The sequence below is a fragment of the Pristiophorus japonicus genome, unplaced genomic scaffold (assembly GCF_044704955.1).
Source record: "Pristiophorus japonicus isolate sPriJap1 unplaced genomic scaffold, sPriJap1.hap1 HAP1_SCAFFOLD_315, whole genome shotgun sequence".
NCBI lineage: Eukaryota > Metazoa > Chordata > Chondrichthyes > Pristiophoridae > Pristiophorus > Pristiophorus japonicus.
In genome coordinates, this window is record NW_027252944.1 from 241,051 (window position 1) to 313,139 (window position 72,089).

Genomic DNA, 72,089 nt, shown 5'->3' on the forward strand with positions numbered 1-72,089 from the left:
CTAACACGGCTCTCACACTTCTGTATCTGCAGAGGTCCCTCTAACCCCTCCTGCACATTCCTGTATCTGAGGAGCTCCCTCTAAACCCTTCTCTCACAGTCCTGTATCTGGGGAGGTCCCTCTAACCCCTCTCTCACACTCCTGTATCTGTGGACGTCCCTTTTAATCAGTGAGCTAGTGCCCATTTTATTCTACACAGCAAGAGTCCTTGCATGGACCTGTGTCAGGTTGAGGTCAGTGATTTGCTTGAGGGAGTAGAGAATGAGGAAAGAGCTGTGATTCCATAATATCTAATGTGAATACGTCTCCTGCTATTTTTCTGGTATTGTTGACAGTAAGGTGTGAACAATTGACTGGGTGTGTTTGGAAGATGTCCGTAACTCTGTCGTTTCATAGGGGTATAATCAGCTATGATATTCATTCTACTTTACTGCAGCTATCCTTATTTCAACCTGAAATATTTGCTCAGGTTTTGTGAAAGGGCAGGTTAAAAAATGGTTGTAAAACTGACCTCGTCTCTGAGCTTGAGACGAAGACAACAGCTCCCAGTTATAAACCGATATCAACACAGTCTGACTCAGGACGCAATTCCGTGATCAGGTTTCTGGGGAGCTCGCTCTAAACTCTCGCTCATACTCCTGTGTCTGAGGAGGTCCTTTTCACCTTCTCTCTCACATCAGTATCGAGAGAGGTTCCTTTAACCCATCTCTCACACTCCTGTATCTGGGGAGCTCCCTCGAACCCCACTCTCACACTGCTGTTTCTGGGGAGCTTCCTCGAACCCCTCTCTCTCACTCCTGTATCTGGGGAGGTCACTCTAACCACTCTCTCACACTCCTGTATCTGGGGAGTTCCATCTAACCCGTCCTGCACACTCCTGTATCTGGGGAGCTTCCTCTAACCCCTCTCTCTCACTCCTGTATGTGGGTTGGTCCCTCTAACCCCCCTCTCACACTCCGGTATCTGGCGAGGATGCTCTAACCCCTCTCTCACACTCCTGTAGCTGCGGAGGACCCTCTAACCCCTTACTCACACTCCTGTATCGCGGAAACTCCCTCTAACTCCTCTCTCTCACTCCTGTATCGAGGAATATCCCTCTAACCCCTCTCTCACCCTCTAACACATGAGCGGATAATTATTTGGGATGGACTTGCACTTAACAAGTTTTGTTGATCTGTTGATCACCAATGCCGCCCACCAATACTTCCCCTCAGATGTGAGGCTGAACGGTCGTCCACCAATTGTGCGGTCCAGTGCAGGCAGCTCCCCAGCTCCTGCCGCTGGAATAGATACTGTGCATGTGCAGCTGAATAATGGCCCGGCCCAGCAACAAAGTACAAGGGACCGTTTGCGATAAAAATATTCGAGGGAGCATTGCACAAACATGAATATTTCATAAACATAAATTCAGATAGTCGTCAGATGCTAAATTACATACACAGCATGTCTTGGCTACTGCTTAGAAAGGAAACAAATATAACAGATTGAAAATGTTGTGGTGATTTCTGGTCTGTGTAAACCAGTGCTGTGAAATAGAACTGTAACCTGTTTCGAGCCTGTGTCAGCATCAATTTCCCACCTCCCTCTTCCTTATGTCCCTCTGCAAAGATTTTCAATGCTGTTCCAATTGGTGCCAGAGGCAACTCCCCTGCCCTCATACTCTGGATACCGGGAGAGGAAAGATGCACCGCTGGTCTCTTTCTTCGGTAAAGGAGTTGAGGAGATGAGTAGCCATAGAAACATGGAAGCATAGAAAATAGGTGCAGGAGTAGGCCATTCGGCCCTTCGAGCCTGCACCGCCATTCAATGAGTTCATGGCTGATCATTCCCCTCAGTACCCCTTTCCTGCTTTCTTTCCATACCGCTTGATCCCCTTAACCGTAAGGACCATATCTAATTCACTCTTGAATATATCCAATGAACTGGCAGCAACAACTTTCAGCGGCAGGGAATTCCACAGGTTAACAACTCTCTGAGTGAAGATGTTTCTTCTCATCTCAGTCCTCAATGGCCTTCTACTTATCCTAAGACTATGTTCCCTGGTTCTGGACTTTCCCAACATCGAGAAAAGTCTTCCCGCATCTAACCTGTCCAGTCCCGACAGGATCTTATATGTTTCTATGAGATCCCCTCTCACCCTTCTAAACGCCAGTGAATAAAGGCCCAGTTGATCCAGTCTCTGCTCGTCTGACAGCCCAGCCATCCCTGGAATCAGTCTGGTGAATCTTCGTTGCACTCCCACAATAGCAAGAACGTCCTTCCTCAGATTAGGATATCATAACTGAACACAATATTCCAGGTGAGGCCTCACTAAGACCCGGTACAACTGCAGTAAGACCTCCCTGCTTCAATATTCAAATCCCCTAGCTATGAAGGCCAACATACCTTTTGCCTTCTTTACCGCCTGCTGTACCTGCATGCCCACTTTCAGTAGAGGAGGATTTCCTGGAGAGCATAAGGGATGGTTTTTTAGACCAATATTTCGAAGAGGCCATCTTAGACTGGGTGTTGTGTAATGAGAGAGGGTTAATTAGCAATCTCGTTGTGCGAGGCCCCTTGGGGAAGAGTGACCATAATATGGTGGAATTCTGCATTAGGATGGAGAATGAAATAGTTAATTCAGAGACCATGGTCCAGAACTTAAAGAAGGGTAACTTTGAAGGTATGAGGCGTGAATTGGCTAGGATAGATTGGCGAATGATACTGCAGGGGTTGACTGTGGATGGGCAATGGCAGACATTTAGAGACCGCATGGATGAACTACAACAATTGTACATTCCTGTCTGTCGTAAAAATAAAAAAGGGAAGGTGGCTCAACCGTGGCTATCAAGGGAAATCAGGGATAGCATTAAAGCCAAGGAAGTGGCATACAAATTGGCCAGAAATAGCAGCGAACCCGGGGACTGGGAGAAATTTAGAACTCAGCAGAGGAGGACAAAAGTTTTGATAAGGGCAGGGAAAATGGAGTACGAGAAGAAACTTGCAGGGAACATTAAGACGGAATGCAAAAGTTTATATCGACATGTAAAGAGAAAAAGGTTAGTAAAGACAAACGTGGGTCCCCTGCAGTCAGAATCAGGGGAAGTCATAACGGGGAACAAAGAAATGGCGATCCAATTGCACAAGTACTTTGGTTCGGTAATCACTGAGGAGAGCACAAACAACCTTCCGGATATAAAAGGGGTCGGAGTGTCTAGTAAGGAGGAGGAACTGAGGGAAATCCTTATTAGTCGGGAAATTGTGTTGGGGAAATTGATGGGATTGAAGGCCGATAAATCCCCAGGGCCTGATGGACTGCATCCCAGAGTACTCAAGGAGGTGGCCTTGGAAATAGTGGATGCATTGACAGTCATTTTCCAACATTCCATTGACTCTGGATCAGTTCCGATGGAGTGGAGGGCAGCCAATGTAACCCCACTTTTTAAAAAAGGAGGGAGAGAGAAAACAGGGAATTGCAGACCGGTCAGCCTGACATCGGTAGTGGGTAAAATGATGGAATCAATTATTAAGGATGTCATAGCAGTGCATTTGGAAAGAGGTAATATGATAGGTCCAAGTCAGCATGGATTTGTGAAAGGGAAATCATGCTTGACAAATCTTCTGGAATTTTTTGAGGATGTTTCCATTAGAGTGGACAAGGGAGAACCAGTTGGTGTGGTATATTTGGACTTTCAGAAGGCTTTCGACAAGGTCCCACACAAGAGATTAATGTGCAAAGTTAAAGCACATGGGATTGGGGGTAGTGTGCTGACGTGGATTGAGAACTGGTTGTCAGACAGGAAGCAAAGAGTAGGAGTAAATGGGGACTTTTCAGAATGGCAGGCAGTGACTAGTGGGGTACCGCAAGGTTCTGTGCTGGGCCCCCAGCTGTTTGCACTGTACATTAATGATTTAGACGAGGGGATTAAATGTAGTATCTCCAAATTTGCGGATGACACTAAGTTGGGTGGCAGTGTGAGCTGCAAGGAGGATTCTATGAGGCTGCAGAGCGACTTGGATAGGTTAGGTGAGTGGGCAAATGCATGGCAGATGAAGTATAATGTGGATAAATGTGAGGTTTTCCACTTTGGTGGTAAAAACGGAGAGACAGACTATTATCTGAATGGTGACAGATTAGGAAAAGGGGAGGTGCAAAGAGACCTGGGTGTCATGGTACATCAGTCATTGAAGTTTGGCATGCAGGTACAGCAGGCGGTTAAGAAAGCAAATGGCATGTTGGCCTTCATAGCGAGGGGATTTGAGTACAAGGGCAGGGAGGGGTTGCTACAATTGTACAGGGCCTTGGTGAGGCCACACCTGGAGTATTGTGTCCAGTTTTGGTCTCCTAAACTAAGGAAGGACATTCTTGCTATTGAGGGAGTGCAGCGAAGGTTCACCAGACTGATTCCCGGGATGGCGGGACTGACCTATCAAGAAAGACTGGATCAACTTGGCCTGTATTCACTGGAGTTCAGAAGAATGAGAGGGGACCTCATAGAAACGTTTAAAATTCTGACGTGGTTCGACACGTTAGATGCAGGAAGAATGTTCCCAATGTTGGGGAAGTCCAGAACCAGGGGACACAGTCTAAGGATAAGGGGGAAGCCATTTAGGACCGAGATGAGGAGGTATTTCTTCACCCAGATGGTGGTGAACCTGTGGAATTCTCTACCACAGAAAGTTGTTGAGGCCAATTCACTAAATATATTCAAAAAGGAGTTAGATGAAGTCCTTACGACTAGGGGAATCAAGGGGTATGGTGAAAAAGCAGGAATGGGGTACTGAAGTTGCATGTTCAGCCATGAACTCATCGAATGGCGGTGCAGGCTAGAAGGGCCGAATGACCTACTCCTGCACCTAATTTCTATGTTTCTATGTTTCTATGTTTCTATGACACTCAGGTCTCGTTGCACCTCCCCTTTTTCCAGTCTGCCGCCATTCAGATAATATTCTCCCTTCGTGTTTTTGCCCCCAAAATGGATAATCTCACATTTATCCACATTATACTACATTTGCCATGTATTTGGCCACTCACCTAATCTGTCCAAGTCACTCTGCAGCCTCTTAGCGTCCTCCTCACAGCTCACACCGCCACCCAGTTTCGTGTCATCCGCAAACTTGGAGATATTATACCCTATTCCTTCATCCAAATCGTTAATGTATATTGTAAAGAGCTGGGGTCCCAGTACTGAGCCTGCGGCATACCACTAGTCACTGCCTGCCATTCTGAAACCGACCAGTTTATCCCGACTCTCTGCTTCCTATCTGCCAACCAGTTCTCTATGCACGTCAGTACATTACCCCCAATACCATGCGCCTTGATTTTGTACACCAATCTCTTGTGCGGGACCTTGTCAGAAGCCTTTTGAAAGTCCAAATACACCACATCCACAGGTTCTCCTTTGTCCACTCTACTAGTTACATCCCCAAAAAATTCCAGAAGTTTCTTCAAGCATGATTTCCCTTTCCTAAAGCCATGCTGACTCGGCCCGATCCTGTCACTGTTATCCAAATGGGCTGCTATTTCATCGTTAATGATTGATTCCAACATTTTCCCCACTACTGATGTCAGGCTAACCTGTCTATAATTACCCGCTTTCTCTCTCGCTCCTTTTGTAAAAAGTGGTGTTACATTAGCTACCCTCCAGTCCATAGGAACTGAACCAGAATCCAGAGACTGTTGGAAAATGATCACCAATGCCTCCACTATTTCTAGGGCTACTTCCTTAAGTACTCTGGGACGCAGACTATCAGAACCTGGTGATTTATTGGCCTTTAATCCCATTAATTTCCCGAACACAATTTCCCGCCTAATAAGGATATCTTTCAGTTCCTCATTCTCACGAGACCCACTGTCCCCTCGTACATTCGGATGATTATTTGTATCTTCCTTTGTGAAGACAGAACCGAAGTATTGGTTCAATTGGTCTGCCATTTCTTTGTTCCCCATTATAAATTCAACTGAATCCGACTGCAAGGGACCTACGTTTGTCTTTACTAATCTTTTACTCTTCACATATTTAGAGAAGCTTTTGCAGTCAGTTTTTATATTCCCTGCAAGCTTCCTCTCGTACTCTATTTTCCCCCTCTTAATTAAACCCTTAGTGCTCCTCTGTCGAATTCTAAATTTCTCCCAGTCCTCAGGTTTGTTGCTTTTTCTAGCCAATGTATATGCCTCTTCCTTTTTTTTAACACTCTCCTTAATTTCCATTGTTAGCCATGGTTGAGCCACGTTCCCAGTTTTATTTTTACTCCAGATAGGGATGTACAATTGCTGAAGTTCATCCATTTGATCTTCAAATGTTTGCCATTGCTTATCCACCGTCAACCCTTTTAGTATCCAATGCCAGTCTATTCTAGTCAATTCACGTTTCATACCGTCGACGTTACCATTCCTTAAGTTCAGGACACTGGTTCCCGAATTAACGTTGTCAATCTCCATCTTAATAACGACGTCTATCATATTATGCTCACTTTTTCCCAAAGGGCCTCACACAACAAGATTGATAATTAGTCCTTTCTCATTACACATCACAAAGTCTAGAATGGCCAGCTCCCTGGTTCATTCCTCGACATATTGGTCTAGAAAACCATCCCTAATACACTCCAGGAAATCCTCCTCCACCGCTTTGCTACCAGTTAAGTTAGCCCAATCTATATGTAGATTAATGTCGTCCATGATTACTGCTGTATCTTTATTACACACATTCCACACAGCCATTATTCAGTTCAAAAAAGGATAGGGCATATTCTAGTAGGCAGTGCATTCTGGGTACCGACATCCACCACTGGGTCTCAGAATCACCGAATGGATCCTTTTTATATTGGGCCTGGGAGAATCGCTTTTGCGAATTATTAATTTGAAAGAAATGCAGCTTGAACTCTGCCTCGAGTTCCATTTCTGTCACATCCAGCGGGCGGGATAGAATGACCTGGCGGGCCGCAGATTGCCCACCACTGCACTAACGCCTCAGACTTTTGTATCTGGGGAGGTCCGTCGCACCCCTCTCTCACACTCCTGCATCTGGGGAGGTCCCTCTAACACCTCTCTCACACTCCTGTATTTGGTGAGCTCCTTCTAAACTCTCGCTCACACTCCTGTATCTGGGGAGATTCTTCAAACCCCTCTCTCACACTCCTGTATCTGGGGAGGTCCCTCTAACCCCTCTCTCACACTCCTGTATCTGGGGAGGTCCCTCAAACCCCTCACACTCCTGTATCTGAGGAGGTCACTCTCAACCCTCTCTCACACTCCTGTATCTGGGGACGTCCCTCTAACCCCTCTCTCACACTCTTGTATCTGGGTAGGTCCCTCTAACCCCTCTCTCACTCTCCTGTATCTGAGGAGCTCCCTCTAACACGGCTCTCACACTTCTGTATCTGCGGAGGTCCCTCTAACGCCTCCTGCTAACTCCTGTTATTGGTGAGGTCCCTCCAAACCCTCCTCTCACAGTCCTGTATGTGGGGAGGTCCCTCTAACCCCTCTCTCACACTTCTATATCTGTGGACGTCCCTTTTAATCAGTGAGCAAGTGCCCATTTTACACTACACAGCAAGAGTCCTTGCATGGACCTGTGTCAGGTTGAGGTCAGTGATTTGCTTGAGGGAGGAGAGAATGAGGAAGGAGCTGTGATTCGATAATGTCTACTGTGAATACGTCTCCTGCTATTTCTCTGGTATTGTTGACAGTCAGAGGTGAACAATTGACTGGGTGTTTGGAAGATGTCCGTGACTCTGACGTTTCACAGGGGTATAATCAGCTGTGATATTCATTCTACTTTACGGCAGCTATCCTTATTTCAACCTGAAATATTTGCTCAGGTTTTGTGAAAGGGCAGGTTAAAAAATTGTTGTAAAACTGACCTCGTCTCTGAGCATGAGACTAAGACAACAGCTCGCAGTTATAAACTGATATCGCCACAGTCTGACTCTGGACGCAATTCCGAGGTCAGGTTTCCGGGGGAGCTCGCTCTAACCTCTCGCTCACACTCCGGTGTCTGGGGAGGTCCTTTTCACCATCTCTCTCACCTCAGTATCTACAGAGGTTCCTTTAACCCATCTCTCACACTCCTGTATCTGGGGAGCTCCCTCGAACCCCTCTCTCACACTCCTGTATCGCGGAAACTCCCTCTAAACCCTCTCTCTCACTCCTGTATCGAGGAATATCCCTCTAACCCCTCTCTCACCCTCTAACACATGAGCGGATAATTATTTGGGATGGACTTGCAATTAACAAGTTTTGTTGATCTGTTGATCACCAATGCCGCCCACCAATGCTTCCCCTCAGATGTGAGGCTGAACGGTCGTCCACCAATTGTGCGGTCCCGTGCAGGCAGATCCCCAGCTCCTGCCGGTGGAAGAGATACTGTGCATGTGCAGCTGAATAATGGCCCGGCCCAGCAACAAAGTACAAGGGACCGTGTGCGATAAAAATATTCGATGGAGCATTGCACAAACATGAACATTTCATGAACATAAATTCAGATAGTCGTCATATGCTAAATTACATACACAGCATGCATTGGCGACTGCTTAGAAAGGAAACAAATATAACAGATTGAAAATGTTGTGGTGACTTCTGGTCTGTGTAAACCAGTGCTGTGAAATAGAACTGTAACCTGTTTCGAGCCTGTGTCAGCATCAATTTCCCACCCCCTTATGTCCCTCTGCAAAGATTATCAATGCTGTCACAATTGGTGCCAGAGGCAACTCCCCTGCCGTCATACTCTGGATACCGGGAGAGGAAAGATGCACCGCTGGTCACTTTCTTCGGTAAAGGAGTTGAGGAGATGAGTAGCCATAGAAACATGGAAGCATAGAAAATAGGTGCAGGAGTAGGCCATTCGGCCCTTCAAGCCTGCACCGCCATTCAATGAGTTCATGGCTGATCATTCCCCTCACTACCCCTTTCCTGCTTTCTCTCCATACCGCTTGATCCCCTTAACCGTAAGGGCCATATCTAATTCACTCGTGAATATATCCAATGAACTGGCATCAACAACTCTCTGCGGCAGGGAATTCCACGGGTTAACAACTCTCTGAGTGAAGATGTTTCTTCTCATCTCAGTCCTCAATGGCCTTCACCTTATCCTAAGACTAAGTTCCCTGGTTCTGGACTTCACCAACATCGAGAAAATTCTTCCCGCATCTAACCTGTCCAGTCCCGCCAGGATCTTATATGTTTCTATGAGATCACCTCTCATCCTTCTAAACGCCAGTGAATAAAGGCCCAGTTGATCCAGTCTCTGCTCGTCTGACAGTCCAACCATCCCTGGAATCAGTCTGGTGAATCTTCGTTGCACTCCCTCAATAGCAACAACTTCCTTCCTCAGATTATGATATCATAACTGAACACAATATTCCAGGTGAGGCCTCACTAAGGCCCTGTACAACTGCAGTAAGACCTCCCTGCTTCTATATTCAAATCCCCTAGCTATGAAGGCCAACATACCTTTTGCCTTCTTTACCGCCTGCTGTACCTGCATGCTCACATTCAGTGACTGATGAACCATGACACCCAGGTCTCGTTGCAACTCCCCTTTTTCCAGTCTGCCGCCAATAAAATAATATTCTCCCTTCGTGTTTTTGCCCCCAAAATGGATAATCTCACATTTATCCACATTATACTACATCTGCCATGTATTTGGCCAGTCACCTAATCTGTCCAAGTCACCCTGCAGCCTCTTAGCGTCCTCCTCACAGCTCACACCGCGACCCAGTTTAGTGTCATCCGCAAACTTGGAGATATTATACCCTATTCCTTCATCCAAATCGTTAATGTATGTTGTAAAGATCTGGGGTCCCAGTACTGAGCCTGCGGCATACCACTAGTCACTGCCTGCCATTCTGAAAAGGACCCGTTTATCCCGACTCTCTGCTTCCTGTCTGCCAACCAGTTCTCTATGCACGTCAGTACATTACCCCCAATAACATGCGCCTTGATTTTGTACACCAATCTCTTGTCTGGGACCTTGTCAGAAGCCTTTTGAAAGTCCAAATACACCACATCCACTGGTTCTCCTTTGTCCACTCTACTAGTTATATCCCCAAAAAATTCCATAAGTTTCTTCAAGCATGATTTCCCTTTCCGAAAGCCATGCTGACTCGCCCGATCCTGTCACTGTTTTCCAAATGGGCTGCTATTTCATCCTTAATGATTGATTCCAACATTTTCCCCACTACTGATGTCAGGCTAACCGGTCCATAATTACCCGCTTTATCTCTCCCTCCTTTTGTAAAAAGTGGTGTTACATTAGCTACCCTCCAGTCCATAGGAACTGAACCAGAGTCCTGAGACTGTTGGAAAATGATCACCAATGCATCCACTATTTCTAGGGCCACTTCCTTAAGTACTCTGGGACGCAGACTATCAGAACCTGGTGATTTATTGGCCTTTAATCCCATTAATTTCCCGAACACAATTTCCCCACTAATAAGGATATAGTTCAGTTCCTCATTCTCACGAGACCCACTGTCCCCAATACATTCGGAAGATTATTTGTAACTTCCTTTGTGAAGACAGAACCGAAGTATTGGTTCAATTGGTCTGCCATTTTTTTGTTCCCCATTATAAATTCAACTGAATCCGACTGCAAGCGACCTACGTTTGTCTTTACTAATCTTTTACTCTCAACATATTTAAAGAAGCTTTTGCAGTCAGTTTTTATATTTCCTGCAAGCTTCCTCTCGTACTCTATTTTCCCCCTCTTAATTAAACCCTTAGTGCTCCTCTGTCGAATTCTAAATTTCTCCCACTCCTCAGGTTTGTTGCTTTTTCTAGCCAATGTATATGCCTCTTCCTTGTTTTTAACACTCTCCTTAATTTCCCTTGTTAGCCATGGTTGAGCCACCTTCCCAGTTTTATTTTTACTCCAGATAGGGATGTACAATTGCTGAAGTTCATCCATGTGATCTTCAAATATTTGCCATTGCTTATCCACCGTCAAACCTTTTAGTATCCAATGCCAGTCTATTCTAGTCAATTCACGTTTCATACCATCGACGTTACCTTTCCTTAAGTTCAGGACACTGGTTCCCGAATTAACGTTGTCACTCTCCATCTTAATAACGACTTCTATCATATTATGCTCACTTTTTTCCAAAGGGCCTCACACAACAAGATTGATAATTAGTCCTTTCTCATTACACATCACAAATCTAGATTGGCCAGCTCCCTGGTTCATTCCTCGACATATTGGTCCAGAAAACCATCCCTAATACACTCCAGGAAATCCACCTCCACCGCTTTGCTACCAGTTAAGTTAGCCCAATCTATATGTAGATTAATGTCGCCCATGATTACTGCTGTATCTTTATTACACACATCCCACACAGCCATTATTCAGTTCAAAAAAGGATAGGGCATATTCTAGTAGGCAGTGCATTCTGGATACCGACATCCGCCACTGGGTCCCAGAATCACCGAATGGATCCTTTTAATATTGGGCCTGGGAGAATCGCTTTTGCGAATTATTAATTTGAAAGAAATGCAGCTTGAACTCTGCCTCGAGTACCATTTCTGTCACATCCAGCGGGCGGGATAGAATGACCTGGCGGGCCGCAGATTGCCCACCACTGCTCTAACGCCTCAGACTCTTGGATCTGGGGAGGTCCGTCGCACCCCTCTCTCACACTCCTGTATCTGGTGAGGTCCATCCAAACCCTTCTCTCACAGTCCTGTATGTGGGGAGGTCCCTCTAACTCCTCTCTCAAACTCCTATATCTGTGGACGTTCCTTTTAATCAGTGCGCTAGTGCCCATTTTACACTACACAGCAAGAGTCCTTGCATGGACCTGTGTCAGGTTGAGGTCAGTGATTTGCTTGAGGGAGTAGAGAATGAGGAAGGAGCTGTGATTCGATAATGTCTACTGTGAATACGTCTCCTGCTATTTCTCTGGTATTGTTGACAGTAAGAGGTGAACAATTGACTGGGTGTGTTTGGAAGATGTCCGTGACTCTGACGTTTCACAGGGGTATAATCAGCTGTGATATTCATTCTACTTTACGGCAGTTATTCTTATTTCAACCTGAAATATTTGCTCAGGTTTTGTGAAAGGGCAGGTTAAAAAATTGTTGTAAAACTGACCTCGTCTCTGAGCATGAGACTAAGACAACAGCTCGCAGTTATAAACTGATATCAACACAGTCTGACTCTGGACGCAATTCCGAGGTCAGGTTTCCGGGGGAGCTCGCTGTAACCTCTCGCTCACACTCCTGTGTCTGGGGAGGTCCTTTTCACCATCTCTCGCACCTCAGTATCTACAGAGGTTCCTTTAACCCATCTCTCACATTCCTGTATCTGGGGAGCTCCCTCGAACCACTCTCTCACAATCCTGTATCTGGGGTGGTCCCTCTAACCCCTCTCTCACACTCCTGTATATGGGTAGGTCCCTCTAACCCCTCTCCCACACTCCTGTATCTGGGGATCTCCCTCTATCACGGCTCTCACACTTCTGTATCTGCGGAGGTCCCTCTAACCCCTCCTGCACATTCCTGTATTTGGGGAGTTCCCTCGAAACCCTCTCTCACACTCCTGTATCTGTGGAGGGCCCACTAACCCCTCTATCACACACTGTATCTGGCGATGTCCCTCTAACCCCTCTCTCACACACTTCTGTATCTGGGGAGGGCCGTCTAACCACTCTCTCACACTCCTGTATCTGGCGATTTCCCCCTAACCCACCCTCTCACACTCCGATATCTGAGGAGGTCACTCTGACCCATCTCTCACCCTCCCATATCTGGGGAAGTCCCTCTAACCGCGCTCTCACACACTCCTGTATATGGAGAGTTCCTTCTAACCCTTCTCTCACACTCCTGTATTTTGTGAGCTCCCTCTCACCCCTCTCTCACACTCCTGTATCTGGAGAGCTCCATCTAACCCCCCTCTCACACTACTGTATCTGGTGAGGACCCTCTAACCTCTCTCTCACACTCCTGTGTCTGGGGAGATCCCTCTAAACCCTCCTGCGCAATCCTGTATCTGGGGAGGTCACTCTAACCCCTCTCTCACACTCCAGTATCTGTGGACGTCCCTTTTAATCAGTGAGCTAGTGCCCATTTTACTGTACACAGCAACAATCCTTGCATGGACCTGTGTCAGGTTTAGGTCAGTGATTTGGTTGAGGGAGGAGAGAATGAGGAAGTAGCTTTGATTCCATAATTTCTATTGTGAATACCTTTCTTGCTATTTCCCTGGTATTGTGGACAATATGGAGTGAACAATTGACTGGGTGTGTTTGGAAGATGTACCTGACTCAGTCGTTTCACAGGGGTATAATCAGCTGTGATATTCATTCCAGTTTACTGCAGCTATCCTTATTTCAACCTGAAATATTTGCTTAGCTTTTGTGAAAGGGTAGGTTAAAAAATGCTTGTAAAACTGACCTCGTCTCTGAGCTTGAGACTAAGTCAACAGCTCCCATTTATAAACTGATATCAACACAGTCTGACTCTGGACGCAATTCCGAGGTTAAGTTTCTGGGGAGCTCGCTCTAACTCTCGCTCACACTCCTGTGTCTGGGGAGGTCCTTTTCACCATCTCTCTCACCTCAGTACCTAGAGAGGTTCCCTTAACCCATCTCTCACACTCCTGTATCTGGGGAGGTCCCTGTAACCCCTCTGTCACACTCCTGTATCTGGCAAGGTCCCTCTAACCCCTCTCTCACACTGCTCTATTTGGGGAGGTCACTCTAACCCCTCTCTCACACTCCTGTGTCTGGATAGTTCACTCTAACCCCTCTCCCACACTCCTGTATCTGGAAGCTCCCTCGAACACGGCTCTCACACTTCTGTATCTGCGCAGGTCACTCTAACCCCTCCTGCACACTCCAGTATCTGGAGACGTCCCGCTAAACCCTTCTCTCACCGTCCTGTATCTGAGGACGTCCCTCTAACCCTTCTCTCACACTCCTGTATCTGTGGACGTCCCTTTTAATCAGTGAGCTAGTGCCCATTTTACTCTACACAGCAGAATCGTTGCATGGACCTGTGTCAGGTTGAGGTCAGTGATTAGCTTGAAGGAGGAGTGAACGAGAAAGGAGCTTTGATTCGATAATATCTACTGTGAATACCTCTCTTGCTATTTCCCTGGTATTGTTGACAGTAAGGAGTGAACAATTGACTGGGTGTGTTTGGAAGATGTACGTGACTCAGTCGTTTCACAGGGGTATAATCAGCTGTGATATTCATTCCAGTTTACTGCAGCTATCCTTATTTCAACCTGAAATATTTGCTTAGGTTTTGTGAAAGGGTAGGTTAAAAAATGCTTGTAAAACTGACCTCGTCTCTGAGCTTGAGACTAAGACAACAGCTCCCATTTATAAACTGATATCAACACAGTCTGACTCTGGACGCAATTCCGAGGTTAAGTTTCTGGGGAGCTCGTTCTAACTCTCGCTCACACACCAGTGTCTGGGGAGGTCCTTTTCACCATCTCCCTCACCTCAGTACCTAGAGAGGTTCCCTTAACCCATCTCTCACACTCCTGTATCTGGGGAGCTCACTCTAACCCCTCTCTCACACTCCTGTATCTGGTGATGTCCCTCGAACCCCTCACACTCCTGTATCTGGGGAGGTCCCTGTAACCCCTCTGTCACACTCCTGTATCTGGCAAGGTCCCTCTAACCCCTCTCTCACACTGCTCTATCTGGGGAGGTCTCTCTAACCCCTCTCTCACACTCCTGTATCTGGGGAGGTCACTCTAACCCCTCTCTCACACTCCTGTATCTGGATAGTTCACTCTAACCCCTCTCCCACACTCCTGTATCTGGAAGCTCCCTCGAACACGGCTCTCACACTTCTGTATCTGCGCAGGTCACTCTAACCCCTCCTGCACACTCCAGTATCTGGAGACGTCCCGCTAAACCCTTCTCTCACCGTCCTGTATCTGCGGAGGTCCCTCTAACCCTTCTCTCACACTCCTGTATCTGTGGACGTCCCTTTTAATCAGTGAGCTAGTGCCCATTTTACTCTACACAGCAATAATCGTTGCATGGACCTGTGTCAGGTTGAGGTCAGTGATTAGCTTGAGGGAGGAGTGAATGAGAAAGGAGCTTTGATTCGATAATATCTACTGTGAATACCTCTCTTGCTATTTCCCTGGTATTGTTGACAGTAAGGAGTGAACAATTGACTGGGTATGTTTGGAAGATGTACGTGACTCTGTCGTTTCACAGGGATATAATCAGCTGTGCTATTCATTCCAGTTTACTGCAGCTATCCTTACTTCAACCTGAAATATTTGCTCAGGATTTGTGAAAGGGCAGGTTAAAAAATGGTTGTAAAACTGACCTCGTCTCAAAGCTTGAGACTAAGACAACAGCTCCCAGTTATAAACTGATATCAACACAGTCTGATTCTGGACGCAATTCCGACGTCAGATTTCTGGGGAGCTCGCTCTAACATCTCGCTCACACTCCTGTGTCTGGGGAGGTCGTTTTCACCATCTCTCTCACCTCAGTATCTAGAGAGGTTCCCTTAACCCATCTCTCACACTCCTGTATCTGGGGAGCGCCCTCTAACCTCTCTCTCACACTCCTGTATCTGGCATCGTCCCTCTAACCCCACTCTCACACTCCTGTATCTAAGGAGGTCACTCTAACCCCTCTCTCACTCTCCTGTACCTCGGGAGGTCCATCTAACCCCCACCCCTCTCACACTCCTGTATATGGTGAGGGCCCACTAACCCCTCTCTCACACTCCTGTATCTGGGGAGGTCCCACTGACACCTCTCTCGCACTCCTATATCTTGAGAAGTCCCTCTAACGCACCTCTCACACTCCTGTATCTGGGGATGACCCTCTAACCCCTCGCTCACACTCCTGTATCTGGGGAGGTTCCTCTAACCCCTCTCTCAAATTCCTGTATCTGGGGAGGTCCCTCTAACGCCTCTCTCACACTCCTGTATCTGGGGAGGTCCCTCTAACCCCTCACACTCCTGTATCTGGGGAGATCCCTCTAATCCCTCTCTCACACTCCTGTATCTGGAGAGGTCTCTCTAACCCCTCTCTCACACTCCTGTATCTGGGTAAGTCACTCTAACCCCTCTCCCACACTCCTGTATCTGGGGAGCTCCCTCTAACACGGCTTTCACACTTCTTTATCTTCGAAGGTCGCTCTAACCCCTCCTGCACACTCCTGTATCTCGGGAGGTCCCTCTAAACCCTTCTCTCACCGTCCTGTATCTGGGGAGTTCCCTCTAACCCCTCTCTCACACTCCTGTATCTGTGGAAGTCCCTTTTAATCAGTGAGCTAGTGCCCATTTTACTCTACCCAGCAAGAATCGTTGCATGCACCTGTGTCAGGTTGAGTTCAGTGATTTGCTTGAGGGAGGAAAGAATGAGGAAGGAGCTGTGATTCGATAATATCTACTGTGAATACCTCACTTGCTATTTCGCTGGTATTGTTGAAAGTAAGGGGTGAACAATTCACTGGGTGTGTTTGGAAGATGTACGTGACTCCGTCGTTTCACAGGGGTATAATCAGCTGTTATATTCATTCCAGTTTACTGCAGCTATCCTTATTGCAACCTGAAATATTTGCTCAGGTTTTGTGAAATGGCAGGTTAAAAAATGGTTGTAAAACTGACCTCGTTCTGAGCTTGAGATTAGACAACAGCTCCCAGTTATAAACTGATATCAACACAGTCTGACTCTGGACGCAATTGCGAGGTCAGGTTTCTGGGGAGCTCGCTCTAACATCTCGCTCACACTCCTGTGTCTGGGTAGGTCCTTTTCACCTTCTCTCTCACCTCAGTATCTAGAGAGATTCACTTAACCAATCTCTCACACTCCTGTATCTGGGGAGCTCCCTCTAACCCCTCTCTCACACTCCTGTATCTGGAGATGTCCCTCGAACCCCTCACACTCCGGTATCTGGGGAGGTCCCTCTAACCCCTTTCTCCCACTCCTGTATCTGTGGTCGTCCCTTTCAATAAGTGAACTAGTGCCCATTTTACTCGACACAGCAAGAATCGTTGCATGGACCTGTGTCAGGTTGAGGTCAGTGATTTGGTTCAGGGAGGAGATAATGAGGAAGGAGCTTTGATTCGATAATATCTACTGTGAATACCTCTCTTGCTATTTCCCTGGTATTGTTGACAGAAAGGGGTGAACAATTGACTGGGTGCGTTTGGAAGTTGTACGTGACTCTGTCGTTTCACAGGGGTATAATCAGCTGTGATATTCATTCCAGTTTACTGCAGCTATCCTTATTTCAACCTGAAATATTTGCTCAGGTTTTGTGAAAGGGCAAGTTAAAAAATGGTTGTAAAACTGACCTCGTCTCTGAGCTTGAGACTAAGACAACAGCTCCCAGTTATAAACTGATACCAACACAGTCTGATTCTGGAAGCAATTCCGAGGTCAGGTTTCTGGGGAGCTCGCTCTAACATCTCGCTCACACTCCTGTGTCTGGGGAGGGACTTTTCACCATCTCTCCCACCTCAGTATCTAGAGAGGTTCCATTAACCCATCTCTCACACTCCTGTATCTGGGGAGCTCCCTCTAACCCCTCTCTCACACTCCTGTATCTAGAGATGTCCCTCGAACCCCTCACACTCCTGTATCTGTGGAAGTCCCTCTATCCCCTCTCTCACACTCCTGTATCTGGCAAGGTCCCTCTAACCCCTCTCTCACGCTCCTCTATCTGGGGACGTCCGTCTAACCCCTCTCTCACTCTCCTATATCTGGGGAGGTCCCTCTAACACTCTCTTACACACTCCTATATCTGGGGATGTCCCTCGAACCCCTCACATTTCTGTAACTGGGGAGCTCCCAATTAGCCCTCTCTCACGCCCCTGTATCTGTGGAAGTCCCTCTAAACCCTCTCTCACACTCCTGTATTTGGGGAGTTCCCTCTAAACCCTCTCTCACACTCCTGTATCTGTGGAGGGCCCACTAACCCCTCTCTCAAACACTACTGAATCTGGGGAGGGCCCTCTAACCACTCTCTCACACTCCTGTATCTGGCGATTTCCCCCTAACCCACCCTCTCACACTCTGATATCTGGGGAGGTCACTCTGACCCCTCTCTCACCCTCCTATATCTGGGGAAGTCCCTCTAACCGCTCTCTCACACACTCCTGTATTTGGAGAGTTCCTTCTAAACCCTCTCTCACACTCCTGTATTTGGTGAGCTCCCTCTAATCTCTCTCTCACACTCCTGTATCTGGGGAGGTCCCACTAACCCCTCTCTCACACCCCTGTACCTGGAGAGCTCCATCTAACCCCCCTCTCACACTCCTGTATCTGGAGAGGACCCTCTAACCTCTCTCTCACATTCCTGTGTCTGGGGAGATCCCTCTAAACCCTCCTGCGCAATCCTGTATCTGGGGAGGTCCCTCTAACCCCGCTCTCACACTCCTGTATCTGGGAAAGTCCCTCGAACCCATTTCTCTCACACTCCTGTATCTGGAGAGGTCCCTCTAACCCGTCTCTCACACTCCTGTATCTGGGGAGGTCCCTCTAACCCCTCTGTCACATTCCTGTATCTGGGGAGGTGCCTCTAACCCCTCTCTTACGCTCCTGTATCTGGGAAAGTACCTCTAAACCCCAACTCACACTCCTGTATCTGGAGAGGTCGCTCTAACCCCCCTCTCACACTCCTGTATCTGGCAAGGTCCCTCTAACCCCCATCTCACAATCCTATATCTGGGAGCTCCTTCTAACCCCTCTCTCACACTCCTGTATCTGGGGAGGTCCCTCTAACCCCCCTCTCACACTCCTGTATCTGGGAGCTCCATCTAATCCCTCTCTCACACTCCTGTATCTGGGAACGTCCCTCTAACCGGTCTCTCACGCTCCTGTATCTGGGGAGGTCCCTCTAACCCCTCTCTCACACTCCTATATCTGGGGAGGTCCCTCTAACCCCTCTCTCACACTCCTGTATCTGGCGAGTTCCCTCTAATCCCCCCTCTCATACTCCAATATCTGGTTAGGTCTCTCTGACCACTCTCACACTCCTATATCTGGGGAAGTCCCTCTAACCCATCTCTCACACATTCCTATATCTGGGGAGGTCCCTCTAACCCCGCTGTCACACTCCGGTATCTGGGAAAGTCCCTCGAACCCATTTCTCTCACACTCCTGTATCTGGAGAGGTCCCTCTAACCCGTCTCTCACACTCCTGTATCTGGGGAGGTCCCTCTAACACCTCTGTCACATTCCTGTATCTGGGGAGGTCCCTCTAACCCCTCTCTTACGCTACTGTATCTGGGGAGGACCCTCTAACTCCTCTCTCACATTCCTGTATCTGGGTAGTTCCCTCTAACCACTCATACTCCTGTATCTGGGAGGTCGCTCTAACACCTCGCTCACAGTCCGGTATCTGGGGAAGTCCCTCTAACCGCTCTGTAACACTCCTGTATCTGGGGAGGTCCCTCTAACCCCTCTCTCACACTCCTGTATCTGGGGAGGTCCCTGTAACCAATCTGTCACACTCCTGTATCTGGGGAGGTCCCTCTAACCCCTCTGACACACTCCTGTATCTGGGGAGGTCCCTCTAAACCCTCGCTCACACTCCTGTATCTGGACAGGTTCCTCAAACCCCTCTCTCAGACATTCATATATCTGGGGAGGTCCCTCTAACACCTCTCTCATACTCCTGTATCTGGGGAACTCCATCTAACCCCTCTCTCTCACACTCCTGTATCTGGGGAGGTCCCTCTATCCCTTCTCTCACACTCCTGTATGTGGGCAGGTCCCTCTAACCCCTCTCACACTCCGATATCTGGGGAGGTCGCTCCAACCCCTCTCTCACACTCCTGTATCTGTGGACGTCCCTTTTAATCAGTGAGCCAGTGCCCATTTTACTGTACAGAGCAAGTATCGTTGCATGGGCCTGTGTTAGGTTGAGGTCAGTTTTTGCTTAAGGGAGGAGAGAATGAGGAAAGAGCTGTGATTCGATAATATCTACTGTGAATACCTCTCTTGCTATTTCCCTGGTACTGTTGACAGTGAGGGGTGAACAATTGACTGGGTGTGTTTGGAAGATGTACGTGACTCTGTCGTTTCACAGGGATATAATCGTCTGTGATATTCATTCCAGTTTACTGCAGCTATCTTTATTTCAACCTGAAATATTTGCTCAGGTTTTGTGAAAGGGCAGGTTAAAAAATGGCTGTAAAACTGACCTCGTCTCTGAGCTTGAGACAAAGACAAAAGCTCCCAGTTATAAACTGATATCAACACAGTCTGACTCTGGACACAATTCCGAGGTCAGTTTTCTGGGGAGCTCGCTCTAACATCTCGCTCAGACTCCTGTGTTTGGGGAGGTCATTTTCACCATCTGTCTCAGCTCAGTATTTAGAGAGGTTCCTTTAACCCTTCTCTCACACTCCTGTTTCTGGGGACGTGCCTCTAACCTCTCTCGCTCACTCCTGTGTCTGGGGAGGTCTCTCTAACCCCTCTCTCACACTCCTGTGTCTGGGGAGGACCCTCTAACCCCTCACACTCCTATAACTGGGGTGGTCCCTCTAACCCCTCTCTCACACTCCTGTATCTGGGGAGGTCGCTCATAACCATTGTCTCACAGTCCTGTATCTGGGGAGGTCCCTCTAACCCCTCTCTCACACTCCTGTATCTGTGGACGTCCCTTTTAATCAGTGAGCCAGTGCCCATGTTACTGTACAGAGCAAGAATCCTTGCATGGACCTGTGGCAGGTTGACGTCAGTGATTTGCTTGAGGGAGGAGAGAATGAGGAAGGACCTGTGATTAGATAATATCTACTGTGAATACCTCTCTTGCTATTTCCCTGGTATTGTTGACAGTAAGGGGTGAACAATTGACTGGGTGTGTTTGGCAGATGTTCGTGACTCTGTCGTTTCACAGGGGGAGAATCAGCTGTGATATTCATTCCAGTTTACTGCAGCTATACTTATTTCAACCTGAAATATTTGCTCAGGTTTTGAAAGGGCAGGTTAAAAAATGGTTGGAAAACTGACCTCGTCTCTGAGCTTGAGACAAACACAAAAGCTCCCAGTTATAAACTGAAATCAACACAGTCTGACTCTGGGCGCAATTACGAGGTCAGGTTTCTGGGGAGCTCGCTCTAACATCTCGCTCACTCTCCTAAGTCTGGGGAGGTCCTTTTCATCATCTCTCTCACCTCCGTATTTAGAGAGGTTCCTTTAAGCCATCTCTCACACTATTGTATCAAGGGAGCTCCCTCTAACCACTCTCTATCACTCCTGTATCTGGGTAGGTCTCTCTCACCCCTCTCTCATACTCCTGTATCTGGGGAGGTCCCACTAACCCCTCTCTCACACTCCTATATTTGGTGAGCTCCATCTAACCTCTCTCTCAAACTCCTGCATCTGGGGAGGTCCCACTAACCCCTCTCTCACACTCCTGTATCTGGGGAGGTCCCTCTCACCCCTCTGTCACACTCCTGTATCTGGGGAGGTCCCTCTAACCCTCTCTCACACTCCTGTATCTGGGGAGATCGATCTAACCCTTCTATCACACTCCTGTATCTGGGGAGGTCCCTCTAACCCCTCTCTCACACTCCTGTATCTGGGGAAGTCCCACTAAACCCTCTCTCACACACCTGTTTCTGGCTAGGTTCCTCTAACCCCTCTCTCACACTCCTGTATCTGGGAAAGTACCTCTAACCCCTCACTCAGACTCCAGTATCTGGGGAGGTCCCTCTAACTCCTTCTCACACTCTTGTATCTGGTGAGGTCCCTCTAACCCCTCTCTCACAGTCCTGTATCTGGTGAGGTCCCACTAACCCCTCTCTCACACTCTGATATCAGGGGATGTCCCTCTAACCCATCTCTCACACTCCTGTATCTGGCGAGTTACCTCTAACCCCCCCTCTCACACTCCGATATCAAGGGAGGTCTCTCTGACACCTCTCTCATACTCCTATTCCTGGGGAGGTCCCTCCAACCCCTCTCACACACTCCTATATCTGGGCGATCCTACTAACCTCTCTCTCACACTTCTGTATCTGGGGACGTCCCTCTAACCCCTCTCTCACACTCCCATATCTTGGGAGGTCTCTCTAACCTCTCACACTACTGTGTCTGGGGAGATTCTTTTTCACCATCTCTCTCACCTCAGTATCTAGAGAGGTTCCTTTAACACATCTCTCAAAATCCTGTATCTGGGAAGCTCCCTCTAACCCCTCTCTCACACTCCTGTATCTGGGGAGATCCCTCTAACCTCTCACACTCCTGTATCTGAGGAGGTCCCTCTAACCCCTATCTCAAACTCCTGTATCTGGGTAGATTCCTCTAACTCCTCACACTCCTGTATCTGGTGAGGTCCCTTTAAACCCTCTCTCACACTCCTGTATCTTGGGAGGTCCCTCTAACCCCCCTCTCACACTCCTGTATCTGGGGAGGTCCCTCTGACCCCTCTGTCACACTCCTGTATCTGGGGAGGTCCGTCTAACCCCTCTCTCACACTCCTGTATCTGGCGCGTTCCCTCTAACCCCTTTATCGCACTCCTGTATCTGGGGAGGTCCCTCTAAGACCTCTCTCACACTCTTGTATCTGGGGAGGTCACTCTAACCCCTCTCTCACACTCCTGTATCAGGGAAGGTCCCTCTAACCCCTCTCTCACACTCCTGTACCTCGGGAGTTCCATCTAAACCCCAACCCCTCTCACACTCCTGTATCTGGTGAGGACCCACTAACTCCTCTCTCACACTCCTGTATCTGGAGAGGTCCCATTAACGCCCCTCTCACACTCCTGTATCTGCGTAGGACCCTCTAACCCCTCGGTCACACTCGTGTATCTGGGGAGGTTCCCCGAACCCTCTCTCACACACCTGTATCTGGGGAGGTCCCTCTAACGCCTCTCTCACATTCCAGTGTCTGGGTAGATCCCTATAACCCCTCACACTCCTGTATCTGGGGAGGTCCCTCTCTCACACTCCTGCATCTGGGGAGATTCCTCTAGCCCTTCTCTCACACTCCTGTATCTGGCGAGTTCCCTCTAACTCCCCCTCTCACACTCCGATATCAGGGGAGGTCCCTCTAACCCCTCTCTCACACTCCTGAATCTGGGTAGGTCCCTCTAACCTCTCACACTCCTGTGTCTGGGGAGATCCTTTTACCCATCTCTCTCACCTCAGTATCTAGGAGGTCCCTCTAACCCCCCTCTCACACTCCTGTATCTGGCGAGTTCCTTATAACTCCCCCTCTCACACTCCGATATCAGGGGAGGTCCATCTAACCCGTATCTCACACTCCTGTATCTGGGTAGGACCCTCTAACCCCTCACACTCCTGTATCTGGGGAGGTCCCTCTAACCCCTCTCTCACACTCCTGTATCTGGGTGGTCCCTCTAACCTCTCTGTCACACTCCTGTATCTGGGGAGGTCCCTCTAACCCCCCTCTCATATTCCTGTATCTGGGGAGGACAATGTAACCTCTCTCTCACACTCCTGTATCTTGGGAGGTCCCTCTAACCCCTCCTGCACACTCCTGTTTCTGGGGACGTTCCTCTAACCCCTCTCTCGCACTCCTGTATCTGGGGTTGTCCCTGTAACCCCTCTCTCATACTCCTGTACCTCGGGAGGTCCATCTAACCCCCCACCCCTCTCACAGTCCTGTAGCTGGGGAGGTCCCACTAACCCCTCTCTCACACTCCTGTATCTGGGGAGTTCCCTCTAACCCCTCTCTCACACTCCTGTATTTGGTGAGCTCCCTCTAACCTCTCTCTCACACTCCTGTATCTGGAGAGGTCCCTCTAACCCCCCTCTCACATTCCTGTATCTGGGGAGGATACTCTAACCTCTCCCTCACACTCCTGTATCTTGCGAGGTCCCTCTAACCCCTCCTGCACACTCCTGTTTCTGGGGACGTTCCTCTAACCCCACTCTCACACTCCTGTATCTGGGGAGGTCCCTCTAACACCTCTCTCGCACTCCTGTATCTGGGGCGGTCCCTCTCACCCCTCTCTCGCATTCCTGTATCTGGGGAGGTGCCTCTAACCCTTCTCTCACACTCATGTATCTGGTGAGGTCCCTCTAACCCTTCTCTCACACTCCTGTATCTGGCGAGTTCCCTCTAACTCCCCCTCTCACACTCCGATATCAGGGGAGGTCCCTCCAACCCCTCTCTCGCACTCCTGTACCTCGGGAGGTCCATCTAACCCCCCACCTCTCTCACAGTCCTGTATCTGGGGAGGTCCCACTAACCCCTCCCTCACACTCCTGTATCTGGGGAGTTCCCTTTAACCCCTCTCTCACACTCCTGTATTTGGTGAGATCCCTCTAACCTCCCTCTCACACTCCTGTATATGGAGAGGTCCCTCTAACCCCCCTCTCACATTCCTGTATCTGGGGAGGACACTCTAACCTCTCTCTCACGCTCCTGTATCTTTGGAGGTCCCTCTAAACCCTCCTGCACACTCCTGTTTCTGGGGACGTTCATCTAACCCCTCTCTCACACTCCTGTATCTGGGGAGGTCCCTCTAACCCCTCTTTCCCACTCCTTTATCTTGGGAGGTCCCTCTCACCCCTCTCTCGCATTCCTGTATCTGGGGAGTTTCCTCTAACCCTTCTCTTACACTCCTGTATCTGGGTAAGTGCCTCTAACCCCTCTCTCACACTCCTGTATCTGGGGAGGTCCCTCTAACCCCTCTCTCACACTCCTGTATCTGGGGAGTTCCCTCTAAACCCCCCTCTCACACTCCTGTATCCCGGGAGGTCACTCTAACACCTTGCACACACTCCTGTATCTGGGGAGGTCCTACTAAACCCCCATCTCACACTCCTGTATCTGCGGAGGTCCCTCTAACCCCTCTCTCACGCTCCTGTATCTGGGGAGGTCCCTGTAACCCCTCTCACACTCCTGTATCTGGGAAGGTCCCTCTAACCCCTTGCACACACTCCTGTATCTGGGGAGGTCCCACTAAACCCCCCTCTCACACTCCTGTATCCCGGGAGGTCCCTCTAACCCCTTGCACACACTTCTGTATCTGGGGAGATCCTTCAAAACCCCCCTCTCACAATCCTGTATCTGGGGAGGTCCTTCTAACCCCTTGCACTCACTCCTGTATCGCAGGAAGTATCTCTAACCCATCTTTCACTCTCCTGTATCTGGCGAGATCCCTCCAACCTCTCTCTCACACTCCTGTGTCAGGGGAGGTCCCTCTCAACCCTCTCTCGCACTCCATAATTTCAAGGCTGAGCTGATTATGGACTCAGCTCCACTTCCCACCCTTATTCCCTTATCGTTTAATAAACTGTATATTTTTTCGTAAATATATTCAATGACCCAGCTTCTATAGCTCTCTGAGGCAGCGAATTCCACAGATTTACATCCCTCTGAGAGAAGATATTTCTCCTCATTTTCCTTATTCTAAGACCATGCCCTCTAGTTCTCGTCTTCCCCATCAGTGGAAACATACTCTCTGCATCCACCTTGTCAAACCCCCTCTTAATCTCAGACGTTTCGATAAGGTCATCTCTCATTCATTCTTCTGAAATGAGCAGATGCCCAACCTACCGCACCTTTCCTCATAAGTCAACCCCCTCATCTCTTGAATTAACCTCGTGAACCTGCTCTGAACTGCCTCCAAAGCAAGTATATCCTTTCGAAAATAAGGAAATCAAAACTGCACACAGTATTCCAGGTGTGGCCTCACCAATACCCTGTATCGCTATTGCAAGACTTCCCTGCTTTTATACTCCATCCTCTTTCGAATAAAGGCCCAGATTCCATTGGCCTTCCTGATCACTTGCTGTATCTGCATACTATCCTTTTGTGATTTATGCACAAGTAACCCCCAGGTCCCGCTGTACAGCAGCATTTTGCAAACTTGCTCCACTTAAATAATAACTTTTCTTTGATTGTTTTCAAGTGCATGATCTCGCACTTTCCAACATTATATTCCATCTGCCAAATGTTTGCCCACTCACTTCGCTTGTCTATGTGCTTTTGCAGATTTTTTGTGTCCTCCTCACAAATTGCTTTTCCTCCCATCTTTGTATCGTCAGCAAACTTGGCAACGTTACACGTTCTTCTAAATCGTCAATATCGACTGTAAATAGTTGGGTTCCCAGCACTGATCCCTGCAGCACCACACTAGTTAATGGTTGCCAACCAGAGAATGAAGCATTTATCCCGACTCTCTGTTTTCTGTTAATTAGCCAATCATCTATCCATGCTAATATATTAACCCCAACCCTGTGAATTTGTGTAGTAACCTTTTATGTGCCACCTTATCAAATGCATTATGGAAGTACAAATACGTCATATCCACTGGTTCCCCTTTATCAACCCTGTTCGTAACATCCTAAAAGAATTCCAGCAAATATGTCAAACATGACCTCCCCTTCATAAATCCATGCTGACTCTGACTGACCGAATTTTGCTTTTCCATATGTCCTGCTACTGTTTGTTTAATAATGGACTCCAACATTTTCCCAACCACAGATGTTAAGCTAACTGGTCTATAGTTTTCCTGCTGTTTGTCTGCCTCATTTTTTGAATAGGGGCGTTCCCACTCTCAGTCACACTCGCCCTCAAACTCCTGTATCTAGGGAGGGGCCTCTAACTCCTCTGGCACATTACTGTAACTAGGGAGCTACTTCTAACCCCTCTCTAACACTACTGTATCTGGAGAGCTCCCTCTAACTGCTCACATTCCTGTATCTGAGGAGGTCCCACTAACCTCTCACACTCCTGTATCTGGGGAGGTCCCACTAACCCCTCACAGTCCTGTAGCTGGGGAGCTCCCTGTAAACCCTCACACTCCTGTATCTGGGATGGGGGTCCCTCTAAACCCTCTCTCACACTCCTGTATCTGGTGAGCTCCCTCTAACCCCTCTCTCACACACTTGTATCTGGGGAGGACCCTCTAACCTCTCTCTCACATTCCTGTACCCGGGGAGGTCCCTCTAACCTGTCTCTCACACACCCCTGTATCTGGTGAGCTCCCTCTAACCTTTCAAACTCCTGTATCTGGGGAGGTCCCTCTAACCTCTCACACTCTTTTATCTGGGGAGGTTCCGCTAACTCCTATATCGAGGGAGCTCCCTCTAACCCCTCTCATACACTCCTGTACCCGGGGAGGAGCCTCTAAACTCTCTCTCATACTTCTGTGTCTGGGGAGTTCCTTCTAAACCCTCACACTCCTGTATCTGGGGGGGTCCCTCTAACCCAGAAGAAGAGGAAATAGGAACTCGCGTTGGCCATACGGCCCCTCGAGCCTGCTCTGCCATTCAATATAATTTCATGGCTGATCTGATCATTGACTCAGCTCCACTTCCCCAAACACTCCCCAGAACCCTTTATCCTGTTATCGTTTAAGAAACTGCCTATTTCTGTCTTAAATGTATTCAATGTCCCAGCTTCCACAGATTTACATCCCTGAGAGAATAAATTTCTCCTCATCTCCCTTATTCTAAGATCACGAACTCTAGTTCTAGTCTCTCCCGTCAGTGGAAACATCCTCTCTGCATCCACCGAGACATGCTCCCTCTTAATCTTATACGATTCGATAAGTTCCCCTCTTATTCATTCTTCTAAATTAAAATGAGTAGATGCCCAACTTACTCAACCTTTCCTCATAAGTCAACCGCCTCATCCCCGGAATCAACCTAGTGAATCTTCTCTGAACTGCCTCCAAAGCAAGTATATCCTTTCGTAAATATGGAAACCAAAACTGCCCGCAGTACTCCAGGTGTGGCCTCACCAATATCCTGTTTTGCTGCTGTACGACATCCCTGCTCTTATACTCCATCCTTTGCAATATAGGCCAAGATTCCATTGGCCTTTCTGATCACTTGCTGTATCTGTACAGTATCCTTTTGTGTTTCATGCACAAGTACCCCCAGGCAATCTTTCTCCTTTTAAATAATAATTTTTTCTACCAAAGTGCATGACCTCACACTTTCCAACTTTATATTCCATCTGATAAATTTTTGCCCACTCACTTCGCCAGTTTTGCAGATTTTCTGTATCCTCCTCACACATTGCTTTACCTCCCATCTTAATATCATCAACAAACTTGGCAAGGTTACACGTTCTTCCAAGTCGTTAATATAGATTGTAAATAGTTGGGTTCCCAGCACTGATCCCTGCGGCACCCCACTAGTTACCAACCAGAGAATGAAGCATTTATCCCGACTCTCTGTTTTCTGTTAGTTAGCCAATCCTCTATCCGTGCAAATTAACCCAGAACCCATGAACTTTTATCTTGGGCATTAACATTTTTATGTGGTACCTTATCAAATGCATTCTGGAAGTTCAAATACAGAACGTCCACTGGTTCCCCTTTATCAACCCTGTTCGTTACATCTTCAAAAAATGTCCAGCAAATTTGTCAAACATGACCTCCCCTTTGTAAATCCATGTGACTCTGCCTGACCGAATTTTGCTTTTCCAAATGTCCTGCTATTGCTTCTTTAATAATGGACTCCAACATTTTCCGAACCACAGATGCTAGGCTAACTGGTCTATAGTTTCCTTTCTTTCTGTCTGCCTCTTTTTTTAAATAGGAGCGTTTACACACACAGTGACAGTGCCCCCTCACACTCCTCTATCTAAAGGGGTCCCTCTAACCCCTCACACACCTGGATCTGGGGGGGGGGCGGAACGTCCCTCTATCCACTCACATGCCGCTATTTGGGGAGGGACCTCAAAGCCTTCTCTCTCACTCCTGTATCTGGGGAGCTCCCTCTAACCCCTCAAACTCCTGTAGCTGCCGGGGACCCGCTAACTGCTCACATTCCTGTGTCTGGAGAGCAACCTCTAACGCCTCGCTCACATTCCTGTATCTGGGGGGTGTCCCTCTATACTCGCTCTCACACTTGTGCATCTGGAGAGGTTCCCCTAACCACTCACACACCTGCATCTTGTGAGTTCATTCTCACCCCTCACATTCCTGTATCGGGGGGGAGGGGCGGGGCGTCCCTCTCTCCACTCACATTCCTGTATTTGGGGAGGTACCTCTAAGCCTTCTCCCACACTCCTGTATCTAGGGAGGCTCCTATAACCCCTCTCTCACACTTATGTCTCTGGGGAGGTCCAACTAACCCCTCTCACATCACTCCTCTAATTGAGGATGTCCCTCTAACCCCGCCCACATTAATCCTGTATGTTGGGAATTTCCTAACTCCTCTCTCCCACTCCGTGTCTGGGGAGGTCCCTTAAACCCCTCTCTCCCAATCCAGTATTTGGGAAGGTTCATCTAACTCCTTTCTCACGCTCCTCTATCTGGGGAGCTCCCTCTAACCCCTCTCTCCCACATTCCTGTGTCTGATGAGATCCCGCTCACCCCTCTCTCATCCTCCTGTATCTGGGGAGCTACCTCTAACCCCTCTCTCACACTTCTGTATCTGGGGAGGTTCATCTAACCCCTCTCTCACACTCCTGTATCTGGGGAGGTCCCTCTAAACCATCGTGCACACGCCTGTCTGGGGAACTCGCTCTAACTCTTCTCTCACACTCCTGTATCTGGGGAGCTCCCTCTAACCCCTCTCTCACACTCCTGTATCTGGGGAGGTCCCTCTAAACCTTCCATAGAAACATAGAAAATAGGTGCAGCAGTAGACCATTCGGCCCCTCTAGCGTGCGCCGCCATTCAACGAGTTCATGGCTGAACATGCAACTTCAGTACCCCATTCCTGCTTTCTCACCATACCCTTTGATTCCTCGAGGAATATAGGACTTCATCGAACTCCTTTTTGAATATATTTAGTGAATTGGCTTCAACAACTTTCTATGGTAGAGAATTCCACAGGTTCACCACTCTCTGGGTGAAGAAATTCCTCCTCATCTCGGTCCTAAATGGCTGCCCCCTTATCCTTAGACTGTGTCCCCTGGTTCTGGATTTCCCCAACATTGGGAACATTCTTCCTGCATCTAACCTGTCTAACCACGTCAGAATTTTAAACGTTTCTATGAGATCCCCTCTCAGTCATCTGAACTCCAGTGAATACAAGCCCAGTTGATCCAATCTTTCTTGATAGTTCTGTCCCGCCATCCCGGGAATCAGTACACTTTCTCTCTGTCTCTCTGGCAGTTTCACGCTGCCTCTCCACATTTCACTATCTCTGTCTCTTGTCATCGACTGTTAGATTAATACAGCAAAGAAAGAGGCCGCTCGGTCCATCGTGTCCATGCCGTCTCTTGGATAAAACTATCTAAGAAGCCCAACTCTTTAGCCAGAAAAATGTAAATATATCCCCTTCCACGAATAAAGCAATTAACTTTCGAAAATAAGGATTGAATCTACTTCCACCGTGTTCTATCAAATCGCATTCCAGATCGCAACAGCTCACTGCATAAAGAACACTATTCCCATCTCTCCTGTGGTTCTTTTGTCAATTACCTTAATCCTGTCTCCTCTGGTTATGCACCATTGTGCAACTGGAAACATTTTCGACATACTCGCTCTATCAAAACCCATCATAATTTAAAAATCTATATTAAATGTTAAATCTTTGCTGATGATACAACGTCATCATCGTAGGCAGTCACTTTAAATAGAGGAAGGCTTGCTTCCACTCTAAAAATTAGTTCTAATGTAACTGAACAGTGCAATACGGGAATTACAGTCTCTGTCACACGTGGGACAAACAGTGGTTGAAGGAAAGGGTGCTGGGACTCGTTTGACGCATGCTCCTTCTTACTCCTGCGCTTGGTCTCTGCATGCTCTCGGCGATGAGACTCGAGGTGCTCAGTGCCCTCCTGGATGCACTTCCTGCACTTCAGGCAGTTTTGGGCCAGGGACTTCAGCTGTCGGTCGCGGTGTTGCATTTTATCAAGGAGGCTTTGATCGTTTCATTCAAGAGTTTCCTCTGCCCACCTGGGGCTCGCTGACTGTGTAGGAGTTCCGAGTAGAGCGCTTGCTTGCGAGTCTTGTGTCAGGCATCCGGAAGATGTGGCCCGCCCAATGGAACTGTCCAGGTGTACCAGCATCGAAGCACTAATAATACAAGATAAGTGTCAAAGCATGTTGTGAGGAGGACGCAAAAAATCTGCAAAGGCATATAGATAGTCTAAGTGGGTGGGCCACAACAATGGCAGATGGGTTATAATGTGGAAAATGTGACGCTATCTTCTTTGTTATGAAAAATAAATTAGCAAATTATAATTAAATGGGGAGAGATACCAAATTGCTGTGGTCCAGATTGATCTGGGGGATCTTGTACATAAAACACAGAAGGTTAGCATGGAGGTACAGCTCGCAATTAGAAAAGGCAGCAGAATGTCTGGCTTTATTTGAAGTGGGACAGAATATAGAAGTCCTGCTACAACTGTACAAGTTGTCGATAAGACTACATCTGGAGTATTGTGTACAGTTTTTGTCACTTTAGCGAAGGAAGGATTTACTTGCATTGGAGGCAGTTCAGAGAAGGTTCACGACGTTGATTACTGGGATGAATATGTTGTCATAAGAATAAAGGTTGAGCAGGTTGGGCGTGTATATATTGGAGTTTAGAAAACTACGAGGTGATCTTATTGAAATGTGTAAGATTCTATAGGGGCTTGATGGGGTAGACGCTGTGATGATGTTTCCTCTCGTGGGAGGAATCTAGAACCAGGGGACAGAGGTTCAGAATAAGGGATCGCCCATTTATATCACAAATAAGAAGCAATTTATTCTCTCAGGGGGGCGTGAATCTTTGGAATTCTCTTCGACAGAAAGCTATGTAGGCAGATTCATTGAATATTATTCACTGGAGATAGTCTGAGTTTTAAACGGGAAGGGAGTTAAGGGAGTGGGCACGGAAGGGGAGTTGCGGCCAAGATCATATATTCATTCCAAAAAGTCAGGTCCAATCACAGAGGCGGGAGCGGAGAAATGTTTTTGGCTCTCGGAATAAAATCCCTGGACCGACGTGAGAGCACTTGAAGCTAGGCGAACCTGGGAATGAAATTTCTCGACAGAGGTGGGAGTAGTGTAATGTCGGCGAATCTGGTCATTAAATATCGAGACTGAGGGAGGGAGCAGTGTAATCTAGGCAGATGTTGGTGTGCACTCCTGGAGCGAGATGGGAGACCTATCTGGGAAGTAGCATCATCGCATCACTGGAATCATCTCAGAGATCCTGAGGTTCATGAATATTTATTTATTGTGAATGTTTTACCGTTATTTTCTGTGATGCAAAATTCAGAAATCATATAAGAGGCCGTCCATTTTTTATTATTTTATTCCTTCCTTTTCTCAGCAAATTTCTCGTCTTTTGTTCTCACTTGGAGTTGAACAGAGGAAGCGAAACTCTCTTCGCTCTGTTCTGTCCACGCTTTGTTATTGGCGGGTAAATATCCGCTGATCGTTTAGTTCCAGTCAGTGTCTCCTTTGTCACCATCTCAAGTTCTGCATTAATTGCAGTGCTTCTGATGGGTGGAACAGGAATTCAGGCGTCATTAACATTCAAACTAAATGTTCGTTCAGCCAGAATTCATTCATTTATTTACAATCTTTATTTTGAGTTTGCAATTTGGTACCATGCCGATCTGTCACAGTTCAGTAGGTCTCTCAGCGAGAAACAGAGTGGATATATCTGTTGCCTCCGGCTGTACACTTCTGATCTTTGGGCCCCTCGTGGGGAGGGGAGCGGGAGGTCAGAATCATCATCGTCGGACTGCTCCGGGGCATGGCCAAGCGGACCATCAGCTGGTCCAGGCAGCGGGTGGTCGAGTGGATCGTTCAGCCCGGCTGCCTCCCTCGATTCCTCGGATACGTTCAAGCCAAGGTGTACCTTGAGATGGAGCACGTGGTGTCCACCGGAACGTTCGCGGCCTTCCACGAGAGGTGGCTGCCGGAGGGACTGAAGTGCATCATCAACACCGGCAACCAGATTTAATTCGCTTCTTCAATGGTAAAAGTGTAATATCATTACAGTTATCGGTTTTATTGCACATTTATATCATAGCAGCGCATTTGGAAAGAGGTGGCATGATAGGTCCAAGTCAGCATGGATTTGTAAAAGGGAAATCATGCTTGACAAATCTTCTGGAATTTTTTGAGGATGTTTCCAGTAGAGTGGACAAGGGAGCAGCAGTTGATGTGGTATATTTGGACTTTCAGAACGCTTTCGACAAGGTCCCACACAAGAGATTAATGTGCAAAGTTAAAGCACTTGGGATTGGGTTTTGTGTGCTGACATGGATTGAGAACTGGCTGTCAGACAGGAAGCAAAGTGTTGGAGTAAATGGCTACTTTTCAGAATGGCAGGCAGTGACTAGTGGGGTACCGCAAGGTTCTGTGCTGGGGCCCCAGCTGTTTACATTGTACATTAATAATTTGGACGAAGGGATTAAATGTAGAATCTCCAAATTTGCGGATGACACTAAGTTGGCTGTCAGTGTGAGGAGCGAGGAGGATGCTATGAGGGTGCACAGTAACTTGGATAGGTTAGGCGAGTGGGCAAATGCATGGCAGATGAAGTATAATGTGGATAAATGTGAGGTTATCCACTTTGGTGGTAAAAACAGAGAGACAGACTATTATCTGAATGGTGATAGATTGGGAAAAGGGGAGGTGCAACGAGACCTGGGTGTCATGGTACGTCAGTCATTGAAGGTTGGAATACAGGTACAGCAGGCGGTTAAGAAAGCAAATGGCATGTTGGCCTTAATAGCGAGGAAATTTGAGTACTGGGGCAGGGAGGTATTGCTGCGGTTGCTCAGGGCCATGGTGAGGCCACACCTGGAGTATTGTGTACAGTTTTGGTCTCCTAACTTAAGGAAGGACATTCTTGCTATTGAAGGAGTGCAGCGAAGTTTCACCAGACTGATTCCCGGGATGGTGGGACTGACATATCAAGAAAGACTGGATCAACTGGGCTTGTATTCACTGGAGTCAGAAGAATGAGATGGGATCTCACAGAAACGTATTAAATTCTGACGGGTTTAAACAGGTTAGATGCAGGAAGAATGTTACCAATGTTGCTGAAGTCCAGAACCAGGGGTCACAGACTAAGGATAAGGGGTAAGCCATTTAGGACTGAGATGAGGAGAAACTTCTTCACCCGGAGAGTGGTGAACCTGTGGAATTCTCTACCACAGAAAGTTGTTGAGGCCAATTCACTAAATATATTCAAAAATATATTCAAAAAGTACTTACTACCAGGGTGATCAAGGGGTATGGCGAGAAATCAGGAATGGGGTACTGAAGTTGCATGTTCAACCATGAATTCATTGAATGGTAGTGCAGGCTCGAAGGGCCGAATGGTCTACTCCTGCAACTATTTTCTATATTTTCTATGTTTCTATAATGAGGGAGCAATTCATATCTAGTTTCAATCAAAAATAGTTGTATTTCAGGATAAACAACCCCGGCTGATTGTAACTTAGGTACTTAGAATATGAACAAACTATCATATTTTCTCGTCTAATATTCTCTGCACAAGTGGAAACCAACAGGTGAAAAGCTACAACAATTAATCTCTTCCATTTGTGTTCAAATACTTCAAATGCTCGTTTCAAGGACACCCTCAAAGCCTTCATGTTAAAACTCAACATCCCCACCGACACATGGTAGTTCCGAGCCAAAGATCATCTGAAGTGGAGAAACTGCATCCGGAAGGGCGCTGATCACCTCGAGTCGTCGCCGAGAACATGTAGAAACCAAGCGAGGGCTGCGGAATGAGCGTGCGGCAAACCAGACTACCCACCCACGGTTTTCTTCAACCACTCTCTGTCCCGCCTGTGACAGAGACTGTAATTACCATGTTGGACTGTTCAAGTCACCTGATAACTCACTTTTAGCGTGGAAGCAAGTCTTTTTCGCTTTCGTGGGGCTGCCTATGATGATGATGTTACATAAGCATTTGGCGGCTCATTGACTGAGGGATGGGTCGTCTGATTTAATGCTGATAAATGAATTTAGTTGGTGATTACCTTGTCAAAGATTGTTAATTATTTTAGTTTGGAGTCTATTCCTTGCTCCCAAATTAACGTTTAATTTACCTGTTTATTTCCCTGCCTGACAGTTAACATCCTTACGATAGTGATCCTGCCTCGTGGAAAGTGCGGTCTCTCCAGATGTGTCACTCGCTATCTGGTGGCCATGGCCGTGACAGATCTCCTGGTCATTATCCTCGACCTGATACTGAGACACATTCCGATTCTTTGTCAGAAAGAGTTCCATTTCGTGCGGTCCATCCATGTGTGTAATTTTCACGCCGTCTTACTTCACGCAGCCACAGATTGTTCTGTCTGGTTCACCGTCAGTTTCACCTTTGATCGCTTTGTGGCCATTTGTTGCCGGAAGCTGAAAACTAAATAGTGCACCGGGAGAACGGCGGCTGTGGTTCTGGGAACCGTGACTTTGCTGAGCGGGTTCAAGAACATTTTCTGGTAATTTATGTTGACAGGTTTCTATATACTTGACTACATGCCCTGGTTTTGCTTTATAACAGATGATGTTCTGAATTCACCGGTCTGGCAGCAATCACATTCCTTCATTATATCCCATTTGCTCTGATTCTGCTGCTCAATACTGTCACCGCCAGGCATATTATATTGGCCAGCAGAGCCCGCAGGCAACTGCTGGGTGCCAGCAGTGGGGAGTGTCCCAGTGACACAGAGATGGCGAGCCGCAGGAATTCCATCATTTTACTGTTTGTTATCTCCCGCAATTTCATCCTGTTGTGGGCGGTGCTTATGGTGAATTCTATCTGGACCCAGATGTACCTTTTGGGATATGATTCTGTATATATACTTATTTATGTAATGGACGTTGGAATAATGCTGCAGCTGCTGAGTTGCTGCACAAACACGGCAATTTATGCCGTGACCCAGACTAAGTTCAGACAGCAGTAGAAGAATGTAGGGAAATATCCCTTCACACTGATGCTGAAATTAATTAAACGATGAGAAGACGCAGAAACGTTCCTACATCAGATTCCCTGTGTCCTGATATTGTGAGCGAGCTGCTCTCCCCCGCGTGGCCAGTGATTCGCGTGAATAATAACACTCTCACTCACACACTGTCTACAACGGGCGGCCTGTGAGGGGCCTGCAGTCCGGCTGAATCACCATCAGCAACATAGGCAGTCGCACGAAATATAGATTCACAGAAACATGGAAAATAGGTGCAGGAGTAGGTCATCCGGCCTTCCAAGACTGCACCACCGTTCAATCAGATCATGACTGATCATTCACAACAGTACCCCGTTCCTGCTTTCTCTCCATACCCCTTTATCCACCCGTATGGCCATATTTTGAATATATTTAACGAATTGGCATCAACAACTCTCTGTGGTAGTGAATTCCACAGGTTCACAACTCTCTGAGTGAAAAGCTTCCTCCTGATCTCGGTCCTAAATGGCTTACGAATTATCCTTAGACTGTGACCAGTCGTTTTGGACTTCCACAAATCGGAAAACATTCTTTTTGCATCTAAACTGTCCAGTCCCGTCAGAATTGTATATGTTTCGAAGAGGTTCCATCTCATTCATTTAAACTCCAGTGAATACAGGCTCAGTGGACCCACTCTCATCTCATTGGCCAGCCATGGCATCCCGGGAATCAGTCTGGTGAACTTTCGCTGCACTCTCTCAATCGCAAGATCGTCCTTCCTCAGATTAGGACACCAAAATTTATCATAATAATCCAGGTGATGCCTCACCAAGGCCCTGTGCAACTGCAGTAATACCTCCCTTCTCCAATACTCAAATGCCCCAGATATGAAGGCGAACATGCCATTTGTCTTGTTCACCACTTGCCAACTTTCAATGACAAATGCACCATGACTCCCAGGTCTCGTTGCACCTCCCCTTTTCCTAATCAGCCACCATTCAGATAATATTCTGCCTTCACGTTTTTGCCACCAAAATTGATAACTTCACAATTATCCACATTATACCTCATCTGTCATGCATTTCCCCACTCACCGAACCAGTCCAAGTCACCCTGCAGACTCTTAGCATATTCCTCACAGCTCACACCGCCACCCAGCTTAGTATCATCTTCAAACTGGGAGATATTATACACAATTCCTTCACCTAAATCATCGATGTAAATTGTAAATTGCTGGAGTCCCAGCACTGAGCCCATCTGCACCCCATTAGTCACTGCCTGCCATTCTGAAAAGGACCCGCTCATCCCGAATCTCTGCTTCCTGTCTGCCAACGAGATCACTATCCACGTCAAAATATTACCACCAATACCATGTGCATTAATGTTGCACAACCATCTCTTGTGTGGGCCCTTGCCCAACGCTTTTTGAAAGGCACCACAACCACTGGTTCCTCAAAACATTCTTGAAGATTGGCCAAGCATGAAGAGGGCTTACTTCCACGCCGACAAATGATGCGTTGGGAGCGAAATCGAGGAGCAATAATTTAGGCAAGTTATTGTGAAGTCTAAAAACGTTAGGGTAGTAATAGTGATACTTGGAAAATAATCAGCGTGTTCAGATCATAGGGAGGTAGTTCTGTGCAGTGTGTGGGAAGCAAATCAATAATTCATCCGGCGTGCAGAAGCACGCGATAGTTCACACTGATGAGAGCTACCACTCAGAGGCTCTCACTGTGGAAAGTCTTTTACGCACTCTTTCCACCTGCTGACACATTAAGAGTTCACACTGCAGAGAGATTGTTCACCTGCCACGGGAGTGCGAAGGGATTCACTCAGTCCACGAACCCCATGCAACTGCAGTGGATTCACAGCGGAGAGAAACAAGTTAAATCTTAGAATAAGGGGACATTAAAAACATAGAATCATATAAAATAGTTGCAGGAGTAGGCCATTCGGCCCTTCGAACCAGCACAACCATTCAATAAGATCATGGCTGATCATTCACCTCAGTATCCATTTGCACCTTTCTCTCCATAACCCTTCATCCATTTAGCTGTAAGGGCCATATCTAACTACCTCTTGACTATATCCAATGAACTGACAGTAACAAATCTCTGCAGTAGGGAATTCCACGGGTTAAGAACTCCCTGAGTGAAGACGTTTCTCCTCATCTCAGTTCTATATGGCCTACCCCTTATCCTAAGACTATCCGCTGGTTCTGGACTCCTACAACATCGGGAATATTTTTCCTGCATCTAACCTGTAGAGGCCGGACAGAATTTTAGTTGTTTCTATGAGATCCCTTCGCATCCTTCTGAACTCCAGTGAATACAGTCCCAGTCGCTCCAGTCTCTCTTCATATGTCTGTCGTGCCATCCCGGGAATCAGTCTGGTAAACCTTCGCTGCACTCCGTCAATAACAAGAACGTCCTTGCTCAGAATAGGAGACCAATATTGAACACAATATTCCAGGTGAGGCCTTACTGAGGCCCTGTACAACTGCAGTAAGACGTCCCTGCGACTATATTCAAATCCCCTCGCTATGAAGGCCAACAACCAATTTGCCTTCTTCACTGCCTGCTGCACCTGCATGCCAACTTTCAATGATTGATGTACATGACACCCAGGTCTTGTTGCACCTCCGCTTTTCCTAATCTGCTATCTTTCAGATAATATTCTGAATGGCGGCAGATTGGAAAAGGGGAGGTGCAACGCCCATTTAAACCTGATATGAGGAGGAATTTCTTCTTTCAAAGGTTAGTAGAGGTGTTAAATTCGATTCCTCAGAGCCCCTCTGGAAGGTGGGTCTTTGAATAAAATTAAGACAGAAATAGACAGTTTATTAACAGATGTGGGGATTACGGGTTATGGGTAATAGGCAGCGAAGTTGACATGAATCCGTGATCAGATCAGGCTTGGTCATATTAAATGGTGGAGCTGGCTCGAAGGGCAGTGTGGCCTGCTCCTGCTCCTATTTATTATCTTCTTATGTCCATATGCTGTTAAATGTACCGTGTATGGCAATGGATCCACCCATCCCTCCCGCTTGATGGTGCATCAGCGAGTTCACACTGGGGAGAGCAGTGCAAGGAAGGTAGTCTAGGGGTCCCATGCGTCCTGCCACCTGCAAATCAGATACACCGTTTTGGGTACTTTTGAGGGGGATGACTCATCAGGTGGGAGCAGCAGCAGCCAAGGTCAATGCACCATGGGAGCCTCTGCTGCACAGGAGGGCAGGAAAATCAGTGTGAAAGTTATAGTGAGAGGGGATTCGATTGTAAGGGGAATAGCTCGGCGTTTCTGCAGCCGCAACCGAGATGCCAGGATGGTATGTTGCCTCCCTGGTGCAACAGTGAAGAATGTCTCGGAGCGGGTGCAGGACATTATTAAATGGAGGGTGAACAGCCAATTGTCGTGGTGCTGTAGGTACCAACGATGTAGGTAAAAAACCGGATGAGGTCCTTACGAGACGAATTTCTGGAGCTAGGATCTAAATGAAAAGCTAGGATCTCAAAGGTAGTAATCTCAAGATTGGTAGCAGTGCCACGTGCTAGTCAGAGGAGGAATCGCAGGATAGCTCAGATGAATACGTGGCTTGAGAAGTGGTGCAAGAGGGAGGGATTCAAATTCCTAGGACATGGGAACCGGTTCTGGGGGAGGTGGGACCAGCACAAACCGGACGGTCTGCACCTGGGCAGGACCGGAACCAATGTTAGTGATGTTGGGGAGGATTTAAGCTCCCATCATGGGGGATGGGAACCTATGCAGGGAGACAGAGGGAAGTAAAATGGAGGCAGAAGCAAAAGATAGAAAGGGGAATAGTAAAGGAGGAGGGCAGAAAAACCCAAGGCAAACAACAAAAAGGGCCGCATAACAGAAACATTCTGAAGAGGCAAAGTGTGTTGAAAATACAAGACTGAAAGCTCTGTGAGAATGGATATGATATGTTTTGCATCACAGAGACATGGCTCCAGGTTGACTAAGGTTGGGAACGCAACAGCCAGGGGTATTCAACATTTTGAAGGATAGGAGAGAGTAAAAGGAGGCGGGGTGGCGTTGCTGATTAAAGAGGAAATTAATGCTTTAGTAAGTAGGGACATTAGTCTGGATGATGTGGAATAGTTATGGGTGGAGCTGCGTAATTCCAAAGGGCAGAAAACGTTAGTAGGACCAATAAACAGTAGTAGTGATGTTGGGGACAGCATCAAACAAGAAATAAGCGGTGTGTGTAATAAAGGTACATCAGTTATCATGGGCGACTTTAATCTACATATTGATTGGTCCAACCACACTGGTAGCAATGCAGTGGGGGAGAAAATCCTAGAGTGTATTAGGGATTGTTTCCAGACCAATATGTCTCGGAACCAACTGGAGAGCTGACCATCATAATGTGATGTGTAATGAGAAGGGACTATTTAACAATTTTTTTGTGCGAGGCCCCTTGGGGAAGAGTGACCATAATATGGTAGATTTCATTATTAAGATGGAGAGTGACACAATTAATTCGGAAACTAGGGTGCAGAACTTAAGGAAAGGTAACATCGACGTTATGAGGCGTGAATTGGCTAGAATAGACTTCCTAAGGATACTTAAAGTGTTGATGGTGGATAAGCAATGTCAAACATTTAAAGATGACATGGATGAACTTCAGCAATTGTAATCTCTGTCATGGGTAAAAATAAGAAGGGGAAGGTGGCTCAACCATGGCTAACAAGGAAAATTAAGGATAGTGTTAAAGCCAAGGAAGAGGAATATAAATTGGCTAGAAAAAGCTACAAACCTGAGGACTGGGAGAAATTTAGTATTCATCAGAGGAGGACTAATGATTTAATTGAAGGGAGGAACATAGATTACGAGAGGAAGCTTGCAGGGACATAAAAACTGATTGCAAAAGCTTCGGAAGAAATGTGAAGAGAAAAAGATTAGTAAAGCCAAATGTATGTCGCTTACAATCGGATTCGTTGAATTTATAATGGGTAACAAAGAAATGGCAGACCTATTGAACAAATAGTTCCGTTCTGTCTTCACGAATGAATGCACAAATAACTTTCCGAATGTACTAGGGGACAATGGATCTGGTGAGGAGGAACTGAAGGATATCCTTATTAGGCAGGACATTGTTTTAGGGAAATTGATGGTTTTGAAGGCCGATAAATACCGGGAGCCTGATAGTCTGCAAACAGAGTACATAAGGAAGTGGCCCTAGAAATAGTGCATGCATTGGTGATCATTTTCCAACAGTCTATCGATTCTGGATCAGTTCCTATGGACTAGAGGGTAGCTAACGTAACACCACTTTTTAAAAAAAGTAGGGAAAGAGAAAACGGGTAATTATATAGAAGTTAGACTGACATCAGTAGTGGGGAAACTGTTGGAATCAATCGGTACGGATGAAATAGCAGCACATTTGGAAAGCAATGACAAGATCGGACCAAGTCACCATGGATTTATGAAGGGGAAATCATGCTTGACGAATCTTCAGGCATTTGTGGGGGATGCAACTAGCAGAGTGGACAAGGGAGAACCAGTGGATGTGGTGTATATGACTTTCAAAAGGCTTTTGACAAGGTCCCGCACGAGAGATTGGCGTGCAAAATCAAAGTGCATGGATTTGGGTGTAGTGTACAGACGTGGATAGAGAACTGGTTGGCAGACAGGAAGCAGAGAGTCGGGATAAACGGGTCCTTTTCGGAATGGCAGGCAGTGACCAGTGCAGTGCCGCAGCGCTCAGTGCTGTGACCCCAACTCTTTATAATACACATTCAAGGTTTAGATGAAGGAATTGAGTGCATTATCTCCAAGTTTGCTGATGACACTAAACTGCGTGGCGGTGTGAGCTATGAGCAGGAAGTTAAAGGGCTGCAGGGTGACTTGGGCAGGTACGATGAATGGACAAATGCATGGCAGATGCAGTATAATGTGCAATTGATGGAAAAACACGAAAGGCAGAATATTATCTGAATTTCGGCAGATTAAGAAAAGGAGAGATGCAACGAGAATTTGGTATCATGTTTCAGCAGTCATTGAAAGTTGACATGCAGGTACAGCAGGCAGTGAAGAAGGCAAATTGCATGCTGGCCTTGAGAGCACAGGGATTTGTGGATAGGAACAGGGAGGTCTTTTACAGTTGCACAGGGCCTTGGTGATGCCTCACCTGGAGTATTGTGTTCAGTTTGGTCTCCTAATCTGAGGAAGGACGTTCTTGCTATTGAGGGAGTGCAGCGAAGGTTCACCAGACTGATTCCAGGGATGGCTGGACTGTCATGTGAGGAGAGACTGGATCAACTGCGCCTTGATTCACTGGAGTTTAGAAGGATGAGAGATGATCTCACAGAAACCGATAGGATTCTGAGGGAACTGGAAAGGTTAGATGTGGGAAGAATGTCCCCGATGTTAGGGAAGTCCAGAACCAGGGGATTGTGTCTTAGGACATGAGGTTTGCCATTTAGCACTGAGAAGAGGAGAAACTTCTTCACTCAGAGAGTTCTTAACCTATGGAATTCCCTGCCGCAGAGAGTTGTTGATGCCACTTCATTGGATATATTCAAGAGGTAGTTAGATATGGCGCTTACAGCTAAGTGTATCAAGTGGTATGGAGAGAAAGCAGGAAAGGTGTACTGAGGGAATGTTCAGCCATGATCTTATTGAATGACGGTGCACTCCCGAATTGCAGATTGGCCTACTCCTGCACCTATTTTCTCTGTTTATATATTTCTATGTTCACCTGCCCCCAATGTGGAAAGGGAGGTACTTACTGGAGCTTTCTGCTGAAACACACACCGAGCAGTTCAGAAGAGAGTCGCCCTGTTCACTTCTACAGTTCGTGCAAGTTTTAATGACATCCAGGTCTGAACTGTACCTGAGCTGTGGATACTATTCTGTATATTTTTCAACTAACGTAAAGAGTGATGGGCTTTTTAAAGTGCTTACTTCCAATACTGTAAACTACCAAGTATGTCGTCAATACAACCGGTCGTTGCAATTAGATTACTCTGTGAAACGGCTGAGCCATCACGATCTGTTCAGTAGTGCTACCTGCGTCCAGCAGATGGGGATGTCCGACAATTTAATTCCAACTGAGAAGCGTGCAACTGTCCCCGAGAAAAGTATGTGTGAGGAGAGCTCAGGGTTAGATTCTGAGCATACTGCTCCCCACAGGGACATCACACACTGCACCCTCCCTGGGGCAGCTCTGGGTCAGACACTGAACATACTGCACCGTACAGGGACATCACACACAGCACCCTCCCCTGGGCAGCTCTGGGTCAGACTCACCACTTATGCATCCCACAGGGACATTTCACACTGCCCCCTCCCTGGGGCAGCTCTGGATCAGACACTGAACATACTGCACCGACAGGGACATCACACACTGCCTCTCGGTGGGTCAGCTCTGGGTCAGACTCACCACTTACTGCATCCCTGAGGGACATTTCACACTGCGTCCTCCCTAGGGCAGCCCAGGGTCTGACACTGAGGATATGCACCCCACAGCGTCAGCACACATTGCCCGCTCCTTGGGGCAGTTCAGTTTCAGGCACTGCACCCCACAAGTACATCACACATTGCCTCTCCCTGCGGCAGCTGAGGAGTAGACACTGCATCCAGAGTGTCATCACACATTAAGCCCTCCCAGGTGCAGCTCAGGGTCATACTCTCGCTTTATCTCACCCCACAGGGACATCACGCACTGCCCACTCCTGGGGCAGCTCATGGTCAGATACTGAAAAGACTGCACCATAGAGGGACATCATACACCGCCCGCTTCCCGGCCAGCTCACGGTCAGACACTGCACACCACAGTGATATCACACACTGCCCCCTCCCTGGGACAGCCCAGTGTCAGACTCACTGCTTACTGCACCTCACAGGGACATCACACACGGCACGCTCTCTCGGGCAGCTCAAGGCCAGACACTGAAAACACTGCATCCCACAGTGACATCACACACTTTCCCCTCCGTGGGGCATCTCAGATTCAGAAACTGCACCGCAAAGGGACATCTCACACTGCCCCCTCCTTGGGGCAGCTTAGGAACATGACCTGAACAAACTGCACCTCACAAGGAGATCACAACTTGCATCCAGCTGTAAGAATACAGGCTTTGGTGAGCATTTTGAGGGATTAGGCATTGCAAGTATAAAATGAACCAAGGACATTCATTGAAAAGCTTGCTTCTGCAAAGACAAAGACAATGGTTTGGATTTTCTGCTGACGCAAGGCTCTGGCTCTGCCACCAGTCATTATGGTGTTACGTCACACATTATCACTGTGAAACAAACGCACTGGGAAATAATACCGAGGAGCTCAGATCTGTCTTAGTTTATCGCTCATGTCGCTTCTCTGAAGGTAGAATCACACAGAGCACTTGCAAACTGTTGAAAATAATAAATTATAAATCGTTTTTTCAAATTGTAATGCACTTAGTTAGGACTCATTACTATCAAAATCCTGTATTGCGTCGTCAGCATGGAAACTTAAAAACATAACAGAAAAAGCTTGTATTGAGGTTGAAGATGAGTTCTGCCAAAACCAGTGCGTGGAGACAGAGGCTCCCAGGCTCAAGACTGGGTAGATGTGGATGTATATGAGTGTTAGAGCGAAAAACTTTAATTAGAGGTAAAGTAATTCGGTGTAATTAAAATAAAGTAAGGAAGACTGAGAGTAAGATTTAAATTGCGTTCATGGTAATATAGCTGTGTTCGGCAGAAACACTGAGGTCAGAGAAATTCGCTTAGGAGATAAGAACACTCACAAGATTTATGTAGATAGCTCTCAGATATAATGTGAGGAGGCCACGATGTTCCAGCCTCAGAAGATAACAGGGAAAATGCTACTATTAAGTAGATGGTAGCCATATGTCTGCCAAGAACATTAGCCTGAGAATAAGCCTGGGAAGACGTTCGCAGAGAATTAACACATAACCTGCAAAGGCTTTTCCTCAGCAACAGTCGTCAGAACTGAATGTACCAATGGAATAAGTAGAATTTACTCTATCCAATAAAATGAATTGCACTGTACCAGCCAATGATATTGCTGTAACCTGTATTAACCAATGGAACACTTTCCCACGTAGTTCCACCATTTTAGAAAAATAGAAACATGGAAACATAGAAAATAGGTGCAGGAGTAGGCCATTCGGCCCTTCTAGCCTGCACCGCCATTCAATGAGTTCATGGCTGAACATGCAACTTCAGTACCCCATTCCTGCTTTCTCACCATACCCCTTGATTCCCCTAGTAGTAAGGACTTCATCTAACTCCTTTTTGAATATATTTAGTGAATTGGCCTCAACAACTTTCTGTGGTAGAGAATTCCACAGGTTCACCACTCTCTGGGTGAAGAAATTCCTCCTCATCTCGGTTCTAAATGGCTTACCTCTTATGCTTCGACTGTGTCCCCTGGTTCTGGAGTACCCAACATTGGGAACATTCTTCCTGCATCTAACCTGTCTAACCCCGTCAGAATTTTAAATGTTTCTATGAGGTCCGCTCTCATTCTTCAGAACTCCAGTGAATACAAGCCCAGTTGATCCAATCTTTCTTCATAGGTCAGTCCCGCCATCCCGGGAATCAGTCTGGTGAACCTTCGCTGCACTCCCTCAATAGCAAGAATGTCCTTTCTCAGGTTAGGAGACCAAAACTGTACACAATACTCCAGGTGTGGCCTCACCAAGGCCCTGTACAACTGTAGCAACAACTCCCTACCCTGTACTCAAATCCCCTCGCTATGAAGGTCAACATGCCATTTGGTTTCTTACACGCCTGCTGTACCTGCATGCCAACCTTCAATTACTGACAGGGAGGTCATGCTGCAACTGTACAGGGTATTGGCGAGGCCGCACCAGGAGTACTGCGTGCAGTTCTGGTCACCTTACTTAAGGTAGGATATGCTAGCTTTGGAAGGGGTACAGAGACGATTCACGAGGCTGATCCCAGAGATAAGGGGGTTAACTTATGATGATAGATTGAGTAGACTATGTTTTTACTCGTTGGAGTTCAGAAGGATGAGGGGTGATCTGATAGTAAAATTGAAAATAATGAAAGGGATAGACAAGATAGAGGCAGAGATGTTGATTCCACTGGTCGGGGAGACTAGAACTAGGGGACACAGCCTCAAAATACCGGGGGGTGGCAATTTAAACGGAGTTGAGAAGGAATTTCTTCTCCCAGAGGGTTGTGAATCTGTGGAATGCTCTGCCCAAGGAAGCAGTTGAGGCTGGCTCATTGAATGTATTCAAATCACAGATAGATAGATTGTAAACAATTCACGGAATTAAGGTTTATGGGGAGCGGACGGGTAAGTGATGCTCAGTCCACGTTCAGATCAGCCATAATCTAGTTGAAAGGCGGAGCAGGCTCGAGGGGCAAGATTGCTTACTCCTGTTACTAATTCTTATGTTCTTATATTCTTATGTAATTGGAATCAATACTGGAATTCCGGTATTTGAAGGGATCTGGGAACAGAACAGGTGTGTGCGGCTGATTGAATAGCTCGATCACAGAGCCTGGAGCAGCATGATGGATCGAATGGCCTCTTCTGTGCTGTATGATTCTGTGGTCCTGTGATAACAGAAGCCATTGAGTCCTTGTCTCGTGTGTGGAATCGATGCTGTGCTCTTTTTGAGCCTGTATCTAATCGTTACTTGTGCTCTGATAAATGCAATAGCGGAATAGCAAGCACAGTATAAAATAGAGTTTAAAAAACCTGAAATCATGAAATAATTATGAGACCAAAAATAGGGCCATGATGATAAAATCGTCACCAATAAATCCAATAATAATTTCAGGAGAAGCCTCTGTAACCAGAGGGGTGAGAATGTGGAACAAACCTCCAGAGGCAGTGGTTGAGACGAATAGTACAGAACCATTTAATGGGAAGCCAGATCAACAAATCAGGGAGAAAACAATAGAAGATTCTGCTAATAGGGTAAGATGCAGAGTTGTGGTAGTTGTGTGGAGGAATGGTGGTGGTGTGTGTGCTGCATAAACGCCAGCATGGAGCAGTCGGTTCGAATGCCTGCTTTGTGTGCTGTACGATATATATAATTTGCTAAGCCGAGCAAGAGGCCCGCTCTGATCACATCCCGCGCCGGGATTCAATCCATGCTTTATAAAGCATTGTTCTGATTCCTATTACATTATTTGTATCTATTTCCTCTAAGTATATCAGGGATAAATGTAACCAAATCACAGATGAAGGTTGCAGCAGAAGAGAAGCTCGGGCAGGAGGGCAGACAGTCAAAGTTATGAAGGTGGAAATCACGATGAGGACAGAGCATGATGCCACCGATGCTTCAATCGCAACACTCAGCGCTGACGAGTGAAGGAAGTGCCTGAGGAACCCGAAACCCAGCCAGAGACAGAAACTACCAGGGTGAACAGAATGAGTTTTGTAATAATACGACTGACCAACAAAAATGCTGCATCTGCGTTAAATGCTCAGCAATTTGAGGCGTGGAGAATGACAACCAGTTCAGGTTAAATTGTTCCACCGGCAGGTACAGCACGGGGTTAGATACACAGTAAATTTATCTCTACACCGTCCCATCAAATACTTCCAGCGCAGGTACAGCACCGGTTACATATGGAGTAAACTTCCCTCCACACTGTCCCGATCAAACACTCCCAGGTTAGGTACAGCGGGTTAGATACAAAGGTAAGCTCCTGCACAATATCCAATCAAACAATCCTAGGACAGGTACAGCAAGGGTTCGATGCAGAGTAAAGCTCCCTCGAGACTGTCCCATCAAACATACCCAGGGCAGGTCCATCACCGGTTAGATACAGAGAAACGCTTCCTCTTAACTGTCCCATCAAACGTTCCCAGAGCTGGTGCACACGGGATCGACACAGATAATTCTATTTCTGCACTGTCCCATTCGGTGTGTGTTGGGCTCAGACCCTCACTGGGTGTGAGATCAGCCGAACTTAGAACCAGCCTGGATTAAGTAACAGACTTTCGCAATGATCACTGCCTCCCCTCCCTCAGTGATTCCCTCGCTGGGCTGTTTTGCTCCAGTCTCCCCATGCGATCCATGACGAGATTTCAATTCCTCCTTCTGTCGCCCACTCTCTATAAATTAATCCACTTTCATTCTGGAACGACTCTATTGACCATCTGCAAGGGCATGGTTGATTAGCAAAGATGTTATCTGGCTATTGTTAAGGCCCTGAGCTATCTCAACAAGAGCTATGCTTAACACCACACCATCGCATAAAACACACCAGATGACCACGCGTTGACCTCGGACTCAAGGGAGCAATAAAGAAAATCCAAATATAAACTTGCACAACAATATAACAATATAAGGTAAGTGACACCTGGAAGAACGACCCATTGGGTTTTCGATCATGCTTTGGAAAAACCAATCACGTCACTGTTAAGGCCTGTCCACGAGGTCACTCATGTGGCAAAACCTGTATAATTAACGTGTAATTTGAACAGTTCGGTTGAGATCCTCTCAGGCGGATGGGAAGTGAAATGATCCCCCTGTACGTGCTGAAATAAAAAATCGTTGAACATTATTGAAGGTATCAGTCTGTTGATTCCGAGTTTGTTAATTGAGTAGAAGGGCGATCCTCCCCATCAATTGGCGTAGTTTTCAGGAATCTTAAACGCAAACCCGAAACGATGTGGCAGCTCTTGGGGTGAATAACCTTTATTAAATACCAGCTACAAGTTGGAGCTGTTAAACTGTTTACGGGAAAGCAGGAAATCTACAGAGAGAACAAATAAATGCGACAAGGAGAGGACGGAGACAAAGGAATAAGGACAATTTGGGTTATGAGTAGGCTGCAATGAGCTTATGTGGCGTGCAGTACTAACGACCAAGAATCGGTCAGGAGACACGATAGAGGTACAAGAATAGCCCACTAAGGGAATGATAGTCCCTTAGCAAGCTTGGAAATGGCGGGGAATACGACTGGTGACCATCAGGATCTATACGGAAAATGCGAGCAGATAAAAACATAAAACTAATTGAGGGAATGAAGAAATAGGAATGGCAACCAGACTGGAGAGGCAGGCAAAGTGACTGAGATGCAAGCCAAGGAATAAAGGAGACCGGGATCATACGGTAGTATTAGCCTGCTATCGGGCACAAAATAAAGTGATAGAAACAAAGGATCAGATAATGCAGGAGCTAAAAGCTAAAATAAAATAGATGGAAGAGGCAGAAGTAAGCAGTAGGAATGTTACAATATGGGCAGCAGTAACTGGGCGACCTACACTGCCTGCACCGATACCAATATAACGCCCACTTGAACATTTCAGTGAAGAAATAGAGAATAGTTGGGGACCACAGATGGTGAAGGGCTAACACGGGGAGCTGCTTAATCGGAATCGAGCCTCACAGCCCAAGTGGACGAATTAGTCGCCCTAAAGGAAGCCCTCAAAGAGGCAAAAGGTAAAAGGGTAAATATGTATACGGACAACTGATACGCATTTGGAGTGGTCCACAATTATATGGTGGCCTGGAGTCCGCGAGGTCATATGACATCGGGGCGAGGACCAATTCGACACGAGAACATATTTACCGAAGAGGTAGAGACTTCCCTCCAGCCCCAGGGATATGTCATAATAAAGAACAAAGACCATAACTAAATAACTGACTGACATCAAAAAGGCAATTCATAGGCAGATGAGGCAGGTAGGAAATTGCCAGAAGCATGGGGCCTATGGGCTAAAATAAGCACCTGTGCGCTTGGGCCGGAAGAAAAAAATATGTTTAACGTACAGGAGGCAACCCTACTGCAGGGAAATGTTGAATGGAAAAGACAGGAAGTTAAACAAGGAATGGATGGAATCTGGAGAAAAGATTTTAATGTGGTAGCCCCAGGGTGCATCCGACAACACCTACTGAGTATATAGCACGGGTATGCGCACACAGGAAAGACCAGCGTGACGAGTTCAATGTCCCGATGTTGGTGGTGGAAGGGAATGGGAAGAGATAAAGAAAATTACTGTAGGAAGTGCTTAACATGCACAAAGCATTAACTAGGTGGAAAAACAAAGTTGAGAATGAGAGAGCAACCCCAACCAAAGGGAGCATGGTAAAACATGCTGACAGGCTTCATGGGCCCACTGTCAAATCACCAGGGCGAACGTATTGCTTGTTTATAACAGATCAATTCAGAAAATGGGGAGAAGCAATCACAACAAAAATTGCTCAATGAGACGGTGGCTAGAATATTTGCAGAAGAAATTATACCTCTTTGAGGATTGCCCCTACAGATAGATTCAGGTCAGCTTACAAACATCACGGGTCAAGTAATGAAACAAACATGCTGCCGACTGGGAACCAGGCAGAAATTCCATATCCCCTATCATCCGGCATTATCCGGATTAGTAGAACGAATGAATAGGACCCTGATGAACGCATTGGCCAAAGTGATCAACGATAGAGGAAAGGGATGGGTAGATATACTGCCCCTCATTTTAACGAAGTTCAGGGCGACCGTAATCCGGATCACCAGACGCACGCCTTTCAAATTAATGACAGGAAGAGCAATGAGATGACCTGCGTTTCGAGTGATGGGGAGTGATGATATCGGACATTACTCAGACCCTACCGCGACCGAGCAAGGAGATTAGTGACGCAATTATATTAACAATTACATGATCTGAGGCATACATCAGGGATCAGCAAGTGATCAAGGACTGGGAAACTGATAGCAAGGAACAAAAGGCTCAGAAACACAGATTGGGAGCAAGGTAACGGTAGAAATATACGCCGAAAAGCCAGGATTCTCAGCAAAATGGACAGCCACTCACCAGGTAATAATGGTAAGCGGCAGCTGCATGTTTGTGGTGATAAGGGGAACCGGACGGTGGACACATTGAATACAGTTAAAACATTATGCGTAACATGACTCCGGGAAAACATGTTGTGCTTTAGAGAACCTTATTCCTAGTAGGAGGAATATTGGATAACTCCATCTTAGACCACGACCCAGCGATAATTTGTCCAGACGGATATCAATGAAATATTTCGAATACAAACTCAATCTTTCACGAAAAATGCAAAATGGGGCGAATTGAAATGGAATGGACAAGCCTGGTAAAGGGTCCGTCATGGCTGAACCAATCATGGACATGCATGAATAGCTCGGACCAAGACAATCCACACAAGTGTGTGTGGGTAAGATGAAACATCACCAGGGAAGTGGGGGGGACTACGCCCATGCCCATTAGTGAATCACAATTCGGTAATGGTTACTTTTGGGGAATGTTCTTGTGCAAGATAAAGATCCCAACCATCACAAGAGCCCAAAGCAAAACGACCCCAGAACCCCAAGTTTGCCCAGTCATTGACCCCGGGGTTCAAGCAGAGGATTAGAAAGGAAAATAACGAAAGAAAACATCCACAACATGGTACTCCAAAGGATTATTACAGTATTGTTAGACCTAATGAATATAATTATCCCACTGCTGTGCGATAAGTAAACCATATGGTTCGTCAAAAACCTCATACTAAGAGCCCTTGACGGGCCCGAATACAAGACTATGACGTTCAATGTAAAAGAGCAAAGCAAAAATGGGAAATGCATGAGGAGAAAGAGGGGAAGTTTAGAAATGGTGGCAACAGGATAGGCGGCTGGCGTTGTGACGGTTAATGCAATAGATTATCAAACAACAGCAGAGTAGGTCATCACCCTCACACATTCATTAAAAGAACTGCTGGAAAGGTGAGATTGTAACGGGAAAATGCAGACCCAGCTATGGGACGGGGAGGAATGGGAGCTGCAACAGGTTGCCCATACTTTGCGGGACCATGCAAAAACGATCAATTTTAAACCAGGCTGGACGGACCATGATTAAATGAATGGAGGCCGGGATAGTTTGTGCGGGATATGCGGTTTGGATCTCAATACGGTTGAACATAACCTAGAACAATTGCAGAATGTGTGGGTGCCGGATTGGATAACCAATGGTGTATTTGCTGAATGGACATTGGGCAAGAATGACACCCAATCCTATGAGGTCCGGAGCAAACGCCATGCCTGTTCCCTAATAACAGTTATGGAAGCAGAAATCGGAATATAATACGGCTTATATTATCAATAACACAATACGACGTGACTAAGGGAAACAAATAGTACCAAGGAAGATATATTTTAAATAAATAAATAATCAGATCCATGTGCAATGTCACAAATTGCACTAGTACGTAAATAAAAAGCGAAACAATACGAAATGTGCCGATATTAAAAGTTGTTACAAGAATAATCAAGTTGTTTTATGCCAAGAGCACCCAGAACTTAATAACAACGACTCTGGATATGGCCGAACAGATGGATGTGTGTTGAGAGTAACAGCGTTAAAACTGGACTCCGAAACGACTGCAGACTCACACGTCAAGGGAGGATGGTGTTTGAGCACCACGGCGGTCAACATTACGGTGTGGAAGTCACCAACTGCCGTATCACGAGCATCAACTTCTGTTTTGCCCCAGAAGAAGAAGCCGATATCCAGGAATATAATATATATCCAGAATTGAAAGGAACGTCCTTCAGTGGGAGATGGTGGACACTATCGAAGCAAGGTATAAAGGTTTCGAGGAACCACAAGTACGACATGTACTCAGACTTAGTGAAGAACAAACTAAGTTGTAACAGGACATAGAAACATAGAAACATATAAAATAGATGCAGGAGTAGGCCATTCGGCCCTTCTAGCCTGCAGCGCCATTCAATGAGTTCTTGGGGGAAATGCAACTACAGTACCCCATTCCTGCTTTCTCGCCATACCCCTTGATCCCCCGAGAAGCAAGAACTTCATCTAACTCATTTTTGAATATATTTAGTGAATTGACCTCAACAACTTTCTGTGGTAGAGAATTCCACAGGTTCACCACTCTCTGGGTGAAGAAGTTCCTCCGCATCTCGGTCCTAAATGGCTTACCCCTTATCCTTAGACTGTGACCCCTGGTTCTGGACTTCCCCAACATTGGGAACATTCTTCCTGCATCTAACCTGTCTAACCCCGTCAGAATTTTATATGTTTCTATGAGATCCCCTCTCATTCTTCTGAACTCCAGTGAATACAAGCCCAGTTGTTCCAGTTCTTCTTGATCAGTCAGTCCTGCCATCCCGGGAATCAGTCTGGTGAACCTCCGCTGCACTCCCTCAATAGCAAGAATGTATTTCCTCAAATTAGGAGACCAAAACTGTACACAATACTCCAGGTGTGGCCTCGCCAAGGCCCTGTAGTAACACCTCCCTGCCCCTGTACTCAAATCCCCTCGCTATGAAGGCCAACATCGGCGGCAGTCAGGAGCAGCGTCGAGGAGGTGCGTGGAGTGTTCTATAAAAGGCACAGCAGGGAGTCAGGGGCCCAGCGTCGGCGGCAGTCGGTAGCAGTGTCGAGGAGGTGCGTGCAGAGACCTATAAAAGGCACAGCAGGGAGTCCGGGGCCGAGCGTCGGCGGCAGTCGGGAGCTGCGTCGAGGAGGTGCGTGGAGAGGCCTTTAAAAGGCGTGACTTGTGCAGCTACAGGGAGAAGGCAAAAAGTAGAAAGAAATCAAAAGGTGACGTTACAGTCAAGAGGGTAAGTGATTGGCTGGTGATTGGTGAGTAGTTTTTATTTTTTCTCTTCGATATCAGTGAGTAACTTTTAACATTATTGTTGCCAATTTAAGGGTATCCAAGGGTTAAGTCATGGCAGGAGAGCTCGGTCGGGTGTTATGCTCCTCCTGCACCATGTGGGAACTCAGGGACGACACCAGTGTCCCTGACGACTATATCTGCAGGAAGTGTATCCACCTCAAGCTCCTGATGGTCCGGGTTGCGGAGTTGGAGCTGAGGGTGGATACACTCTGGAGCATCCACGATGCTGTGAATGACGTGAATATCACGTGCAGCGAGTTGGTCGTACCGCAGGGAAAGGGTCCACAGCCAGGTAGGGAATGGAAGACCAACAGAAAGAGCAGTGCAAGGAAGGTAGTGTAGTAGTCCCATGTGGTCATCCCCCTGCAAAACATATACACTGCTTTGGGTACTGTTGGGGGGGATGACTCATCACGGGAGGGCAGCAGCAGCCAAGTTCATGGCACCATGGCTGGCTCTGCTGCACAGGAGGGCAGGAAAAAAAGTGGGAGAGCAATAGTGATTGGGGATTCAATGGTGAGGGGAATAGATAGGCGTTTCTGCGGCCGCAACCGAGACTCCACGATGGTATGTTGACTCCATGGTGCAAGGGTCAAGGATGTCTCGGAGCGGCTGCAGGACATTCTAAAAAGGGAGGGAGAACAGCCAGTTGTCTCGGTGCACATTGGTACCAAATACATAGGTGAAAAAAGGGATGAGGTCCTACGAAACGAATTTAAGGAGTTAGGAGCTAAATTAAAAAGTACGACCTCAAAAGTAGTAATCTCGGGATTGCTACCAGTGCCACGTGATAGTCAGAGTAGGAATTGCAGGATAGCGCAGATGAATACGTGGCTTGAGCAGTGGTGCAGCAGGGAGGGATTCAAATTCCTGGGGCATTGGAACCGGTTCTGAGGGAGGTGGGACCAGTACAAACCGGACGGTCTGCACCTGGGCAGGACCGGAACCAATGTCCTAGTGGGAGTGTTTGCTAGTGCTGTTGTGGAGGATTTAAACTAATATGGCAGGGGGATGGGAACCAATGCAGGGAGACAGAGGGAAACAAAAAGGAGGCAAAAGCAAAAGACAGAAAGGAGATGAGGAAAAGTGGAGGGCAGAGAAACCCAAGGCAAAAAACAAGAAGGGCTACTCTACAGCAACATACTAAAAGGACAAAGGGTGTTAAAAAAACAAGCCTGAAGGCTTTGTGTCTTAATGCAAGGAGTATCTGCAATAAGGTTGATGAATTAACTGTACAAATAGATGTTAACAAATATGATGTGATTGGGATTACGGAGACGTGGCTCCAGGATGATCACGGCTGGGAAATCAACATCCAGGGGTATTCAACATTCAGGAAAAATAGAATAAAAGGAAAAGGAGGTGGGGTTGCATTGCTGGTTAAGGAGCAAATTAAGGCAATAGTTCGGAAGGACATTAGCTTGGATGATGTGGAATCTATATGGGTAGAGCTGCAGAATACCAAAGGGCAAATAACGTTACGGGAGTTGTGTACAGACCTCAAACAGTAGTAGAGATGTTGCGGAGGGCATCAAACATGAAATCTTCATGTACCATGACACCCAGGTCTCGTTGCACCTGCCCTTTTCCTAATCTGTCACCATTCAGATAATAGTCTGTCTCTCTGTTTTTACCACCAAAGTGGATAACCTCACTTTTATCTGCATTATATTTCATCTGCCATGCATTTGCCCGCTCACCTAACCTATCAAAGCAACTCTGCAGCCTCATAGCATCCTCCTCGCAGCTCACACTGCCACCCAACTTAGTGTCATCCGCAAATTTGGAGATACTACATTTAATCACCTCGTTTAATCATTAATGTACAGTGTAAACAGCTGGGGCCCCAGCATAGAACCTTGCGGTACCCCATTAGTCACTGCCAGCATTTCTGAAATGTACCCATTTACTCCTACTCTTTGCTTCCTGTGTGACAAGAAGTTCGCAATTCATGTCAGCACACTACCCCAAATCCCGTGTGCTTTAACTTTGCACATTAATCTCTTGTGTGGGACTTTGTCGAAAGCCTTCTGAAAGTCCAAATATACTACATCAACTGGTTCTCCCTTGTCCACTCTACTGGAAACATCCACAAAAAATTCCACAAGAGTTGTCAAGCATGATTTCCCTTTCAGAAATCCATGCTGACTTGGTCCTATCATTTCACCTCTTTCCAGATGCGCTGCTCTGACATTCTTCATAATTTATTCCATCATTTTACTCACTACTGAGGTCAGGCTGACAGGTCTATAATTTCCTGTTTTCTCTCTCCCTCCATTTTTAAAAAGTGGGATTACATTGGCTACCCTCCACTCCATCGGAACTGATCCAGAGTCAATGGAATGTTGGAAATTGACTGTCAATGCATCCGCTATTTCCAAGGCCACCTCCATAAGTACTGTGGGATGCAGTCCATCAGGCCCTGGGGATTTATCGGCCTTCAATCCCATCAATTTCTCCAACACAATTTCCCGAATAATAAGGATTTCCCTCAGTTCTTCCTTCTTACTAGACCCTCTGACCCCTTTTATATCCGGAAGGTTGTTTATGTCCTCCTTAATGAATACCGAACCAAAGTACTTGTTCAATTTGTCTGCCATTTCTTTGTTCCCCGTTATGACTTCCCCTGATTCTGACTGTAGGGGACCTACGTTTGTCTTTACTACCCTTTTTCTCTTTACATATCGATAGAAACATTTGCAGTCCGTTTTAATGTTCCCTGCAAACTTCTTCTCGTACTTCATTTTCACTGCCCTAATCAAACCCTTTGCCCTCCTCTGCTGAGTTCTACATTTCTCCCAGTCCCCAAGTTCACTGCTATTTCTGGCCAATTTGTATGCAACTTCCTCGGCTTTAATACTATCCATGATTTCCCTTGATAGCCACGGTTGAGCCACCTTCCCTTTTTTATTTTTACGCCAGACAGGAATGGGCAATAGTTGTAGTTCATCCATGCGGTCTCTAAATGTCTGCCATTGCCCAATCACAGTCAACCCCTTAAGTATCATTCGCCAATCTATCCCAGCCAATTCACGACTCATACCTTCAAAGTTACCCTTCTTTAAGTTCCAGAGCATTGTCTCTGACTTAACTGTTTCATTCTCCATCCTAATGCAGAATTCCACCATATATGGTCACTCTTCCCCATGCGGCGTCCATGAACAGCGGCAGAAATCCGATGAAGAACATCGACAAACTCCAGAAAGACACGAATCAAATGTTGGCAAACCAACCTTGGTATGCCAGGCTTTGCTTCTTTGGACCAAACGTGCAGGTGCACCGCAGGATAAAAATATTATCCTATGTCTTGGAGATTGTGCCATCTGTGGTTTTAATGGTATTGTTGAATGAATTATGTTGGAGATGTTAACGACGAACGAGGAAAGCCATAGCTCCGGCCCTCATAAAAGACTTCGAAAAAACAAAAGCAGTATGATCTGAAGAAAAATCTATCAAACAGGTAAATGGTGTGTCAAGGGAAAAGGAAACGAGAAGCCATCCGAACGTTAGAGCTTGGCAACCCAGACGGAACAATTAAGCTGACAATATCACTTCCCCTTTGGATGAAATAATTAGTGGATGGCACATTGGCCTACCTTGGGGTATATAGCGAAGGGCCAAAATGGAGAATTGCAGAGGCAAGTTCGATTATCACAGTTGTTATCTGGCTAATTTGAAGGCCGTCAACTGGCTAAAGAGAAGGTAGGCTTAAAAATGCATGCAAACTTGGAGCCACCAGCTGACCACTCGTTTAATGTATGCTTAAATTCCACGTACGCAAGATGGCCACTCGCTGAACTCGGGCTTAAGGGATCAATATAATATAAGGAGAGTGGCACTTGGAACAATCGAACAAATGGGTATGTGATCAAACATTGGCACAACCAATCATATTACTGTTAAGGTCTGTCCATGAGGATACCCATGTGCTATACCCTGCAAAATTAAGATGTAATTTGGACACCTCGTTGGAGATCTTCTCTCCGGCCGCTGAGTATTGAGATGATCCCCCTTCATGTTTTCGAATTAAAGTCATTGGACTTATCCAAATTGTCCGTCTGTTGAATCAAGGCGTGTTAAGAGAGGAGAATGCCGATTCTCCCCATCAGATGCAAGCGATCAGGTCCAGGGGATTTATCTGCCATTCGTGCCATTATCTTACTGAATATCACCTCCTTAGTGATTGTGATTTTGTTAATTTCCTCAGGCCAAATTCCCTTGATTATCCACTATTGAAATATTGTTAGTATCCTCTACCGTACAGATTGATACAAAATATTTGTTCAGTGTTTTTGCAATCTCCATATTCCCCATTACTAATTCCCCGGCTTGTCCTCTTAAGCACCAACATTTACTTTAGCCATTCTTTTCCTTTTCATATACATATTGAAAACTCTTGCTATCTGATTTTTATATTTCGTGCTAGTTTACTTTCACAGTCTAACTTCCCTTTCTTAATCATTTCAGTCGTTCTTTGCTGCCTTTTCAAAGATTCCCAGTCTTCTGTCCTCCCACTAGTTTTGGCCACTTTGTATGCGCTTGTTTTTAACAGGATACCATCCTTTATTTCTTTCGTTAGCCATGGATCGCTATCCTTTCTCTTACACCTTTTCCTCCTCACTGGGATATATTTTTCTTGGAGTTGTGAAATATCTCCTTAAATATAGACCACTGTTCATCAATCGTCCTAGAATTTAACGATATTCCCAGTCCACTTTGCTCAATTTTGTCCTCATACCTTCATAGTCTATTTTATTTAATCTTAGTATGCTGTCTTGAGATCCAAATTTCTCACCCTCTATCTGAATTTGAATTTCAATCATGTTATGATCACTCATTCCAAGGGGATCCTTTACTAGGCGATTGTTTATTGATCCAGATCTAAGATAACCTGCCCCCTGGTTGGTTCCGTTCTATACTGCTCAAGGAACCCTTCCCATATTGACTCTATGAACTCCTCCTCAAGGCAACCTGATCAATTTCATTTGTCCAAAGAATATGGAGGTTAAAATCACCCATGATTATTGTTGTTCCCATTTTACAAGCCTCCACTATTTCCTGCTTTGTGTTCCGACCAACAGAGTTGCTACTATTGGGGGGCCTATAGACTATGCCCACCTGTGACTTTTTCCCCTTATTGTTCCTTATCTCCAGCCAAACTCTTTCAACATCCTGATCGTTTGAGCCAATATCGTTTCTTACTATTGCAGTGATTCCATCCTTCATCAATAGAGCTACCCCACCTCCGTTTCCTTTCTGGCTGTCCTTCAGGATTGTCAAGTACCCCTGAATATTTAATTCCCAGTCCTGGTCGCCTTGCAACCACTTCTCTGTAATAGCTATCAGATCATACCCATTTGCATCTATTTTTGCTATCAACTCATCTATTTTATTACAAATGCTTTACAAATGTTGTATTCTGCCCAGCAACAAACCCAGGACGCTAAGGTTTTGAAAATACCCAGACTTACAGCGATGCCGGGAGATCCACAGGAGACAATTCCAGCAAGAATATCGGGAACTTCCTCATATCTCCCACAATTGTGTCCTGGTCACACCGGGTCTGAGCAACGCTCCCAACAATAAGGTCCTGATCATCCCGGGTCTGAGCGAGGCTCCTCACAATCAGGTCATGATCATCCCGAGTCTGAGCAACCCTCCCCACAATATGTTTGTACAACATCGTTATAGCTAAAACTGTCATTTCTGAATGTCAATAAATAATTTATAACAATTATAGAGTCAAGCATTTCTCTTCCATGGCAGGTACAGCACGCGGTTATATACAGACTAAAAGTCCCTCTACACGATCCCATCAAACACGCCCAGGGCAGGTTAAGTGGGTGAGATACAGAGTAAAGCTCCCTCTGCACTGTCCCACCAAACATTCCCAGGGCAGGTACAGGGGGTTAGATACAGAGTAAAGCTCCCTCTGCACTGTCCCACCAAACCCTCGGGGCAGGTACAGCACGGGGTTAGATACAGAGTAAAGCTCCAAGGGTAGGCAGGCAGAAAGGAAAAAGTGGTGGGATAACGTTGCTGGTTAAAGAGGAAATGAACACAATAGCAAGAAAGAACATTAGCCTGGATGATGTGGAATCTGTGTGGGTAGACCAGCAGATTACCAAATGGGCAGAACACGCAAGTGGGAGTTGTGCACAGACCATCAAACAGTAGTAATAACGTTGGGGATGGTATCAAACAAGAAATAAGGGATGCATGTAATAAAGGTACAGCAGTTATCATGGGCGACTAAATCTGCTTACAGATTGGGTTAATTTGGTAGCAATGCGGTGGAGGAGGATTTCCTGGAGTGTATTAGGGATGGTTTTCGAGAACAATATGTCGAGGAACCAACCGGAGAGCTGGCCATCCTCGACTGGGTGTTGTGTAATGAGAGAGGACTAATTAGCAATTTTGTTGTGCGAAGTCCCCTGGGTAACAATGACAATAATATGGTAGAATTTTTTTATGAAGGTGGAGAGTGACAGTTAATTCAGAGGCAAGGGTCCTGAACTTAAGGAAAGGTCACTCCGAAGGTTTGAGATGTGAATTGGCGAGGATAGACTGGTAAATGCTACTGAAAGCATTGACAGTGGATAGGCAATGGAACACATTTATAGATTACATGGATGAACTTCAACAAGTGAACATCCCGTTCTGGAGCAAAAATAAAACGGGTTAGGTAGCACAACCGTGCCTAACAAGGGAAATTATGGATAGTGTTAAATCCATGGAAGAGGCATCTAAATTGCCGAGAAAAAGCAGCAAACCTGAGGACTGGGTGAAATTTAGAATTTGGGAGAAGACAAAGGGTCTAATTAGGATAGTGAAAATAAGGTATGAGCGGAAGCTTCCAGGGAACATAAAAGCTCTCTGCCACCTCTCTCTCTCCCTGCCCCCGTTCACTCTCCATGCCCCTCGATTTTTCTCCCTGCCCTGCTTTCTCTCCCTGCCCCGCTCTCTCGCCCTGCTCCGCTCTCTCTCCCTGCCCCACTTTTTCTCCCTTCCCCCGCTTCCCTGCCCGGCTCTCTCTCCCTGCACCACTCTCTCCCCTGCCCCGCTGTCTATCCCTGTCCCGCTGTCTATCCCTGCTCCGCTTTCTATCCCTGCCTCGCTCTCTATCCCTGCTCCATCTCTGTCTCCTTGCCCCGCTCTCTCTCTCCCTGCCCTCCCTCTCTCGTCACATGCTCTGCTCTCTCTCACTGCCCCACTGCTATGTGTCTCTGCCCCCCGTTCTCTCTCTCTGCCCCACTCTCTCTCTCTCGCTGCCCAACTCTCTATTCCTGCTCCGCGCTCTCCCTCCCTGCCCCACTCTCTCTCCCTGCCCTGCTCGTTCTCTCCCTGCCCCACTCTCTCTTCTCGCTGACCTGCTCTCTATCCCTTCGCCGCTCTCTCTATCACTGCCCCGCTCTCTCTCTCCCTGCCCTGCTATCTCTCTCCTTGCCCCGCTCGCTCTCTCCCTGCCAAGCTCTCTCTCTCCATGCCCACCCCGGTCGCTTCCTGTCTGCTCCACACCCTAGTGCGATATTTAAACAAGACATAACCCGTGTGATACCTTGGGAATGTTTATTGGACAGTGTAGAGGGAACTATGCTCTGTAGCGAGACGATGCTCCAGTTGTGATCAGAACAGGCTTGGTCGTATTAAATGTGGAGCAGGCTCGAAGAGCCGTGTGGCCTGCTCCTGCTCCTATTTCTTATGTTCTTATGTCTTTATGCTGTTAAATGTACCGTTTACGGCAATGTGTCCACCCATGCCTCCCGCTTGATGGTGCATCAGCGAGTTCACACTGAGTGGAGCAGTGCAATGAAGGTAGTGCAGGGGTCCCATGCGTCCAGCCCCCTGCAAAACAATTACACTGCTTTGGGTACTTTTGAGGGGGATGACTCATCAGGTGGTAGAAGCAGCATCCAAGGTCAAGGCACAGTGGGTGTCTCTGCTGCACAGCAGGGCAGGAAAATCAGTTGGAAAGCTCCAGTGAGAGGGGATGCGATTGTAAGGGAAATAGATCGGCGTTTCTGGAGCCGCAACCGAGACGCCAGGATGTTATGTTACCTCCCTGGTGCAACAGTGAAGAATGTCTCGGAGCGGGTGCAGGACATTCTGAAAAGGGAGGGTGAACAGCCAATTGTCATGATGTTGTAGGTTCCGACGATCTAAAAAAAAAAGGGATGAGATCCTACGAGACGAATTTCGCGAGGTAGGATCTAAATTAAAAGGTTGGATCTCAAATGTAGTAATCTCAAGATTGGTACCAGTGCCACGTACTAGTCAGAGGAGGAATCACAGGAAAGCTCAGATGAATACGTGGCTTGAGGAGTGGTGCAAGAGGTCAGGATTCAAATTCCTAGAACATGGGAACCGGTTCTGGGGGAGGTGGGAAAAGTACAAACAGGACGGTCTGCACCTGGGCAGGACCGGATCCAATTTCTAGGGGGAGCGTTTGTTAGTGATGTTGGGGAGGACTTAAACTAACATCACGGGGGATGGGAACCTATGCAGGGAGACAGAGGAAAGTAAAATTGAGGCAGAAGCAAAAGATAGAAAGGGGAATAGTAAAGGTGGAGGGCAGATAAACCCAAGGCAAGAAAACAAATGGATGGATATGATGTATTTTGCATCACAGAGACATGGCTCCAGGTTTACCAAGGCTGGGAACGCAACAGCCAGAGGTATTCAACATTTAGAAGGATAGGAGAGAAGAAAAGGAGGCGGGGTGGCGTTGCTGATTAAAGTGGAAATTAATGCTATAGTAAGGAGGGACATTAGCCTGGATGATGTGGAATAGGTGTGGGTGGAGCTGTGGAATTCCAAAGGGCAGAACACGTTAGTGGGACTTGTGTACAGACCACCAAACAGGAATCGTGATGTTGGGGACAGCATCAAACAAGAAATAAGCGGTGTGTGTAATAAAGGTACATCAGTTATCATGGACGACTTTAATCTACATATTGATTGGGCGAACCACACTGGCAGCAAAGTGGTGGGGGATAATAACCTGGAGTGTATTAGTGATGGTTTCTAGACCAATAAGTCTGGGAACCAACTAGAGAGCTGGCCATCATAATGTGATGTGTAATGAGAGGCTACTATTTAGCATTCTTTTTGTGCGAGGCCCCTTGGGGAAGAGTGATTTCATTATTAAGATGGAGAGTGACACAATTAATTCGGAAACTGGGATGCTGAACTTAAGGAAAGGTAACTTCGACGGTGTGAGGCGTGAATTTCTAGAACAGACTTGCAAAGGATACTTAAAGGGTTAATGGTGGTTAAACAGTGGCAAACATTTAAAGATCACATGGATGAACTTCAGCAATTATTCATCTCTGTCTAGAGTAAAAATAAAACGGGGAAGGTGGCTCAACCATGGCTAACAAGGGAAATTAAGGAGAGTGTTAAAGCCAAGGAAGAGGCATATAAATTGGCCAGAAAAAGCAACAAACCTGAGGGCTGGGAGAAGGTTGGAATTCAACAGAGGAGGACTAATGATTTAATTGAGAGGGGGAACATAGATTAGGAGAGGAAGCTTGCAGGTACATAAAAACTGATTGCAAAAGCTTCTAAAGAAACGTGAAGAGAAAAAGATTAGTGAAGGCAAATGTAGATCGCTTGTAATCGGATTCAGGTGAATTTATAATGGGGAACAAAGAAATGGCAGATGAATTGAACAAATACTTCGGTTCTGTCTTCATGAAGGAATGCAACAATAACCTTCCGAATGTACTAGCGGACAATGGGTCTAGTGAGGAGGAACTGAAGGATATCCTTATTAGGTAGGACATTATTTTCGGGAAATTGATGGGATTGAAGGCCGATAAATACCGGGAGCCTCACAGTCTGCAAACAGAGTACTTAAGAAAGTGGCCCTCGAAATAGTGGATGCATTGGTGATCATTTTCCAACAGTCTATCGATTCTCGATCAGTTCCTATGGATTGGAGGGTAGCTAACGTAGCACCACTTTTTAAAAAAGAAGGGAGAGAGAAAACTGATAATTATGGACTAGTTAGACTGACATCAGTCGTGGGGAAAATGTTGGAATCAATCGTAAAGGACGAAGAGCAGTGCATTTGGAAAGCAGCGATAAGATCGGATCAAGTCAGCATGGATTTATGAAAGGGAAATCAAGCTTGTCGAATTGTCTGGCATTTTTTTGGGATGCAACTAGCAGAGTGGACAAGGGAGAACCAGTGGATGTGGTGTATTTGACTTTCGAAAGGCTTTTGACAAGGTCCTGCACGAGAGATTGGTCTGCAATATCAAAGCGCATGTTATTGGCGGCAGTGTACTGACGTGGATAGAGAACTGTTTGGCAGACAGGAAGCAGAGAGTCGTGATAAAGGTTCCTTTTCAGAATGGCAGGCAGTGAATAGTGGAGTGCAGCAGTGCACAGTCCTATGACCCCAGCTCTTTATAACATACATTAACGATTTAGATGAAGGAATTAATTGTAATATCTCCAAGTTTGCTGATGACACGAAACTGGGTGGCGGGGTGAGCTGTGAGGAGGACGTTAAAAGGCTGCAGGGTGACTTGGGCAGGTAAGGTGAGTGGACAAATGCATGGCAGATGCAGTATAATGTGCAATTGGTGGCAAAAATACGAAACGCAGAATATTATCTGAATGGCGGCACATTAAGAAAAGGGAAGATGGAACGAGACCTTGGTATCATGGTTCATCAGTCATTGAAAGTTGACATGCAGGTACAGCAGGCAGTGAAGAAGGAAAATTGCAGTGTGGCCTTTATAGCACGAACATTTGTGGATAGGAACAGGGAGGTATTACTGCTGTTGTACAGGGCCTGAGTGAGGCCTCACCTGGTGTATTGTGTTCAGTTTGTTCCCCTAATCTGAGGAAGGACGTTCTTGCTATTGAGGGAGTGCAGCGAAGGTTCACCAGAATGATTCCCGGGATGGCAGGACTGTCATGTGAGGAGAGACTGGATCAACTGCGCCTTGATTCACTGGAGTTTAGAAGGATGAGAGTGGATCTCACAGAAACGTATAGGATTCTGAGGCAACTGGAGAGGTTAGATGTGGGAAGAATGTTCCCGATGTTAGGGAAGTCCAGAACCAGGAACTTTGTCTTAGGACATGAGGTTTTCCATTTAGGACTGAGATGAGCAGAAACTTCTTCACTCAGAGAGTTCTTAACCGATGGAATTCCTTGCCGCAGAGAGTTGTTGATGCCACTTCATTGGATATATTCAAGAGGGAGTTAGATATGGCCCTTACGGTTAAGGGGATCAAGGGGTATGGGGAGAAAGCAGGAAAGGTGTATTGAGCGAATGTTCAAGCCATGATCTTATTGAATGACGGTGCAATCCCGAAGTGCAGAGTGGCCTACTCCTGCACCTATTTTCACTGTTTCTCTCTTTCTATGTTCACCTGCTCCCAGTGTGGGAAGGGAGGTACTTATTAGAGTTATCTGCTGAAACGCACACCGTGCAGTTCACAAAAGATTCCCCCTGTTCACTTCTGATGTTCGTGCTAGTTTTAATCACATCAATGTCTGAACTGTACCTGAGCTGTGGCTAATATTCTGGATATATTTTTAAAATAAAGGAAAGAGTGATGGGCTTTTTAAAGGCTTACTTCCAATACTGTAAATTAACAAGTATGTCGTCAATACAACCGAAGATAAGATTAATTCTTCTGGCCGGACGTTGCAATTGGATTACTCTGTGAATGATCTGAGCCATCACGATCTGTTCAGTAGTGCCAGCTGCGTCCAGCGGATGGGGATGTCCCACAATTTAATTCCAACTGAGAGGGGCGGAAATGTCCCCGAGAAAAGTATGTGTGAGGAGAGCTCAGGATCAGATTCTGAGCATACAGCTCCCCACAGGGACATCACACACTGCACCCTCACTGCGGCAGCTCTGGGTCAGACACTGTACATACTGCATCCTACAGGGACATCACACACTGCCCCTCCGTGGGGCTGCTCAGCGTCAGACTCACCACTTACTGCATCCCACAGTGACATTTCACACTGCCCCCTCCCTGGGGCAGCTCAGGGTCAGACACTGAGCATTCTGCACCCCACAGCGTCATCACACTTTGCCCGCTCCTTGGGGCAGCTCAAGGTCAGACACTGCACCCCAAAAGGACATCAAACACCGCCCCTCCCTGGGGCATCTCAGGTCAGAAACTGCACCCCACAGTTCAAAACACACTTCCCCCTCCCTGGGGCAGCTCAGGGTAAGACTCACGCCTTACTTCACCCCACAGGACATCACGCACTGCCTGCACCCCGGGGCAGCTCAGGGTCAGATACTGAACATACTGCACCGCAGAATGACATCATGCACTGCCCGCTCCCGAGAGCAGCTCAGGGTCTGAGACTGCAGCACACAAGGACATCACACACTGCCCCGTCCCTGGGGCAGCCCAGGGGCAGTCTCACGCCTTACTGCACCCCACAGGGACATCACACACGGCGCCCTCTCTGTGGCAGCTCAGGGCCAGACACTGAACTCACTGCACACCACAGGGACATCACACACTGCACCCTCTTGGGGCAGCTAAGAATCAGAAACTGCACCCCACAGGGACATCACACATTGGCCGCTCCCTGGGGCAGCTCAGGGACATGACCTCAACAAAATGCACCTCACAGGGTGATCACAACCTGCATGCACCTGTAAGAATACCGGCTTCGTAGAATATTTTGAGGGATGAGGTGTTGCAAGTGTAAAATGAACCAAAGACCAGAAATAGCAGCGAACCTGGGGACTGGGAGAAATTTAGAACTCAGCAGAGGAGGACAAAGGGTTTGATTAGGACAGGGAAAATGGAGTACGAGAAGAAGCTTGCAGGGAACATTAAGGCGGATTGCAAAAGTTTCTATAGGTATGTAAAGAGAAAAAGGTTGGTGAAGACAAACGTAGGTCCCCTGCAGTCAGAATCAGGGGAAGTCATAACGGGGAACAAAGAAATGGCGGATCAATTGAACAAGTACTTTGGTTCGGTATTCACTAAGGAGGATACAAACAACCTTCCGGATATAAAAGGGGTCAGAGGGTCTAGTAAGGAAGAGGAACTGAGGGAAATCTTTATTAGTCGGGAAATTGTGTTGGGGAAATTGATGGGATTGAAGGCCGATAAATCCCCAGGGCCTGATGGACTGCATCCTAGAGTACTTAAGGAGGTGGCCTTGGAAATAGCGGATGCATTGACAGTCATTTTCCAACATTCCATTGACTCTGGATCAGTTCCTATGGAGTGGAGGGTAGCCAATGTAACCCCACTTTTTAAAAAAGGAGGGAGAGAGAAAACAGGGAATTATAGACCGGTCAGCCTGACCTCAGTAGTGGGTAAAGTGATGGAATCAATTATTAAGGATGTCATAGTAGTGCATCTGGAAAATGGTGACATGATTGGTCCAAGTCAGCATGGATTTGTGAAAGGGAAATCATGCTTGACAAATCTTCTGGAATTTTTTGAGGATGTTTCCAGTAAAGTGGACAAGGGAGAACCAGTTGATGTGGTATATTTGGACTTTCAGAAGGCTTTCGACAAGGTCCCACACAAGAGATTAATGTGCAAAGTTAAAGCACATGGGATTGAGGGTAGTGTGCTGACGTGGATTGAGAACTGGTTGTCAGACAGGAAGCAAAGAGTAGGAGTAAACGGGTACTTTTCAGAATGGCAGGCAGTGACTAGTGGAGTGCCGCAAGGTTCTGTGCTGGGGCCCCAGCTGTTTACATTGTACATTAATGATTTAGACGAGGGGATTAAATGCAGTATCTCCAAATTTGCGGATGATACTAAGTTGGGTGGCAGTGTGAGCTGCGTGGAGGATGCTATTAGGCTGCAGAGTGACTTGGATAGGTTAGGTGAGTGGGCAAATGCATGGCAGATGAAGTATAATGTGGATAAATGTGAGGTTATCCACTTTGGTGGTAAAAACAGAGAGACAGACTATTATCTGAATGGTGACAGATTAGGAAAAGGGAAGGTGCAACGAGACCTGGGTGTCATGGTACATCAGTCATTGAAGGTTGGCATGCAGGTACAGCAGGCGGTTAAGAAAGCAAATGGCATGCTTGCCTTCATAGCGAGGGGATTTGAATACAGGGGCAGGGAGGTGTTGCTACAGTTGTACAGGGCCTTGGTGAGGCCACACCTGGAGTATTGTGTACAGTTTTGGTCTCCTAACTTGAGGAAGGACATTCTTGCTATTGAGGGAGTGCAGCGAAGGTTCACCAGACTGATTCCCGGGATGGCGGGACTGACCTATCAAGAAAGATTGGATCAATTGGGATTGTATTCACTGGAGTTCAGAAGAATGAGAGGGGACCTCATAGAAACGTTTAAAATTCTGACAGGTTTAGACAGGTTAGATGCAGAAAGAATGTTCCCAATGTTGGGGAAGTCCAGAACCAGGGGTCACAGTCTGAGGATAAGGGGTAAGCCATTTAGGACCGAGATGAGGAGAAACTTCTTCACCCAGAGAGTGGTGAACCTGTGGAATTCTCTACCACAGAAAGTAGTTGAGGCCAATTCACTAAATATATTCAAAAGGGAGTTAGATGAAGTCCTTACTACTCGGGGGATCAAGGGTTATGGCGAGAAAGCAGGAAGGGGGTACTGAAGTTTCATGTTCAGCCATGAACTCATTGAATGGCGGTGCAGGCTAGAAGGGCTGAATGGCCTGCTCCTGCACCTATTTTCTATGTTTCTATTGAAAAGCTTGCTTCTGCAAAGACAAAGACACTGCTTTGTATTTTCTGCTGACGTAAAGATCTGGCTCTGCCACCAGTTACTATGGTGTTACATCACACATTATCAATCGGAAACAAACATATTATCACTGGGAAATAGCACCGAGGAGCTCAGATCTGTCTTAGTGTATCGCTTATCACGCTTCACTGAACGTAGAATCACAAAGAACATTTGCAAACTGTTGAAAATAATAAATGATAAATCGTTTTTACAAATCAAACTGTAATGCACTTAGTTAGTACTCATTACTATCAACATCCTGTGTTGCGTCGTCAGCATGGAAGCTGAAAAACATAACAGAAAAAGCTTGTAAAAGGTTGAAGATATTATCTGCCAAAACCAATGCCTGGAGACAGAGGGTCCCAGGCTCCAGACTGGGAAGATGTGGATCTATATGAGTGTAAGAGCGAAATACCTGAATTAGGGGTAAAGTAATTAGGTGTAATTTAAATAATGTAAAATTGTCTGAGAGCAAGATTTAAAGTGCGTTCATGCTGGAATAGCTGTATTAGGCAGAAACACGACAGTCAGAGAAATTCTCTAAGGAGATAAGTGCACCCATAAGATTTATGTAGACACCTCACAAATATAATGAGAGGAGGCCACGATGTTCCAGCCACAGGAGATAAAAGGGACAATGCCTCTTTTAAGCAGAGGGTAGTCATATGCCTGCCAAGAACATTAGCCTGACAATTAGCCTGGGTAGACCTTCGCAGAAAAGTAACACAAAACCTGCAGAGGATTTTCCCCAGCAACAGTCGCCAGAACTGAATGTTCCAATGGAATCAGTAGAATTTACTGTATCCAATAAAATTAATGTAACTGTACCACCAAATGAAATTGCTGTAACCTGTATTAACCAATGGAACACTTCCTCGCGTAGTTCCACCATTTTAACTGTATTTGAACTGTATAAGAATGTAACTGCGTAGCTTGTCCCATGAGATCGGCGTTGAGAGCAGTCAGTATCGGTACTAATGAGGCTGGATCTCCGTTGTTTAATGTGGTTTTAATAAACAACACTTTTCTCTATAAATGACCTTTCGTGTGAGTGTGAAATTTTTAATAATCCACACCAGGAGTTACACGCTGGGACAGATTTTTCGGTGGCTCCGTTCCTGGGGTGTATCTTCGTGAATTTGGATTATTCTCATCGTGATCGTGTCAGGAGAGGCACCGATCCAGAGAGGGGCAGACGGTATACCAGTAGCAGGAATGAGGAATAATCCTTCCTCCTTCCCAAATCACCATCAGGAGTAATATCATTCTCATTTTTAATTAGAAAATTCTGCTAAACTCCGTTATTAATTCTCGCTTATTCTTAAATAAAATCTGAACTATTCGCACTGTGGTGTCAGCTTCAGTCTTTTGAGCGGACAGTCCAAGGAGAGTTCCAATTTAATCTTACGCAGGCACATCACACACTGCCCCTCGTCGGGGCAGCTCACAGTCACTCCCTGCTCAAAGTGCCACCCCCTGACCCCACCCCCCCGAACCCCCACAGGGACATCACACACTGCTCCCTCCTTGGGGCAGCTCACGGTCAGACACTGAACACACTGCACCCCACAGGAACATCACACATTATCCCCTCCCTGGGGCAGCTCACGATCAGACACTGAACATACTGCACCCCACAGGGACAGCACACATTACCCCCTCCCTGGGGGAGCTCAGTTTCAGACACTGAACACACTGCACCCCACAGGAACATCACACATTATCCCCTCCCTGGGGCAGCTCAGGGTCATAATTGCAACATACTGCTCTCCACAGAGACATTAGACACGGCCGGCTCAGGTTCATTCGCTGCATAAAATGCCAAACCCCCACAGAGACATCACACACTGCCCCCTCATTGGCGCAGCTGAGGTTCAGACACTGCACCAAACAGGGACATCACACACTGCCCCCTCCCTGGCGCAGCTCACAGTCACTCACTGCTCAAAGTGGTCCCCACGCCCCCGACCACACATTGACGTCACACACTGCCTGCTCCCTGGGGCAGCTCAGGATCAGACACTGCACCCCACAGGAACATCACGCAACGCCCTTTCCCTAGGGCAGCTGAGGGTCAGACACTGCAACCCACAGGGACATCACACACTGCCCCATTTCTGTGGCAGCTAAGGGTCAGACTCAGATCGTACTGCACCCTACAGGGACATCACACATTGCTCCCGCCCTGGGGCAGCTCAGAGTGAGACACTGCACACCACAGGGACATCACACACTGCCCCCTCCCTGGGTCAGCTCAGTCAGAAACTGCAACCCACAGGTACAACACACACTGCCCCCTCCCTGGGGCAGCTCAGGGTCAGACTCTGAACATACTGCACACCACAGGGACATCACACACTGCCCCCTCCCTGGGGCAGCTCAGGGTCAGACTCTGAACATACTGCACCCCACAGGGGCATCACATACTGCCCGCTCCCTGTGGCAGTTCAACTAAGATACTGAACATACTGAACCCCACAGGGACATCACACACTGCCCAATCCATGGGGCTGCTCAGGGACATGACCTGAAGAAACTGTACCTGACATGGAGATCACTGGCTTTGGAGAGTATTTTTCAGGATAAGGCATTGCAAGTGAAACATGAACCAAAGTCTTTATTTGAAAAACTTGCTTCTCCAATGACTAACACATGGCTTTGGAGTTTCTGCTGATGCAAGGATCTAGCTCTGTCACCAGTGACGATGGTGTTTGAATCACACATTATCACTGGGAAACATACGTATTATCACGAGGAAATAACATCGTTGAGCTCAGAACTTTCTTAGTTTGTTGCGCATCTAGCTTCTATCAAGGTAGATTCACACAGAAAATTTGCAAACTGTTGAAAATAATAAATAATGTAGTTTCACCTTCAGTACATTGAGCACACAATCCAAAGAGACTTCCAATTTAATCTTACACAGGGACATCACACACGGCCCCCTCCCCGGGGCAGCTCAGTTTCACTCACTGAACAATATGCCCTGCCCCCCACCCCCCACGGGGACACCACACACTGCTACCACCCCGGGGCAGTTCACGGTCACTCACTGCACATAATTTCCACCCAACCCGCCCACACAGGGACATCACACACTGCCCCCTCCATGGGGCAGCTCACGGTCACTCACTGCTCCTACTGGGAAATCACAGGATGTCAATCCCTTGGGAAGCTCACTGTTACGAACTGCACATACATCAAGCCACATTGACATAAAAACATCCCCCTTCCGAAGGTAGCTCGGCGTCATAAAGTGAAAAGGCTGCACCCTTGCGGTGATGTGCACACTGCCCCCACCCTGGGGAAGTCAGTGTTGGAGGAATTGCTGCTAGAAGTGAATCTATTCCACACCTTCTTGCCATGAATCCAGAATCTGACCCGGACCGAATCCGTCCATTCCCGGCTGCAGTCTGTGAAGCCACAGACACCACGGGAATCACAGAAACACTACAGAAAATTACACTCGCTCCCACCGCAGACCCCACAGTTTAGGACAATCGTCCTGGGACAGTAGGAACATTGTTTCTCCAAAGGATTGTTTGCTCTATCCTCTCCCAGAACCCAACGCATTGGCTAACAGACCTGGGCGATTGGGTCACGAAAAGGAAGAAGACATCTCTCCCCCATTCCAGACCCCACAAGTGAACAGCTCTGTCATTCCTCAACAGCAGCTATACTCCCTTGAAGATGCTGACTCGGGCTTGGGGGAGCATTAATCGCTGATCATCTTCGATTGATACCACAAGTCATACAATTGAAAACTCTCTTCGGCCACTGTCCGAGTCTCAACCAGAACCTCTCTCACGGTCTCCTGTCCAACGCCCCCCCCGTCCCCTCACCAGTCCCTGTGCAGACTAAACCACACCTTCACTCATCATCCCCTGTCCCACTCTGAACCAGACTGACATAGACTCTCCTTCACCAGTCCTGTCGCAGATTGATTCAGCTCCTCTCACCAGTCTCTGTTTCAGGGTGAACAAGACGGAGCCAGATCCGCCCACCAGTCCCTGTCCAATGCTGAAGCACAATCGTCCCCACTAACTCCTG